The 72089-nt window shown below is 33.7% G+C and overlaps 2 protein-coding genes across 8 annotated transcripts; both read right to left on the bottom strand.

The window, feature by feature from the left end:
- Window positions 1-5218: 5218 nt before the first annotated feature.
- Window positions 5219-10930, bottom strand: LOC139892629 (sister chromatid cohesion protein PDS5 homolog D-like). 7 transcript variants are annotated; one of them, XR_011774181.1, is made up of 14 exons: window positions 10578-10930; window positions 9324-9551; window positions 9031-9212; window positions 8755-8881; window positions 8494-8661; window positions 8004-8405; window positions 7829-7899; window positions 7694-7745; window positions 7501-7584; window positions 7359-7408; window positions 7164-7226; window positions 6394-7056; window positions 6106-6151; window positions 5219-5906 (listed from the first exon to the last, which is right to left on the bottom strand). XR_011774181.1 is itself a non-coding variant. In XM_071875737.1 (13 exons), exons 1-13 carry the CDS (start codon window positions 10683-10685, stop codon window positions 5895-5897), a joined length of 1593 nt encoding a protein of 530 aa, XP_071731838.1. In that variant the 5' UTR covers window positions 10686-10930; the 3' UTR covers window positions 5219-5894. The 7 variants fall into 7 exon arrangements, 4 of the variants coding, with proteins under 4 accessions (XP_071731838.1, XP_071731836.1, XP_071731837.1 ...); XR_011774180.1 differs by having other exon boundaries at window positions 5219-6319; XR_011774179.1 differs by having other exon boundaries at window positions 6106-7056.
- A 4325-nt stretch (window positions 10931-15255) lies between these two features.
- Window positions 15256-16296, bottom strand: LOC139889424 (uncharacterized). The gene has a single exon (XM_071872378.1). It carries the CDS (start codon window positions 16294-16296, stop codon window positions 15256-15258), a length of 1041 nt encoding a protein of 346 aa, XP_071728479.1.
- Between the last annotated feature and the right edge of the window lie 55793 nt (window positions 16297-72089).

A 72089-nucleotide genomic window follows, 5' to 3' on the forward strand; every position in this document is an offset into this window, starting at 1 on the left:
GTTTCTAATTCTAGTTTGGCTAATACAACTGTCCTTGGAACGATACACGGAACTAAACCATTATTTATACTACTACACGATCGGGTACACTGCCCGTTAGTGTGTAACAGTCTTTTTAACCGGTATTTTTTCATACAATAATTTATATACCTGATTTCTCACATCAGTGACGAACAAGGAGAATAGTGTTTTAGTGATTGTTATTATCTATCATATATGTAATATATGTATATGCTTACAGAGATATAAGTATGTGAGTTAGAAAAAGATACAGAAACATAAACAATAAGTTTGGTTGATAAATTCAAAAGTTGATTTATAAAATCAACTTTACGGATATGTCTTAATTTGTCAAATGAGTTGTCTAACATATAAGTCTTGTAGGTATATATAATATACTTATAAATTATCAAGTTGAATCGTTGATTGATGATAGATAACAGATTGGTGGATTGATATCCACATGCTTATCTCAATTATCTATATATATGAACTTATATGAATATAATATTAATAATAATTAATTAATAATAATAAAATATAATTCTTAATCACATGGAAGAATAGGAAGGAATCAATAAGATACAGCTCAGCAGCCTCTTCATTTGGAGTTTAATTACCGACACTTTTACACGGGTGATGTTTTGCGCTCCGTTGATAAATCAGTGGCTAATAAAAGTCTTCAGAAAAATCCCAAAATTTTAAATTAACTATAATTATTTATTTTGGTCATTATGGTATAAAATTTGATCATTAACTATTAAATAAAAATTACATTAATTATTCACTCTCAACCCCTAAGTAAAATATAAAAAGTTTTGAAATTCAACAATTAGTTTCTAAATACATTTTTAATAAGCCTAAAATTTATAGAACTCATTTTCATATCACCGTTTATTTTAAAATTACATATGTTTGAATTTAACTTGTTTAATATCAATCGAAACATCAGACGAGTATTACAATCATTTAATATTTATTTTTAATATACATTATTTATATATATAGATATATTTTAAATAAAAATTATTATAATATCCTTTTTTTATTTTATTAATTTTTAATACCAACAACATATAATACTTCAAATTATATTTTGAATTATTATTTATATATACATACACACATATCTATTTACAATTAATTGTTCGTGAATCGTCGAGAGCAGTCGAAGGTCAATGCATTCATGTAAACTGTTTCAAATGTTTTGAGACTCAACATTACAGACTTTGCTTATCGTGTCGGAAACATATAAAGATTAAGTTTAAATTTGATCGAAAATTTCTGGGTCGTCACAGGTTGGCCGGTTAATGATGGCTCAGATGGATTATAGGGTTTATGTTCATAAAACGTTACATGTAGATCAAAGATAAGTCTAGTGATGTGCTGTAAGTCCGGTAGCGCGGGTAAATTCGCGCTATAAAAAGGGCGCTACTGTCTAAGATACTAAAAATACTATATGAGTGAAGATCGAATGGATGTGAGGTCCTTTTTGTTGTGGATTGAGTCCTTTATTTATAGAGTGAACTTTTTTGTCTTCTATTGCCACGTAATAGAGTTAAAGGTTCGTAGCCTGCCAATAGTAACTCCCTGTGTGAGCTGATCCGACAAAAGTAAAAAGTATCTTGTCGGACCTGATTCCTGTCTGCCATGTGCATTCTGCCAGCTACAACGTCACCTGACACGCATTCGTACCGTTAGCTCTATAATAGGAATTGAGCTAGTTCCATGACCTAGCGCTCGTTTGCTTTAGCGCACAATATGTGTGGTCAGTGGTCTATATGGCGATGTTGTTTGATACGCAACACGAGCTAATCGGGCATGTGTATCATTAATTGACAACTAAAATTGGGATTTCTTAATGGAGGTAATGAATTACATGGGTTTTGGGGATAGATGGAGGAAATGGATTATGGCATGTTTATGTTCTTCCACTATATCCATTCTAATTAATGGTTCGCCCACCCGGGAGTTTTCTTTAGGTAGAGGCGTATGGCAAGGCGACCCATTATCTCCTTTTCTTTTTATTCTTGTCGCGAAGGGCTTAAATATTCTTACCAAAGCCGCGGTTGATAAGGGATTATTCAAGGGTGTGGAAATCGGGGCGGATAAAGTTGCAGTGTCACATACTCAATATGCGGACGACACTATATTCTTTGGTGAATGGTCTAAATCTAATGCTCGAAACCTTACCCACATGCTTAAATGTTTTGAGTTATCGTCGGGTCTTAAGGTTAACTTTCAAAAAAGTTGTTTGTATGGTATTGGTGTAAGTCATGATGAAGTAGAATACTTGGCTCATCGAATGGGATTCAAGCGGGTAATTTCCTTTCATCTACCTTGGCTTCCCGATTGGTTCTAAGATGAAAAAAATGGTTGATTGGCTCCCGGGAATCGAAATATTCAAGTCTAGGCTTTCGGAATGGAAAATGAGATCGATATCCTATGGTGGAAGATTAGTTCTCATTAAATCGGCTCCAAATAGTCTACCATCGTATTTTTTTTTTTCTCGCTCTTCCGTGCTCCGCCTTGTGTGCATAAACATCCTGTGAGTGTGAGATGTATATTTTTTTTTTTTTGGGCCGGGGGGAGGGGGGATCATGCTCTTTTACCTTATAGGGTGAGGGTTTAAACATTGGATCACTAAATAGTAAAAATCTTGATTTATTAGGCAAATGGTGGTGGAGTTTAATACCAAAATCGATCATTTGTGGAATAAACTTATTCGGAGTATTTATGGAATTGACGGTGGTAGGGGTGTTCATCGGTTCGGTTTTCGGTTTCTTCGGTGTATTCGGTTCGGTGTATTCGGTTTTGAAATTTTTTTGGGCAAAACCGAAAACCGAATTCAGAACCGAAACCGAAAACCGAATTCGAATTTGGTTCGGTTTCGGTTAAATCATGAAAAAATCTAAAATCGTGGTAGTTTAATTGTGGCGTTACTAATGTCTTAGCTGTTTACAATATAAAACAATGACGTATTATTAAATAATCAAGAATTCGATGATTTATTAATATTTATAGCTTAATTGTGACGTTTACTGCTTTCGTTATTAAGAAGATGAACAAAATAATTTGAGCAACATAAATATAATGTAGGCCACATAATCGTCATGTAACTGAGAACCTATTTAGATGGTTGAATCCCTAAATATAATGACATTAATACATGAATATAAAAATTATATATATTAAAATTGTGAACTCGGTTTTGAATTCGGTTTAACCGAATTTAGAATTTCCAAAATCGAAAACCGAATTCAATTTCGGTTTCGGCTTTACTCGATCCGAATACCGTTTTTCAAATTTGGTTTCGGTTTTTTTCGGTTTGGTTCCGGTTTGAACGGTTTCAAACCAAATACTTATCACCCCTAGATGATGGTTTGCGATTGGAGAAGGGGCATGCTCATTCTTCGATTGTGGGCATTTGGAAAAATATTGTTATTGCAGGCTGTCAAATTGAGGATATGCACATTCACTTCAAGAATTCATTTCAAAAACAATAGGTAATAGGCAATCTACACTGTTTTGGGATGATCATTGGTGTGGATCCTCCAACCTTCGCAACAACTTCCCTAGCATGTTTGAGTTTGATCCAATTTATATTTGTATATGTATTATTCGATGTTTATATTAATATATGCTAATTGCTTTTCAAAAAAAGATATAATCATAAAATATCAAATAATAATATAATAATAATAAAATATAAATGTTGAAAAAAACATTAAAATGTCAAAACTCCAAATGAAGGAGGACGGATCATCGGAGTAGAAAAACCTGAAAACAAACAATAATCTTATAATTCTTAGGTTCATATTTAACCTTATAAAATGTCAGAAAAAAAAACATTAAAAAATTATTATGGTAGACTAATCGAACATGTTTTTATCATAATCATATAATATATACAATATAAAATACGGAGTAGAATACTAGAATAATAATAATAATAATAATAATAATAATTATTATTATTATTATTATTATTATTATTATTATTATTATTATTATTATTATTATTATTATTATTATTAATATTAATAAAATATAAATATAAAAAATATATAAATATAAAATACTATTATTAAAAGATAAAAAAATGCTTTGCAAAGATGAACGTGTCATCAGAAAGGAAAATTAATGATTAGAGGCTACTTTTGTCGATCACACTGCATTTTTCTTTGCAGCCCAACCAGAAATGGCAAGCTATAGTTAAATGGAGTAGTGACAATCAGTTAATTCTATGGGTGTGTTTGGTGACGCAGTTCCTAGGAGCTTAAGCTTATTTTTTTTCTAGAAGTTTCATCTTCTAGCCTTGTTTAGTATACAAATAATACAGAACTTATGAAATAAATAAGCTCTTAAAAAATAAGTTAATTGAAATAGCTTATGAAAATAAGTTAGGAAGCTTATCAAAGTAAAATTACATTATTAGTCCCTAAATCATTATTTATCATTTATTTTTTGTCATTTTATGTCATTTTATGTCATTTTACATATATAAGCTCCGGCTACTTTAAAAAACACTTATAAAATATAAGCTCCAGCTTCCATCTTCAGTTGCAAGCTCCAGCTCCAGCTACAAGCTGGTTTCACCCAAACACACTCTCTATATATTTTTCTTTTGTTTGCGTGTTAAAGACATTTCCAGAAGTTATGTTTAAAGTTTTCTTTTATATAACCGACGATGATGATATTATTATTATAACTACTAATTTTAGTAAATTCACCACAATTTTGCACAAGTATTAGGCATTTGTTACACAAATATAAATATGGTGAACCTTTTTATTAGAATCAAGTCTGAAATTTCAATCCCCTTATAATTTGCCCTTAAAATTAAATTAAGTGTTCGCTCTTGTAGGTATACGATGCTATGTGCCGTTCGGAAAAGAAAAAAAAAAAAGTATACGATGCTATGTGAAAGGGTAGAATTATGATCCTATTATGTGAATAGATACAACTAGTTTTCGAATCCTCGTTTCGCGACGGGGGTTCGATTTTCAATGTATTTAGGGGGAAAAGAAGAAGAAGAAAAAAGTAAGAAGACGAAAACGCCCCTAATTACTATTCATCATTTTTGTCTAATAGATAGTATAGTAATTGACCGGCACCCACAAAAGAACTATTGTTTTTTTCAATAACGAATACTACTAAACAAGGACAAATTCATCCAAAGATGAATAAGCCGAACAAGGATACAAAACATGGAAAGGCTTGAACTTAGAAAACGAAGAAAACTTATCCGCTATATACATGCAAGCCTAACCAAAATCTTACACAAAAACAAGAATAACAAGAAACAAAATACAATTTAACCGCACTAAGTACAAGATCTAAACGAGATACAACCTAATCAACACAAAACAAACAGGAGCACACAAAAATTAAGGCAGTTTTACCATTTGGCCGTCTACCATGTCGCGCCTAACCTCTTTGCCCGAGATATTATCAAACGTATAAGACAAATCGTTAGATGAACCATCACCGATTAAAATAGCTGTCGACGGAGGTAAAACACCCTAATTTACGAGGCCTTTAAAGAACCTGGACTTCTTGTTCGCATCATCCTCCTCGTCAAGAATCGCAACCTACGCGACAACCTCCTTTTTTTTCTTCTATTTTTCCTTTATGTTATTGAACCCATTCCCGCGAGAAAAGAGTGATGTAGAAGAACCTGCATCTGGCACCTTTCAATTTGTTCCCGCAACAAAATCTACCACGTGAACTAAAGCTCTTGAATTGGATCCCCGAAATCAAGATCAAACTCCTCGTCATGTAAACGGAACTTGCCGATAGCATCATCATCCTTCTTCTTGAGTCTTGACCACGGTAGACGTCTTGTTGCCACCACCAACACTCTTGGAAACGCCACAAACGAACTATTACTCTCAACTACAAGCCTATCGAGGTTAAAGACATTTGACCCATTAGTCTAATTGGTGTACAATATAAGATAATTGTTAAACTGCTTGCTAATCGAAAGGCCTTGGACATTGATTCGATTATACGTCCAAAACAGCCTGCTTTCATTAAGGGGCTTCAAATTCTCGACCGCACTTTAATGATAAGCAAAATTATAAATTGGAATGAGCCACATACCTTTATTTTCATTCCCATAAACCAAACACACGTGCCTAGATAATGTCTACAAAGGGTAACAAAGCCCATATTCAGATTATAACCAAACAAAATCAAATCAAAATGTAAATGTAAATGCTACAAAAACAGATTATAACTGCCTATAAGAATCAATTCTACATTGCACATCTAACTACCACAGATCATTATCGTGAAGGTCAATCGCTCTCTTCATCTACAAGAACACGAAACAAATTTAGTGATATACTATGCTCTCAAACCATCTTGGTTTTTATCACAAAATCTTACTCTTAGATCAAAGAAGCTAGCTAACTTGTCGGTTCCTATTCAAACATTAGTGTCGTATCACTAGATTGTGTAGGTCTCATTTCTTCAAATTCATGACTCGGGTTTGGCTCAGCATCATCATCCTCCACCTAGTTGTTTGTCTCTTCAGTTAATTTAAGATCACGAGAAATGTCTGACGTCTGAACCGATTCATCCTTCACACAATCAACATTACAAGTAACGTTTGCGCTTTCTACCTCTGCACTCGTGTTTGGCTCAATGTCAGTCGGTTTTTCGGATGAGTTAGGTTCACGATACATGTCAGCAGCTTTCGGAACTGGGTCGTCGTTCAGATTATTAACATCGCAAGAAACGCTGATATTATTCAAATCTACAATTGGGTTTGGTTCGCCATCTTGTACCACCTTGTCAATCGGCTTTTCAGCTAATTTGAGTTCATGAGAAATATCGGGCGTCTGAACTGGGTCGTTCTTCAGATGATCAACATCTTTCTCTATCTTCTCAATAGAATTTTCAGTTGGTTCAATGCCAGGTGTCTGAACAGGAACAGTGTCATCCTTCAGATTATCAACACTAAAAGAAACGCTCGTGTTTGGTGTATATGCATCTTCCATTTCATATTCTTTTGTGGGTTCAGTTTTGGATGAGTCAGCAGGTACCTCGCTGTTAGTAAGTTACTTAACCAATTAGAACAAGTCATTTGACCAAAGTCTAAACACAAAACAATCAGGTAGCTTATTATTGAAGCAAGTGATAATTATTTAATTAACCTTTTTATAGCTTCTTTCATTAGCGAGGATCCTAGCTTTCTTTTCCCCTTCTGCTTTAACGGCCTGAAAATGTTGATCAAACCGATATTACCTTCCAACATATTCATGTTTGATTTATAATTTTGATAAAATTTAATTACACATAAAAAAAGAATTAACAGACGAAAAAGCTGAAAATCGCAAATGGCCACTTACTTGGCAGATGTAGTCGAGGAACTCTGTACATAAGTATATTGTTCGTGTTTCTAAAAAAAATACAAAGCAAATTAATTAAATAAATAAATAATAAGTATAAAACACATAACAGCAAAATAGAAAATTAGGAAGAGACAGTAACTTGACCAGGTGACGTCTCATCAAGGATCCTCCACTTTTCATGATGTAAATCCAGTATCTCTTCATCACCATCAGCATATAAAACCTGAATAACATTTAAGTAAACATAAATTGAACTCTAAAAAAATTGCAACAAACTTACTGCCTTTAAGTGTAAAAAAGATATATGCCAAACTATTTAAGCATCCTTTAACCTTGTATCTGTCAGTTAACCGGTTATAAGACGAAACAACACCTTTATAATACCTGTCCAAAAATAAACTTATCAATACCGAGTATATAATATTACGCTAGCTTGATATATTAATCACGTATATAAAGATACTCACATTTTATCCAATGGCCACCAAACTTCTATACTACATCCCACCAAATCTTCCTTCCATTTCTTCGGAGTTTCCTGGATATTGTACAATACTTTATTGGATCAACTTTCACACTCAACCGTACAACAAGCATTAAAACTTTATTGTTTATAGAAATTAATGAGCATTTAAGTAGTACCTTGCTACCAGAAGCATTAGCAATACGTTTCTTTGAAGAAGAATTTCTTCTATTATTTTGTTTATCAATTATTATCATTTGTTGCATCAGTTCTATTCCATCGTAATCGGATGAGATCTCATCGTCTGTTATTGTCGAGTGCTTTTCCTGTTGCCCTGTAGAACTTTTCGTACCTTTAGATTTGTCACGCAATCTACTTCTCCTTGCATCTTCATGTGAATGAACTAAATTATTATTAGGACTATTATCTTGATACGAATTGTTTATCTTGTTCTTTGGTCGACCCCTTTTGGGAGTTTCTAGTTCTTTTCCCTTTAACCGATCTCTGTCGTTATACTTTTGCTTCTTTGTGGACCCCCCATTCTCCAAACTACTAAGGGCCCACTTTGTTGATTTGGTTTCCTGCAATGATTATTTGAATCCTGCAATTGATAAAAATCTCTAGGATAAAAATATAATTATAAGATATATAAGGTGTAAGAAAACAGACCACGTGCTCATTTCCATTAGCATTGTGACATAAGAGTGTGGCCACGTCAGCATAACTGTCAGGATCGGAATTTATGAGTTTCATTATTGTTTCCGAATAGGGTTTAATTATGTCAATACAATTCATCAGGACCTTCTCTGTCAAATTCCATGTAACAGGCGAAACATTCTGAAAACAAAAGTTTATATAAATCTTCTAGAAATATCAGAATTATTTATTATAAGATTAATAAAGAAAAAGATTTACAAAATAATTAAGAACCTGATTTTCTTTTCTGACATGCGAAATGAGAAGAGATAGAAGCTCGAATGATATCTCGTCACTTTCTTTAATCATTAGAGTCATGATAGTTTCCATATCCGAGTATACTCTGTGAGGATGATTTGATCTGCATTGTCATCAAGATGAGAACTTTATTTTCAAATGTCCATGGCTCATATAATTATGATGAAACGAGTTACAGTGATTCTTCAACAAATTCATGCATCATATGTCCAAAATTAATGAACAAAACTAAACCGTATAAACAGCCCTCACCTAGTTTTACTTAAAAACTGTTCGAACATAGCAAGGACCAAAGCATCACACTGTAGGTCCAGCATCAATAAGAAGGATCTAAGTTTAGCAACAGACTCGAGAATGTGAATGGCTTTATGATAAGTATGGCCGCTCATATTTGACAATTCGCCAAAAGCCATCACATTTAGCTGGAAGATTTCCTGTTTTAGAAAGAAGCAACTAAAAACAGTTAACAAGATCTACAACAACGTCAAAAATGGAAGAAAACCACTACTATTTTGAAACCGAAAATATTTGGAGTCAAGAAATACCTTCATAATTTCATCTTTATAAGGTTGTTCTGGTGCTGTTATTCTTGCTATTTCAGAAAGACATGATGCCACTGATACTCTAACGTTGATATCTGGATGTTTTATTAATTCGTGACCGATAAGGGCCCCCATTGAAGGCACAAGTGCCCCTTGCATTGATATGGATGGCGATTGACCCACACAAGTCAAGAGTTGCTCGATTTTCTTGAAACCAACAAAATTGCAAACCTTTAGCAATAATTATTGAACATATTATGGGTTGGCATACATCTTAGTAAAAAAACTCTCCCTCCCCGGGTAACCTGAACTGGAAAACCTCCTTCGATTACCCGTTTACACTCCTAACACACACAGAGACTAAAAGCTGTCCAATTATTGCATTCGTGTTGAAAAGTTAAAAAAAATCTACAACAAATAGAGAACAAGACTAACATAGTCATAGATGCCTATTTAGTTACTCGTAGACAAACCTAATGATAAAGTATTTATTACCTATCCCGCTCCACACACACTTGGACATACATAAACTAAACTATATACAAGGCTCAAATGAGAACCAAAAAGAGGGCAATAACTGTGAAAAGCACGACACTATGTGTTAATTCACAAGTGATGATATTCAAATATTGGTAAAGGTTCTAACGAGAACCAATATCAGGTTTGAAAAAACTTAAATTACATGTAATAAAATTATATAATTAACACATACTTTTTAAATGAGAGACAAGTAGATTAATGTGTTTTAACAAATAATTTTAATAATCTTAACTTGTAATTTGAACTACATCAACATTTTCATAGCATCACATGTAAAATACGTAACACTTTAAACTTGTGATTCTCACAGCTTTAGCTAAATTTTTGGTTTTCGTTTACCCTTACACTGTATATTTAAGTAAGTATATGTATATGTATATGTATATGTATATGTATATGCATTGAACCAGATAGGGTAGCTAATGCTTTCTAATTAGGGTTTCTTTGCTGGCAATCAAATTAGCAGCTACCAATATAAAAAGCATAAAGTAACAGCAACTAATCCAATATAGATACATACAGGGGATATATATATATATATATATATATATATATATATATATATATATATATATATATATATATAACATATAATAATGATACAAATAATGACATATAATACAATATCCTCAAAATTATCAATACAAACAACATGAATCATTAAATTGCAAATACTATGAAATTAATTACTGAAGAAAAGGTTGAAATTTTGCTTACATCGAGAAGGACTAAAAGTTGTTTGGTGGAAGAAGGAAGAACTGAAAGCCGTTGACCAGCTTCTTTAAGCTGTTGTTCCACCGTATTTACTTGATATTCACAGTCCATTATTGTTCTAACAATTGCTCTGCAGATACAAACCCTAGGAGGATGAGAAGGTAACAGAATGTTAATTTGAATTTATAGAAGGATGTGTGTGTATATAATTAGGGTTTTCACCGTAGCAACGGATTATATTTTGGTCAAATTTGTATGAAACCTAAATTTCCCGAACCCAACCGTACGGAAGCATAAAACTATCGAGTGTGAGGCGAGAACGAAAGCAGTGGGGGTTGGGGGTTTGATTAATACTCCACGAACAGAACAAAAAGCACAGTTTAAACTGAAACTATGGACTTTTTATCTACTTTATAATTTTTTTTTTTTTTTTTTTATAATGAAACTTTTATTTATTAAATTCAAACGAAAAGAAATAACGGGCAGGACTTACCCTTCACCCCCAAATTCACAACATACAATACAGAGCATGACCTAGAATCAAACATGCAAATCCTAGAACACAAAAGGACACAATTACATCAATTGCTTCATCACCAATCTGTTACCATCCAGATCCAAACCCCAATTCTTCGCTGCCCTAGCCATAGCAACCGAATTCTTGATTTTGAATGACGTCAGCTTCAATTTGATACCTTCAACGATACACTTTACAAGCTCAGACTCATTCCTCCTTCTTCCTTTGAAAATTCTGCTATTTCTTTCCTGCCATACATTATACACCGTAGCTGCAATGGTAATGTTGTTTATCACATCCCATATTTGATTTCTGAAAGGAAAAGCAGCAATCTTTTGAACAATGGCATGAATATTTGTTGGCAGACCTCTGAATAGAAGCAATTTCTTAACTTCTAACCATACAGCTTTTGAATACTCACAGCCAAAGAACAGATGATTAATTGAATCTGCTTCCTTGCCACATAGCTCGCATTGAAATGTTTTGAGTGGGTACCATTTCATAAGTTTATCTTGTGTAGTTAGCCTTTCCTGTATAGCAAGCCACATTATGAAGGCATGCTTAGGATTGGCCTGAGGAAACCAAACTACATGGTGCCATGGTACATTGGCTTTATTTACTTTAAGATCATCCCATGTCTGACCAGTTGAATAAGAAACTTTGTTGCCTTTATTTGTAACCCATTGAACATTCCCCTCATTATCTTCAAACACATTAGGTTTGATTCTATCTGTAACAACCCAACCCAATATCCAACCGAATACGCGAAATATTTTTTTTTTATATACAGCTGAGTGCGCGGCGCGCAGGTGGTCTGGCAGCTTCTGTCCGAATTTACAATTTTTCAATTAAAGATCTCCCACTTCCCGACATATTTAGACGAAACGCTTTTCACAACATGTTATAATAGTTAAAACTCACACGATTCAATAATAAAATAAGTTTTACGAAATCGGGCCCACATATGCTGTAATACAAGTTTCGTACAAAGTATGAGTTTTGACCACACTAGTTTAAATTCCAAACGACACTATGAGCATGGTGTTTGGGGGTTAAACTACCCAAATCTCGGTCAAACTCCAAAAGCTATATGCCAAAAGCGTCTCCTATCAAAACAAAGCCGGATCACTAATCCGAACGAACGCCCTTACCCTTGTCCACGCCAGAGCCTATAAAAAGGTAAACAACGAGAGGGTAAGCTAAAGCTTAGTGAATGCAATAATTATACATATACATATATAATATACCTACTTGCATACACTTACACACACCGTATAATAGCTAGTAATAACTATTAGCATACCAACTCCGAGTATAAGCTAATAACCTCCAAATACCGCAACTAGCATAATCAATAGCATAATCACCGAAATAATATATTACGCTATACAACAACACATACACAAACTATATGGTTAACCATAAACGCGTCATGGAGCTACCGGTTCCGTGGTTCACACCATACGCAATGCTATGACGCTACCGGCTCCGTGGTTCACGTCACTACGCATTTGAGTCATACCCTTTTATAGTGCTACCGGCTCCGTGGTTCACACTTTGGTGTTACCGGCTCCGTGATTCACACCTCATTTTATAGTGCTACCGGCTCCGTGGTTCACACTTTGATGCTACCGGCTCCGTGGTTCACATCACAACTCGAGTCATACTCTTTTATAGTGCTACCGGCTTCGTGGTTCACACTACAACACACATACCATGATGCTACCGGCTCCGTGGTTCACATCATAGCACACTCGCACACACTATGGTACTACCGGCTCCGTGGTTCATACCATAGCATACAAATAAATACACTATATACATACATGCATAATTACTCCACTCACCTTAACGATTCGGTGACGGTTTTATATTTTCGCGAGCTTCAAAGCAAAGTACCTAATACAATAAGTACTCGATCAACACACAAACTAGTTGGACTAAACACCAATAACTTACTCATGTGCATTTAATGACTTAATGCATTAAATACTCCATTTACACCAAAAACCGTCCATTTAAGGTCAAGACCATCATAAGTCACCAAAACCTAGTGATTGAGGTCCAACAACACTAACTAATAAACAATTAGGATATTTCATACCCATCTTTCCCAACTAGGCCAATCATTATCCATTCGACCATTTTAAAGTCAACACACCCATTTCGGGTCATCCACTAACCCCATTAACACTCATTTGCTTAATAACTAGATGTGCTAGTAATTAACTAACCAATCAAGGTTCATAAACACCAATTTACACTTTGAAACCCTAGGTTAGTTACTATTGAGTCTTCAAGACTCAATCTTACCCAAGAACACCCAAAATCACCAAATATGGGTTTTATGTTCATCACTAATCCAAACCCTAACCCTTAAACCAATTAAAATGAGGAAATCAAAGTTAGGACATACCACTACAATCAAAACGTAGCTAAAGGCTAGATGAACAACTTTAATACTTGAGCTTTAACCCGAATCAAGCTTCTTCCTCCTTGATTTGAGCTTTCTCTCACTTAAGGGTTTTCTCACTCTAGGAAATTGAATTGGAGAGATGATGTGGTAGATGATAAAGTTAAGTGTGTTCCAACCACCACCAATCTGGCCTTTACAGCCCCCAACTCGTCCTCATGTGAAAAGATAACAATACCCTTCATTAAATTTTAATTTAAAAACAGAAATCTGTGCACATGGCTAGTGTGCGGCGCGCACACTTAACCATGCACGGCGCGCACAAGGTTCTGGGAAGGATTCTGACTTCTGTTTAACTGCACTGTATTTCCACACTTTATGTACCATATTTACACTGCAGTACACTAATAATTCGGGTCTTACACTATCCCTCATAGCTAGCAATTGTTTCCAACCCCAGCTATCATGCTGTTTAACTTCAATTTCCCATATAGTCTTCTCTTTTAACTTTACAAGATTGACCCAATTAAACCAAAGAGATTCTTTCTTTTCAATTATTTTCCACAGCTGTTTGATTAATAGAATCTCATTCCATTCCTTCAAAGGTTTTAAACCTAGCCCACCTTGAATTTTAGGAGTGCAAATCACCTTCCAAGAAACCTTTGCTCTGCCTTGTACACTATCACCATGATTCCCAAGGAAACCCTTGATAATTTGCTCAATTTCATTTATCACTGTACTAGGAAACTTGTACACAGATGCCCAATAAATGTGCATAGATGAAAGGACAGAAGCAATTAGCTGTAGCCTGCCAGCATATGACAAATGCTTTGTTTTCCAATTATCAATCCTCTTCTTTATTTTATCAATAATCTCTTTACAATCCTTTACTCCTAGCCTTTTAGCAAGAAGTGGAACACCAAGATACTTAACTGGCAATCTACCCACAGTAAAAGGCAATAAATTTGTAATTTCATGTTGCAGCCCTCTATGAACACTTCCAAAGAAGATTGTACTCTTGTTAATGTTGGGAAGAAGACCAGAGACAGCACTAAACTCATTCAATGCTCTCTTAATAGTGCTAATTGACTTTATATCAGCATGACAGAATACTAACAGATCATCAGCAAAACACACATATGTAAGCTTCATTTCCTTACAGCCCACATGATATTTAAAGCCAGGATTCTCTTTAATTCTTTGTGCTAGGATCAGATTTAGAATTTCCATGACAAGTGTAAAGAGATAAGGTGATATAGGGTCACCCTGTCTTAATCCCCTGCCACCATTGAAATATCCTTTAATCTCATTGTTAATACAGAGAGAAAACTTAGTTGTAGAAACACATTTCATTATCCAGCCAACCATCTTCTCATGAAATCCAAACTTAACAAGAATATCCTGCAAAAAAGTCCAACTCACTGTATCATATGCTTCTTGCAGGTCAATCTTAATGGCACATCTTTTTGATCCATTAATTCTGTTATATCCTTTCAGTAACTCCTGTGTGACTAGAATGTTATCTTGTATGGCTCTACCTGGAATGAATGCACTTTGATTAACATGTACTAGCTTTTCCAGCCTATCTTTCATTCTATTTACCAAAATCATACTTATGCCTTTATATAAAACATTGCAGCATGCTATGGGCCTGAAGTCAGAGACTTTATTGGGAGTCTCTATTTTAGGAATAATAGCTAACAAGGTGGCATTAATTCCTCCTATAAGTTCCCCAGTCATGAAAAACTCTTTTATAGCCTTGCAGACATCATCACCAACAATATCCCATGCTTTTTTTTAAAGAAATTTGAGGTGTAGCCATATGGACCTGCAGCCTTTTCACTATCAATATCAAAGATAGCATCTTTGATTTCTGAATTTGAAATCTCCACAACCATAGCATTAGCTTCATTGGAGTCAAGGGTAACAGAAAAAATGTTACCCATATCTTCAATAGGAGTGACTGAGTCTACTTTTCCTAAGAAATTCTTAAAATGGGAAACAAACTGATCTGCCACTTCATCACCATAAAACCTTGTATTATCTTCATTACAAATACTTTCAACTCTAGCCTTTTGCTTTCTGCTCTTTAATACTTTATGAAAGTACTCTGTATTTTTATCACCTTCACTTAACCACTTAATTTTTGTCTTTTGCTGCAGGATTAAAAACTCATCATGCTTTGCTTCTTCATACTCTTGAAGAATCTTAGAAGCTAATTCTCTAGTTGTGACACTATGAGGATCAGCATCTATCTTAGCTTGAACATCCTTTAATTGCATTTTGAGGCTTTTGACTTTATTAAATGTATTACCATCTGCCCAGTTAAGCATCCTGAGATCTTTTTTCAACCCTTTAAGCTTCATAATCAAACAATACATAGCACACCCAACATACTGCCTATTCCATCCTTCTTTAACAATATGCATAAAGGCTTCTTTTTCAGATAAATAGTTCATAAACCTAAATGATTTAGGCTTACTAACTATAAAGTTTGGAATATTCAAAATGGCTGGACTATGATCTGATATGACATAGGGAAGAAAAATACCATGAGCTTGTGGAATAGCAGTCATGACCTCAGCATTAATCATAATTCTGTCTAATTTTTTCAGGGTGCCACATTTTGGATTCTTCAGGGATTTGGTCCAGGTAAAGTGAAAGCCAGAGCTATTGATGTCTTCAATCTCAATATCATTAAGGCATGAATTGAACTCTTTCATTTCTTCAGTCAAAATAGAGCAACCAGCAGAGTGCTCATTCAGATACCTAGTGATATTGAAGTCCCCCATTACAAACCATGGCATTTATTAGTAATAGTTTTTTGCAGATGAAGATCATTCCATAAAGGGACCCTTTCTTTTCCTTTATTGCATGCATATACAAAGGTACAATAGATCTTTTCTTTTGAACTTATTATTTCCACTAAGCAAAAGATAGCTTGTCTTGTGCAGTTGAGCACCATGACACTAACTTTATTATCATCCCATCCCACTATAATTCTATAGCTATTGGGACTGTACCTAATGTTAGAACACCACTTCCAGTTACTAAAAACATCTGTACATACTCTATTGATATTATTTTTCTTCAAATGAGTTTCAAGTAACACACATACACTTAAACCTTCATCCTTTATTAAATTCCTTACTTCAGACTGCTTATTCAAAGTACACATACCTCTAATGTTCCATGTTGCTAACTTGAGCTCTTTATTCATCATTGATTATGAAATAAGATGTCATCATCCATCCCTCTCAATTAATCTTCCAATAACTTATTCATTCCATTAACAACCACATCATCACAATATTCATCAGGTTCAATAATCTGCATATGTTCCCATTTCTTCTTGAAATAAAAGAACATCTCATTAGTCCAGCCTTTTGATTCAGCAAGACTTGGTTGCTTCTTATGCTTAATAAACCAATCAACCATTGAAAAGTCTCCATTCTGTTCAGTATTATCTTGATTAAGTGCTTCAAATCTATTTGCACTTATGTTGGCTTTAGTTTGAATAGGTTTAGGTTTGTAGACTGCTGTAGCCTTAGAAGCATAATAACTTTGACCCTTATAGGAGTTTTTTTTTTCTAACTTCCATATACCCCTCCTTATTAGCAGGTGCAGCCTTTTGATTGATCACTTTGAGTTCATCTTCTGTTCTAGGTCTAATCTTGCACTTTTTGTGTTGTGCCCAAATACACAGCAATGATCACACACTTCAGGATTCCATTCATATTCTACCACAACCTTTTTAATACCTTTAAGTTTTTGCTCTTTATCCTTATACTGAATATCAACTTGCTCAACCAAGCCTTTATTTACATCTGCTTCCACCATAATTCTTGCAAATCCAGCTCTTCCACTACCTTTGTGACACATGTTGGCAGTCAATGTTTCCATTGATAAAGGCTTGCCAATCCTACTAGCAATAGAAATCAAACCCTTAACATTCCAAACCTCTAGTGGAACTTCTTTGAAATTAACCCAAAGTGGCACCTTGACTGGGTCAACCTTTTCAATAGTAAGATCAGGATCCCATTTTTGAACTAGTAGTGTTTTCCCATTGACAATCCAAGGGCTACTTTCAATGACTGTGTTCATACCCTGTTCATTATTAAACTTGAAGTAACAGATGTTCTTACAATCCATAACAATGCCTTTCAAACCAAACTTACTCCACATGTTCCTGAGATTGTAGCTTAGTGTATTATAGGACATATTGCATCCTATAGTATAACCACATGCAGTTAATTGCCACTGTTTGCAACTTTCCTCAACAAATTCATTTTCAAAGACAACAAACTCATTACGAGCATCATCAATTGATAATGCTAAAAACGAACATATATTTCATAGCATTATTCCTCAAGAAAGACAAGCTTTTAGTTGCAATTGTTCTATTTACAAGTGATATTCGTTTAAATAATAAAAGGTGAAGACAAAAGACAGATGCGACGATTTGAAGACGCAAACGACCAAAAAGCTCAAATGTACAAAATACAATCAAAGTGGTTCCAATTATTGATGAGAAACGTCTCAAAATTACAAAAGTACAAGAAGCGAAACGCAAAATACAAGATATTAAATTGTACGCAAAGACGTTCGAAAATCCGGAATCGGGACCAAAGTCAACTCTCAATGCTCGACGCAAAGGACTAAAAATTACAAGTCAACTATGCACATAAATATAATATAATATTTAAATAATTCTTATAATTATTTATATATTATATTTATTTATTAAAACGTCGACAAACAAAGAAACAAAAATATGTGAGCTGCTACCTACCCCCATGCGATCACATGGCCTGGAGGCACAAAAGCCATGCGATCGGATGGCACACCTTTTCAGCCCACATGCCTATTGATGTCGTAGCGTGGGGGTACGTGATAGTACTATATTTTACTACGAAATACGTTACAAATTACACAAGTTTTAATTATTTATTTACAAATGGGATATACCTAAACCTTGCTACAACACTATAGGCAGTGTACCTAATCGTAGAGTAGTGTAGTTTTTAGTAAGTTCGGTTCGTTCCACAGGGAGCGGGCTTATTGCACACTATATTTTTAAACAATTATATTTGTACAAAATATATTATATTAATAATATATAAAAGGGGGTTTTTATCGTTTAATGACCGGTTTGTCGATTTTATATTTTAAGCGAAGCGTAAAGTAAATGACGATATTTAACTAACAATATAAAATAAATAACAATAATTAAAATGACAATAAATAAAAGTACGAGGAAATATGAAATAAAATATATTATGCTTATTTAAACTTCCGTAATCATGATGTTTGACGTGTTGATTTTTAGTTTATTGTCCTGGGTTAATTGTCCTTTGTCCTGGATGTATTTGAAACCTATCTGGTTTTTGTCCATAATAGTTCATCGGTCATAATTATAAACTGCTCTGCAAATTTAACCTTATACCCGAAGTCAAATATTCCAACTAACTGGGGATTCGAACTGTAACAAGGTCTTAATACTTTGCTTAATGAATACACCAGGTTATCGACTGTGTGTAAACCAAGGTTTTAATACTTTGTTAACAATTACACCAATTACCCTTGAATGTAATCCACCCCTGTTTTAATGAGTCCGTTGACTATTAATCCATCCCCGTGTCCGGTCAAATGAACAATAATTCGTACTTATAAATATCCCGCCCATCGTGTCTGATTAAGCGTATGTGGTTATATATAGATACGTCAAATCATAACCTTTATATTAAATTAACGAGGTATCGTTAATTTAATATAAAGCCCATTAATAGCCCATAGTCTAATTTCCACAAGTGTCGTTCTTTTGTCCAAACCCCAATTATGGTACAAAACCCAATTACCCTGTCTTTAATATTTAGCTCAACATCATGATTACTTCGGCTTAAATAAGCATAATAATAACTTAAGTATGAGACATTAATTTAAAAAGGAGAACATAGCTTACATTGATTATTTATCGCGTAGTAGTACACGAACAGAGCTCCGACTTTAAAACCCGTAAAAATAACTTTTACATAATCCAAACTATTCTAATATAACACTAATCTATACTATATATATATATATATATATATATATATATATATATATATATATATATATTATATATATATTTATTATTTATTTATTACAGAGTATTATTATTATTATTTTATATTTTTATCGAACGAATGCATGGCCTTTTATAGGCGTTTTGTTTTCTGACAGCTCCGCGAGTCGTGGAGTTTTTGGCCTTCAAACTCTGCGAGTCGTGGAGTTTGAAAATTCAGCTCACATGATTTTGGATCTTTGCTTGTCGACGTTATTAAATAATAATATAATATATATATATAATTTTTAAGAATTATTTATATATTATATTTTATTTATGTGCATAGTTGACTTGTAATTTTTGCACCGTTGCGTCGCGCGTTGAGAGTAGACTCATGTGCCTGTTCCGGATTTTCGAACGTCCTTGCGTACAATTTAATATCTTGTACTTTGCGTTTTGTAACTTGTACTCTTGTTTTTTAGACGTTTTTCATCAATAAATTGAACCTTTTGAATTGTATCTTGTACATTTGAGCTTTTTGGACGTTTGTGTCTTCAAATCTTCGTTTTCGCCTTTTGTCTTCGCACTTATTTATTTAAACAATTACAATGAAAATATAATACAATTACATATGAAAACCAATTATTTAGGAGGGATATTGCTATGAAATATATGTTCCTTTTTAGCCTTATCACCTATAAATTTCGCGTTTTGATCGATGTTAAACACATCTTTTTCTTTCCTTTCTCTGAACGTAATAATATATATATATATATATATATATATATATATATATATATATATATATATATATATATATATATATATATATATTATAATTTTAATTTTAATTTTAAATTCTAATAATAAGGGTATGTTAGCGAATGTTGTAAGGGTGTAAGTCGAAATTCTGTCCGTGTAACGCTACGCTATTTTTAATCACTGTAAGTTATGGTTAATGTTATTTTTAATTTAATGTCTCGTAGCTAAATTATTATTATGCTTATTTAAGACGAAGTAATCATGATGTTGGGCTAAATTATTAAGATTTGGTAATTGGGCTTTGTACCATAATTGGGGTTTGGATAAAAGAACGACACTTGTGGAAATTAGACTATGGGCTATTAATGGGCTTTATATTTGTTTAACTAAATGATCGTTTGTTAATTTAATATAAAGATTTACAACTGGACGTACCTATAAATAACCATATACACTCGATCGGACACGATGGGCGGGATATTTATATGTACGAATAATCGTTCATTTAACCGGACACGGGAATGGATTAATAGTTAATAGACTTATTAAAACAGGGGTGAAATTATATACAAGGACACTTGGCATAATTGATAACAAAGTATTAAAACCTTGGGTTACACGCAGTCGATATCCTGGTGTAATTATTAAACAAAGTATTAAGACCTTGTTACAGTTTAAGTCCCCAATTAGTTGGAATATTTGACTTCGGATATAAGGATAATTTGACGAGGACACTCGCACTTTATATTTATGACTGATGGACTATTATGGACAAAAACCAGACGGACATATTAAATAATCCAAGACAAAGGACAATTAACCCATGGGAATAAACTAAAATCAACACATCAAACATCATGATTACGGAAGTTTAAATAAGCATAATTCTTTTATTTCATATTTAATTGCACTTTTAATTTATCGCACTTTTATTTATTGTCATTGTATTTAATTGCACTTTTAATTATCGTACTCTTTAATTATTGCAATTTTATTTTATCGCACTTTTATCGCAATTTCATTATCGTTATTTACTTTACGCTTAAAATTAAGTTATATTTATATATTTTACATTAGATTTTAACTGCGACTAAAGTTTTAAAATCGACAAACCGGTCATTAAACGGTAAAAACCCCCTTTTTATAATAATAATATTACTTATATATATATTTGTATTTTTATAAGTTAAACTAATATAGCGTTAAGCTTGTTTAAAAGATCCCTGTGGAACGAACCGGACTTACTAAAAACTACACTACTGTACGATTAGGTACACTGCCTATACGTGTTGTAGCAAGGTTTAGGTATATCTATTCTATAAATAAATAAATATCTTGTGTAAAATTGTATCATATTTAATAGTATTACGTTGTAAAAATAATACTATTTCCTAGTACACCTCTGGCGCCGCTGCCGAGGACATTCTTGCTTAAACGCCGGAAGCGCAACGCTATAAAAAAAGATTTTTTTTAATTTTTAGTTTACTTTTATAAAAATACGTTTTTGTAAAAATACGTTTTAAATATACGAAAATATAAAAATAAAAAACAAAAATATAAATATTTTTAAGAGTTTGTTAAATATTTATAAAATTATAAAGTTTATTTATTTTTATTTTAGTTTTTTTTAAAATACAAGTTTTTATTTATTTATATATTTATTTATTAAAACATAAAACAGGAAAAATATATATATATATATATATATATATATATATATATATATATATATATATATATATATATATATATAAACTCGAGGCCCGTACTGTAGCAGCCCAGACTGTGGCCCGTAACCCTAGCTCATGCGATCGCATGAGCCCGAAGGCAAATTCTCATGCGATTGCACGAGGGTGTCTGACACGCCCTAATTGACTCCAACAGCAATCATTACGGTGTATTAATTATTATTATTATTATAACCCTAATTAAGGTTTAGTTATTAATTTAGTTAATTTAGTTTTTATTTAATTTGTATTTTAAGTTTAATTAGTTTAATTAAATTATAAAATTAATAGTTTTATAAAATAAATAATATAAAAATAATATTTTTATAAAAATTGTACTTTTTACAACTTTAAGTATATTTTTATATTTTGTACCTTTTTATTCGTTTTAGCGTAATATTTGTATTTTTCGCTCGTTTTTAGTTTCAAGTCATAGTTTTTGCCATAGTTATTTTTACTTCTAAATTTTTAGGCTTTGCCGTAAAATCCCTTAAGTGCTTTTTCTTTAGACTAAGATTTAGGTGCTTTAGAATTTTGCGACGCCGTTTTTATATTTTAGTACCTTTTTAAGTTATTGCCGTTTTGGGATATAGTATTTCTCTAAGCTTTAATATTTTTAGACGCAACTTTTAATTCTTAGTTTTTAATTCCTTTTTAAGTTTCGACGCGCTACTTTCTTATTCCTTTTATTTTTTCGACGTTTTTCGACGCGCTCTTTTTCTTTCTTATTTCTCGACGCTCTAGTTTTTAGGACATAGAATTTTTCTATTTCTTCTCTCTAAATTTCTTTAAACTTTAACGAAAAATTATTTTAAGTGATTAAATTGATAGACATCAAAATTTTCTGGTTCGTAGTAATAGTTGGATTTGTACGTGGACCGGGTTATTGGAGCCAAACAGTACTCAATTATATTGAGACCAAACGAATCCTGCCCCTCTGCTGCATCTTTTGGCTATTCGAAACGTGGGCAAAATCAGAAAATTCTATTAATTTGATAACTTATATAATTTTTCTTTCTTTTTAAAAACTAATAGGATATTCAGTGAATGCACCGAGCAAAACGTTCACCACCTTTTGTACATTCACCACCTGTAACTCGATCAAGACATCTAGCAAATATTGTCGCCGTTGATTTTTCTTTAGAATCGTCATCTAGTCAACCAAGTACTCCAATTCAAATTTCTGATAATCCATTTTTTGAACCCGACCTCACAATTGAGAATCCGGAGAATATTCAGGGACGATTTCGAGATCCTGAACCACTAATCTTTCCTCCGGAACCACCAATCATTCAAACAGAGATTGTTGAGGAACCTACCATTAAATCAGAATCCTCTAGTGATTCAGATTCAACAAATTCAATTATGGAGAATCTGGAACCTCTAAGTATGAAAGACCGAATGAGAGCTAAACGCACTGGCCAAGGTCACGCAATTACTCAACCTGACATAAATGCGCCAGATTATGAAATCAAGGGACAAATTCTACACATGGTAACTAATCAATGCCAATTTAGTGGTGCGCCGAAGGAAGATCCAAATGAACATCTTCGTACCTTTAATAGGATCTGCACACTATTTAAAATAAGAGAAGTGGAGGATGAACAGATATATCTCATGTTATTTCCCTGGACTTTAAAGGGAGAAGCCAAAGATTGGTTAGAATCGTTACCTGAAGGAGCGATTGATACATGGGACGTTTTAGTTGAAAAATTTCTTAAACAATTCTTTCCGGCATCTAAAGCCGTAAGACTTCAAGGAGAAATTGTTACGTTCGCGCAAAAGCCAAATGAAACTCTATATAAGGCGTGGACAAGATTTGGAAAGTTATTAAGAGGATGTTCGCAACATGGTTTAGATACTTGTCAAATAGTACAAATATTCTACCAAGGATGCGACATCACTACAAGGAAAGAAATCGATATAGCAGCTGGTGGTTCCATTATGAAGAAAACCGCAACTGATGCTTATAAAATTATTGATAACACTGCTTCCCACTCACATGAGTGGCACCAAGAAAAAGATATCGTTAGATCATCTAAAGCAGCTAGAGCCGATTCTAGCCATGACTTAGATTCCATTTCCGCAAAGATAGATGATGTCGAGAGAAGAATGGAAAAGATGACTAAAGATATCCACTCAATACGAATTAGTTGTGAGCAGTGTGGAGGACCACATTTAATAAAAGATTGTCTCAGTATTGAACTAACAATGGAACAAAGAGAGAATGTTTTATACATAAACCAAAGGCCTGGAAATAATTATCAGAATAATTATTAACCACCAAGACCAATCTACAATCAAAATCAGAATTATAACCAAAATGTTCCATACAACAACCAACAAGGTCCAAGTAATCAACAAGTATCTAACAATACTTACAATCAGCAAAGACCTATTTTTCAAAATAAACCACCACAAACCGATGATAAAAAGTCAAATTTAGAAGACATGATGTTGAAGCTAGTTGAATCTCAAACTCAATTTTTCACATCTCAGAAACAAACCAATGAACAAAATGCTCAAGCATTTAGAAATCAACAAGTTTCTATTCAAAATCTGGAACAAGAAGTGAGCAACCTAGCAAGGTTGATAGGTGAGAGAAAACCGGAAAGTCTACCTAGTGATACTAATGTTAACCCCCGAAATGAAACAGCTAAAGCCATTGCCACAAGAAGTGGTATCACACTTAAACCACCTGAAATACCTGTAATTTCTGATGATGCTATTCCTACTCCACAAGAACCACAATCTGATCAAGATAAGGAAAAAGAACCGGTAGTTGAAAAGGTTAATGAAGATAACACAGTTAAGGCTAAACCTTATGTTAAACCATACCAACCACCACTTCTTTACCCGAGTAAAATGAGAAAAGAGAGACTTGAAGTCGAGCAATCCAAATTCTTGGATATGTTTAAACAAATAAATGTAAATCTTCCTTTCATTGATGTAATTTCAGGAATGCCTAGATATGCTAAATTCTTGAAAGATTTAATCACAAATAGAAAGAAAATGGAAGAACTCTCGGCTGTTACTATGAATGCAAACTGTTCAGCAGTGCTGTTGAATAAGATACCAGAAAAATTATCAGATCCAGGAAGTTTCACAATTCCATGTTTTCTGGGTAGTCTTAGTTCAATAGAAGCATTGGCAGACTTAGGTGCTAGTATAAATTTAATGCCGTATTCACTATACACTAAACTAGGCCTTGGAGAATTGAAACCAACATGAATAAGCATACAACTAGCCGATCGATCAGTAAAATATCCTAGAGGGATAATGGAGAACATGCTAGTTAAAGTTGGTACTTTAGTATTTCCAATAGATTTTGTTATTTTGGACATGGAAGAAAATTCTCGAGTTCCTCTCATATTAGGAAGACCATTCTTAAACACGGCTAAAGCAATAATAGACGTGTTCGGTAAGAAACTGACCCTAAGTATAGAGGACGAGAGTGATACCTTTTCAGTGGATAGAGCCATGCAACAACCGCAATCTGCAGATGATACATGTTATTATATTCAAACTATAGAATCACATGCAGAATTGTTAGAAGAATATCCAGAATTACAAGGAACAGGAGAATGTTCTTTAGGAGAAGGAACTGAACCAATTGATGAAACTGAAATGATAGCTACACTTATGGCTAATGGATATGAACCAACAACAGAAGAAATTCAAATGCTAAAAGAAGAAGACAGATATCGATACAAATCATCGATAGAAGAACCACCGACATTAGAGTTAAAGCCACTTCCAAACCATTTGGAATACGCTTATTTACATGGTGAATCTGAATTACCTGTAATAATATCGTCTTCTCTTACTGAAAATGAAAAATCTAAACTCATTTCTGTGCTAAAAGCTCATAAACCAGCTATTGCATGGAAAATTCATGATATTAAAGGAATAAGTCCTTCGTATTGCACACATAAAATCCTTATGGAAGAAGGTCATAAAACGTATGTACAACGCCAACGAAGACTAAATCCTAATATGCAAGATGTTGTTAAGAAAGAAATTATTAAACTGCTTGATGCAGGTTTAATTTATCCAATTTCTGATAGTCCATGGGTAAGCCCAGTTCAATGCGTGCCTAAGAAGGGTGGCATGACTGTCATCACAAATGAGAAAAATGAGCTTATTCCTACTAGGACTGTAACAGGATGGCGTGTTTGTATTGATTATAGAAAATTAAATGACGCCACCAGAAAAGATCACTTTCCCTTACCTTTTATTGATCAAATATTGGAAAGATTAGCCGGAAATAGTTACTATTGTTTCCTTGATGGTTTTTCCGGATACTTTCAAATTCCAATAGCACCCGAGGATCAAGAGAAAATCACATTCACGTGCCCTTATGGTACTTTTGCTTACAAATGCATGCCATTTGGACTTTGCAATGCCCCTGCAACCTTTCAAAGGTGCATGATGGCGATTTTTCATGACATGATAGAAGAATGCATGGAAGTTTTCATGGATGACTTTTCAGTCTTCGGTGATACTTTTGAAACATGTCTAGTTAATCTTGAATGAATGCTTATTAGATACGAACAATCAAATCTAGTACTTAATTGGGAAAAATGCCATTTCATGGTTAAAGAAGGCATCGTTCTTGGACATAAAATTTCAAAGGAAGAAATTAAAGTAGATAGAGCTAAAGTAGATGTAATTGCTAAACTTCCACATCCCACCAATGTTAGAGGAGTCAGGAGTTTTCTAGGGCATGCCGGTTTTTACCGACGTTTCATAAAAGATTTTTCTAAAATTGCCACTCCTATGAATAAACTCCTATAAAAGGATGCTCCATTTATCTTTTCAGATGAATGCATCAAATCTTTTAATATTCTTAAAGAAAAACTCACTAATGCGCCGATCATGATAACTCTAAATTGGAATCTACCATTCGAACTAATGTGCGATGCAAGTGATTTTGCAATGGGAGCCGTTTTAGGACAAAGGATTGAAAAACGATTTCAACCTATATATTATGCTAGTAAGACGTTACAAGGAGCACAAACGAGCTATACAACTACTGAAAAAGAACTCCTTGCTATTGTCTTTGCTTTTGACAAATTTCGATCATATCTCGTTCTAGCTAAAACGGTGGTCTATACCGACCATTCTGCTCTTAGATACCTATTTTCGAAACAAGATGCTAAACCACGATTAATTCGTTGGATCTTACTCTTACAAGAGTTCGATATTGAAATCCGAGACAAAAAGGGAGCAGAAAATCTCGCCGCTGATCATCTTTCTCGTCTTGAAAATCCCGAATTAGAAGGTCTAAATGAATCGGCCATACAAGACAACTTTCCTGATGAATATCTATTGAAGATAGATTATAATGAAATTCCATGATTTGCAGACTATGCAAACTACTTAGTATGTGGATTCCTTGAAAAAGGATTATCGTACCAAAAACGAAAGAAATTCTTTAGTGACATAAAACACTATTTCTGGGAAGATCCACATTTGTTTAAAAGTTGTCCCGATGGAATAATACGCCGATGTGTATTCGGAGATGAAGCTAGTAAAATCTTAAACCATTGTCACACAGGACCAACAGGAGGGCATTATGGGCCTCAACTAACAGCAAGAAAAGTTTACGATGCTGGATTCTATTGGCCTACAATTTTCAAAGACGCACACATTTTTTGCAAATCCTGTGATGCTTGTCAAAGGGCCAGAAAAATAAGTCAACGTGATGAAATGCCACAAAATGTCATTCAAGTATGTGAAGTATTTGACATTTGGGGTATTGACTTTATGGGTCCATTTCCAAAATCTCATAATAATCTCTACATTCTCGTTGCCATTGATTATGTATCTAAATGGGCGGAAGCACAAGCTCTCCCAACTAACGATGCACGAGTTGTAGTCAATTTTTTAAAACGTCTTTTTGCAAGGTTTGGAACACCGAAAGCTTTAATAAGTGATCGGGGTACTCATTTTTGTAATAATCAACTTGAGAAAGTTCTTAAAAGATATGGAGTAACTCATAAAATCTCCACCGCTTATCATCCACAAACAAGTGGACAAGTTGAAAATACCAACCGAGCTTTAAAACGTATTCTAAAAAAAACCGTAGGATCAAATCCGAAGGAATGGTCCATTAAATTGGAGGATGCACTCTGAGCTTTTAGAACAGCCTACAAAACTCCAATTGGTACCACACCTTTTAGACTCGTTTACAGAAAAACATGTCATCTTCCGGTAGAAATTGAACACAAAGCATTTTGGGCTTTGAAGACATGTAATCTTGATTTACATGAAGCTGGACGTCTACGATTAAGTCAACTAAACGAATTAGAAGAATTAAGACATGAAGCATACGAAAATTCGTTAATCTATAAGGAAAGAACGGAGAAATGGCATGATAAAAGAATCAGAAGTTCAAAAGAATTTAAGGAAGGAGACAGAGTTCTTCTTTTCAATTCACGATTCAAGCTATTTCCTGAAAAATTGAAATCAAGATGGTCTGGACCATTCATAGTCAAAAGAGTTTTCCCGTACGGAACGGTAGAATTAATAAATTCAAATGGAATTGAATTTAAGGTTAATGGTCACAGAGTTAAACATTACATAGATAGTCCAATGGAAGTTGACAACGAAGTTAATCACAATTTTGACACCACAGCTAACTAAGTGTAGGGAGAATCAAGTCTTTAAAGGATAATATATATTTCTGTTAGAGTTATATGTTCTGTTTTCATGTAGTTTCCGAGAATGGAATCCGAATGGTCTTTCCCTAGCAGACCCTAAAGAACTAGTCTTCTCCCCCCATTCTGAATTTTTATTTTTTTTAGGTTTTACGAGATGAAGACTTCCTGTGAACTAAACCATGGTCTAATGTGTAATGACCCGCACTTTTTCGATCATTCTATATTTATAAGATTAATATTTACATAAATTAAACCTTACCAACATGACAAGCAATCCGAATTGTTGAGACTTATGTCTTCGAAAAGAGTTTTACACAACGTTTGACCGTCCAATTTGACCGATGATATCACGAACTATATAACATACGATAATTATACGTTTATGTATATATATGTATTTATATATATTTAACATGATCTAAGGATGTTTAACATCTCATTGGGTACTAATAACAATGAGTTATAAGTATATTTTGAAACTACTAACTTAAGTTTTCAAAACGATAACTATACGTAACGTTCTTCGACATAAATACTTATAACCTATAATACTTATACATGCATCGTATAGATATGTATTTTAATCATTTTTAAAGGGCTTTTATACATAAAACAATATAAGTATATTTACAAAAGATAGTTATATTTGAATTCTCGTTCCGTTTCCTCAATAATCCTATACGTATATCTAGGGTACTATACACAGCTTCTAGAAGTATTTACTATTGGTATATACCAATAGAAATCTTCAATTATTGGAATAATATGTCATTCATGACATAATAAATTTTAACTTATCTTAGATATTTTCACTAAAAACCAAATTTTCAAGCCTATAAATAAGCACCATTTCTAACTCATTTTTACACATTCATTTTCCAAATTTTACTTCCAATTTTCACACACACTTGCAAGAACTCTCTCAACTTTTATTTTACTACTTCTTTCCAGCAACTTTACATTTTAAACTTGAGGTAAAAACTCTACTTCAACTCTTTTTCAATTCATATATTTAAAGCTATATATATAAGAGTTTATAAACTAGAACATAGTTTGAATGATTTCAAACTTGTTCGCAAAATAAATAGATCCTTCTAACTTAACTTTTAAAATACTTCAAGACCTGTAATATAACTTAATTACATGCTAATTTAACAAGGTATAACTTGGTTTTTCAAAGAACACCTTAAAAACTGTTTTACGACGTCGGAGTGCAACCGGGGACTGTTTTGGGTTGGATAATTAAAAACCATCTTAAACTTTGAATTGGAAGTTTATCTTCTGGAAAAATGATTTTTAATATGAATATGATAACACATAAAAATTTCATGATTTAATTCAAAGTATAAGTATTTTTAGAAAAATAATCATTTAAGGTTGTTTACATAAAGGAAAATGTTTAACTTCATAAGTTTCACTAAAGTTTCACCTATGCCGTGTGATTTTGAATACAAACCAAGGTATTTTCAGTTCATAGTCTTAAAGAGGAACTCGATCCAAGGAGATGGCAAGTTGAATCAACGAAAACGGATTTGTAACGAAGAAACTATGACCGAAACAAAATTGGTTATCCAAGACTTGTTTAACTTCGGGATTAATTGGGAAAAATTAAATAAAATCACATCTTTCTAAGATAACATGATATTTTATATATATGTACTTATAATTCAATTTTATATGGTTCAGGATCACCCGTAAACAATACGAGAAGATTAATCATAAGATCCCATGTTTGTACGCAACACGTCATTTGACAACACCGGTACTTTATGTACGCAACACGTCATTTGACAACACCGGTACCGTGGGTCAAGATTAATCTCGACCAATACATATACGATGGGGTTTTATTTATTTCGTTGGGGGTTTTATTTATTTCATTACGGGTATATTAAACATCTACAAATGAACCATTAAAATTGAATTACTAACAACGAACTGCTAACTACGGACTAAGGAATTATTCAAAGTATTAAAAGTATAACAAGTATATATATGTGACGTTTGTTTAAAAAGAAAAGGTATTGATATATTATATATGGATAGGTTCGTGATATCAACCGGAGACCAAGTCAAATTATATATATATCTTCAAGACGAAAGTGAGTATATAGTCCCACTTTTAAACTCTAAATATTTCGGGATGAGAATACATGTATTTTATGTTTTACGTTATGGACACAAGTAACTGAAAAATATATTCTACGTTGAGTTGTACCACTGGCATACTTCCCTGTAGCTTGGTAACTGTTATTTACAGCGGTATTGTAAACGCGAATCCTGTTGATAGATCTATCGGGCCTGACAACCCCAACCGGACTGGACAACCAGTATTCAACGGTTGCACAGTACTTCGTTTCGTGACTACACTTGGTACGGTGTAGTAAGATTTCATAATAAAGGGAATATGAGACGTGATTAAATGTTAAGTATGGTTACCAAGTGCTCAACCACTTAGAATATTTTTATTAAACTGTTTATATACGAAATCTTGTGGTCTATATATATATATATTGCTGCCGGCATTAAACCTATATCTCACCAACTTTATGTTGACCTTTTAAAACATGTCTATTCTCAGGTGATTACTAAAGCTTCCGCTGCATTATGTTGAATTTGAGCAGGATCTTGCGTACGCATATTTGTGTCAAAAATAAAACTGCATACCCAAGGATTTGTGTTGTAAAATATGCTCGAAATCGTGTTGTTATCATTATATGTAAAGTTTGTAAGTCGAAGATTATCGCTAAACGATAATCATCTTTTTATTGTCTAAAGCTTGTAACAAAAATAATGGTTATGGTTTGTAATGTATAATATATGCAGTTTCTCTTTTAAAAATGTCGCATATAGAGGTCAATACCTCGCAATGAAATCATACGTTATCTAACACGTTCTTATGGTTAAGGACGGGTTATGACATAATGCTACACGCTTTGATCACTAAACGTAATAATGACACCCTTCCAAGTGAAATAGTATCATTAATCAAAGGTAAATTGGACGGAGTAAGAAAAGAATCCAGAAACGAAAATAATAAGTTACAATTTGGTAAAGGAAAATCAAAATCCGCAGAGAAAAGAAGAGCACGACACCTTGAAAGATATCACAAATGCGGAAAATGGTCACACGAAGGAAAATGTTCGACAAATCAGACATATTCCAATACCGAATTTGTTACTTTATGCAGAGACGGACCGTTCATATGTTTAGAAGAAAAAACATTGAATGCTCGAGGTTACGCCTATGTAGCTATGGAAAACCAATTAGTCCGACTATCTTATGAGTGGGCTAAAGCAGGTCACTAAGAATTCTATTTCACAGGTAAGTTTGTACAGTTTTCAGTTTTTATTTTTATTTTTATTTTTAACCTTTTGATAATAAACGCTAAATCGTTCGCTATAAAGTATTAAATTGGTACTCAATAAAATTAGGTTTTGCGACCGAAATTATTGATATCATACAAAAATTTACTACATCACTGCGAAATTTACCGTTTATTCTTAAGGTATAAATATCTTTAATCAATCAACCCAAAATATTTCAAAAATTCGTCATGAGTTAAATTAGGTCGTTGAACCAAAATTACTTTACCGAAAAGAGGGGCGTATATTTTTGAAAATATTTGATTGATTAAAGTGGGATAAAAGACCAAAAAGATTTTTAATTCTATTTTTACTTTGTTTTTAAAATTAATATTAAATTAATATTGTAAACTTCTTTTTAAAAAAAATTAATAAATTTAAAATTGTAAATATTTGAAAAATTAATATTTTTAATATAAGTTTGTATGTATAAAAACAAAATTATAATATAAATTTGGTGTGAATTTTTTAAAAATTTTAATAATATGAATTTTTAATTTTATGCATTTTAAATTTAAGTTTGGTGTGAATTTAAAAACAAAAATTTACTTTATTTCGCTAAGTTAAAAATATGATTTTTAAAATTCGTCGTGAGTTGAAAACTAGGTCGTTGAACCGAAATTGCTTTACCCAAGGGAGGGACGAGTACTTTTATTATCATTATTTTTAATCTTATTGAATTAAAGTATGCCAAAAACATTAAAAAAAAACCCAAAAATCTTTACTTTTAAAACCGCGCTTTGAATTGATAAATTTTAAAATTTCGTCGAGGGACGGACTAGGACATCGATCCGAAAAGCCCTCATCTTAAAAAGAAACAAATTTTTAAAATTTTATTAATTATATATTTTATAAGTTATAAGGTTTTTATTAAAAAAAAAAAAAAAAAAAAAAAAAAAAAAGGAAAAATTCACTGTTCCCGGACTCCATGCGATCGCATGGAGTTTGGCCTTTGCAGCCATGCGATCGCATGGCCCTGGAATTTTGGCCAGAAACAAAAGCTCTCAGCGAGCTGTTCTTCATCAAAACACACACACAAACCTACGAAAATACCCTAAAATCCTCTCTAAAATTCACCATTTTTCACCAAATTCAACCAAATTTCTCGCTACAATCCGCTCTAAACATGAATTTGATAAGGAGTTTATCAAAAAGGGTAACAATTTCACCCCTAAATCTCTTTAAATTTGATTTTGAGTGTTCTTGAGCTAGATTTTTCATAATTTGATTTTGTTAATTTCTAGTATAATTAGAGTTAAATTGTTAGTATTTTATGCATGTATAACCTAGATTGATGCTATTTAACATGATCTGAAGCCAAAAACTTCAAAATTTTTAGAAATCTAGGGTTTGTGTTCTTAAGCAATTTGGGGCTTTTTGATATAAACAGGTTATGGCCGATTTTTGTCATGAATTATTGCTAAATTGAGTAGTGTAACATGTTTAGGTAGCTAAATAATCCAAACTTTAATCCTAAACATGATTTTTGAAGATTAAAGTGGACTTTTTAGGTGCAAAATTCATGAACTTGATTAATTTGATATAATTGCCATTTGAGACTTGTTTAATTGTTAGTAAAGGTTGTTTTAACATGTTATTTGAGTTAAATGCTTATGAACTTTGTATACATTTTCATATGTGCTTATTTGAAAAAGTGTAAAATTGTAAAAAAATTGTGAAAATGTGTATAAGTTTAATTTTGATTGAACATGTTATTGTGATTGTTTTAAGTTGTTATTTTGCTAACACTAATGCATATTTGGATGCACAAATTTTGTGTTTAATGTGTTTTGCAGAGAGCCGATACTGGAGGTTCATCATCATCATCATCTAGACGACCTGCTCCAGAACCAGAACCAGAAATGCAATATGAACCTGAACAAGTACCACAACAGGAACAACAACATCAGCCTGATCAACACGTACCTTATTATGATCCGCTACAGTTTGTTAATGAATTCATAGTATTTCCAATGCATCCGCCTGTAGAATACCCAACGATTCCTGAACACACGTTGCATCCTAATCTGAGATTCGATAGACGATTGAGAGATTACCCGGCATATCAAAGTAATAAATTCAAATTAGTAACGAAAGATGTAGAGGTGCCTAGGGTAATTGATTGGGATCCTTTGGAAAGGGTCCAACTAGCTGACCGTGTTAGGGAGCATCTGATTCAAAGGTATGGCAGTTCTTCTTTTACCGATTGGGAACGTCTATTCACCATTCGTAGACCTGTATATAAGGAATGATGTGTTGAGCTGATGAGTACTATAGCATTAAATGTAGATGTAGATAGATTAGATGATAGAAGTTTTCTTAGGTTTATACTTGGCGGTAGGATGTACAGGATGTCCATGCTGGACATGGCCAGGGAATTACAGATATATACGCCCGCTGAATTACTACTACCCGATTGTATGAATTTGATTTATCGTGGTGAAAGGGTAGATAGGAATTTTGATACGAACGCCGTTTGGAGGCGTATGTCCGATTATAATGTTTTTGGGCTGGGAGGAACACATACCTACTTACATATTAACAGAGCCGAGCTTCGTATAATTCATAGATTTCTGGCTAACTCGATTACACAGAGAGGTCACAACAAGGAAAAATTGACCTTACATGATTTATTTTACCTAAAGTGTATTCGAGACCCAAGAGGCTTTGTTAATATCCCTTACTGTGTTGGTTTTTATTTGTCTAAGATGGTGGAAGGAATACAGGAAGGGGGGATAATTGGAGGAGGTATTTTTGTTACTCTCATTGGAGAGTATTTAGGTGTAGATAAGGACCAAGGGGGTCCACTTTTGGAATGTAGGGAACAGGTTGAGCTTTTAGGATTGAGAGTTTATGCGGGTGCTATGGTATTAAAGAGTAGACGCAACCAGGCAATACCCTATGAAGGTAGTCATCCTCAGGTAGAGAGAGGCTCAGATGAGGAGATGGAGGAAGCGAGTGACATTAGGGATGTCATTCGGGAGGCTATGACTGATGTCTACCAGCGTGTAGATGAGGTAGATATGACAAACGCGGAGAGATTTAGACGGATGGAGCAGTGGCAAGCCCGGAATGATTACGAACATTCCAAGAAACGACAGCATGATAGATGGGACTATCATCAGCGTCAGATTATGAGCCGGTTGTCACCTCAGGATCACTACGTTTCGACCCGACCCGCTTACTATCCTCAACACCAGCCCGAGATGAGACCACCTTATACTCTCTACGACCCTAACCAGGCATACCAGTACACCTATCACCAACCATGGAACCCAGATGATGACATGAACTGGAACCCCTATCCTGATTGATTTAGTTCTGGTTGGTAATTTATGTGATTTTTAATTTTTATTATTTCTGTTTATTTATGTTTAAACACATTATATTATGATACCTTTATTGTAATGTTTAATATTTTTATTTGTTGTACTAATGTTTCATATTTGATTTGAAAGTGGGATTTTAAGTCCCATTTCAAATTACCATGCATGTTTATATTTGTATTGTATGTATATTGTCGATTGTACAAAACAGGGTAAAACAGCGCATTTTCAAAGACTGGCATTAAGTTCAGCAAAAGCTAGTACTTTTGACGACAAAACGAAAAAGAAATGTAATGTAACAACAAGACGGAATGAATAAATGATGTGCACCATTTATCATTCAACAAACAAACGCCAATATGTTTGGAAATTTTGGTAAAATTTAATCATTTTTCTACGCTAATTACCCTCAATAATTTAAATTGTTACTGATTTCTTGCAAATGAGGGCATTGCAAGATCTTAAGTGTGGGAAGGGTTAAATTCTTTCGGATTTTTAAAATTTTAAACTTATACACTTGGTTACCATTAAAAATACTAGTAAAGCAGTAGTTGTATTAGAATCTAGTGCTCTCTGATAATAAAGAACAGCCCTAGTCTTATATACTGACTACCCAATTCTAGTAAAATTTTTCAAAATTTTTAATTAAATGAATTCAAAATCATGTTTATACATATTTATGAACGATAAAACTAGGTGTTAAACACCGAAATTATTGTTACCTCGGAAAGGACATAAATTGAGAAACAAACCAAAATGTTAGAATTCATTAAAATGGAATAGAGGACAATAAAAAGGAAAATAAAAGCCAAGTGTGGAAAAATTTACCAAGTTATTTTGAACATATATCACATATTTCTGTAACAAATAACTGAAGATGCTTTTGCTTTAGACTAAACTAATCAGTTTCACCCGATTTACTATAATATATTTGAAAGAATAGATGGATCTACACGATGAATCAATTCCATTATTAAAAGGAAGTAAAGTCTTCCGAAAAAGAAACGCGCTTCTTGATTTAGGTCGTGAAGTTGTCGTCCAGACCAGCTGTAGGTTGACGAAAAATCTAGAAAAGTCATCTCTAAAATTAGCAGGAAATCCACGGACCTCAGCATCAAACAGGGTCACCAAGTGGTTAGACTTATCCTAACCATGAGAGGATCTGTCTCGTAAAATAGGGAGGACGCCGTGAAAATTAGCTTGATAAGACTAATGAATCAGATCCCCAGAAAGGATAATCTCCTTAAAGATTAAAAATCAGCTTTTAAGACTGATATTACTCAATCCTTGAGATTGACCTTAAAGATTGAGAATTACAAACTCATGGAATTCAATGATATCTAAACTCGAGCTTGAACGAGAAAATATTTTGATCAAAATTACAAACCGATTTGTTTTCTGAAAAACCCATTTTTAATGCGTTCATTACCATTGAACGTAAAATCCTAAGAATTCACCTGAAATTCATTAGGTCACCTGAACCAAATCGGGTGTCAACCGTAAGAACGGTGGTTGCATATTATGATCGAAGACAAGATCTTGTGCCAAACTGAAAAATTATAGGGTGAGCTTTACTATTGCTCCTACCAAGGATAGTAATTGCATCCGACACGTTATAGACCATAATTAAAAGCATGTCAGGGGACATTGCCTTAACAGTTGCTTGTTCAACGCTTTCCTTTACAACCGGATGGTAGTTTATCGAAAGGTAATATACGGAACAAGTATACTGGACGTGTTGCTTTCACAATACAAGGTTAGCAAGTGGGTGACACAAAACCACAAGTTTTGAGCTAAAATTTTCAAATCTGAAACCCACCAAACCCACAAAAACAATTTGCAAACACCGGTGAAGGGTTATTCCGAAAAACTTATCTAGGGTAAAAGCTAGATTTAAATTTCAAAAGATCAAATATTTTCATAAAGATCCCATTTCCTTAAAGGATCTAAATTTTCATAGTCATGTGGGACTGTAAACCACATCGTTACTACCATTGTTTATACCGCCATATAAAAATCACCGATGTACAAAGTGTGAAGAATAAAGAAGTGATTCTAGTATTTTTATTTCAAGACTACCATTCTAGTATTTTTATTTCAAGACTATAATGCTAAAAACGAACATATATTTCATAGCATTATTCCTCAAGAAAGACAAGCTTTTAGTTGCAATTGTTCTATTTACAAGTGATATTCGTTTAAATAATAAAAGGTGAAGACAAAATACAGATGCGACGATTTGAAGACGCAAACGACCAAAAAGCTCAAATGTACAAAAGACAATCAAAGTGGTTCCAATTATTGATGAGAAACGTCTCAAAATTACAAGAGTACAATAAGCGAAACGCAAAATACAAGATATTAAATTGTACGCAAGGACGTTCGAAAATCACGAACCGGGACCAAAGTCAACTCTCAACGCTCGACGCAACGGACTAAAAATTATAAGTCAACTATGCACATAAATATAATATAATATAATATTTAAATAATTCTTATAATTATTTATATATTATATTTATTTATTAAAACGTCGACAAACAAAGAAACAAAAATATGTGAGCTGCTACCTACCCCCATGCGATCGCATGGCCTGGAGGCACAAAAGCCATGCGATCGCATGGCACACCTTTTCAGCCCACATGCCTATAAATTTCGCGGTTTTGATCGATGTTAAACACATCTTTTTCTTTCCTTTCTCTGAACGTAATAATATATATATATATATATATATATATATATATATATATATATATATATATATATATATTATAATTATAATTTTAATTTTAATTTTAATTTTAATTTTAATTTTAAATTCTAATAATAAGGGTATGTTAGCGAATGTTGTAAGGGTGTAAGTCGAAATTCTGTCCGTGTAACGCTACGCTATTTTTAATCACTGTAAGTTATGGTTAATGTTATTTTTAATTTAATGTCTCGTAGCTAAATTATTATTATGCTTATTTAAGACGAAGTGATCATGATGTTGGGCTAAAGTATTAAGATTGGGTAATTGGGCTTTGTACCATAATTGGGGTTTGGACAAAAGAACGACACTTGTGGAAATTAGACTATGGGCTATTAATGGGCTTTATATTTGTTTAACTAAATGATAGTTTGTTAATTTAATATAAAGATTTACAATTGGACGTACCTATAAATAACCATATACACTCGATCGGATACGATGGGCGGGATATTTATATGTACGAATAATCGTTCATTTAACCGGACACGGGAATGGATTAATAGTTAATAGACTTATTAAAATAGGGGTGAAATTATGTACAAGGTGTAATGACCCGGAATTTTCCAACCAAATTATACTTATGAGATTAATATTTACATAAATTAAACCATACCAACATGATAAGAAATCCAAATTGTTGAGACTTGTGTTTTTGAAAAGAGTTTTACACAACGTTTGACCGTCCAATATGACCGATGATATCACGAACTATATAACATACGATAATTATATGTTTGTGTATATATATGTATTTATATATATTTAACATGATCTAAGGATGGTTTAACATCTCATTGTGTACTAATGACAATGAGTTATAAGTATATTTTGAAACTACTAACTTAAGTTTTCAAAACGATAACTATACGTAACATTCTTTGATATATATACTTATAATCTATAATGCTTATACATGTATCGTATATATAATGTATTTAATCACTTTTTAAGGACTTAAATATATAAAACAATATAAGTATATTCACAAAAGATAGCTATATTTGAATTCTCGTTCCTTTTCCTCAAGATTTCTATACGTATATCTAGGGTATATGTACCCGTATCATACCCAGCTTCTATACGTATTTACTATTGGTATATACACATCAAATCAACATCCTAATCAACATTATTACTGCCCTAGATATGAGGTAACTAGAATTTGTCAAGTAGTATGAATTATTAGTAAGAAAACAAAATTAGGAATCCTTTTCTTTCTTTATAAACTAAAAACGTTTTTATAAATGAACACCATTTCTTCACTCCATTTTCTCATACCTACACCCTCATTTCTCTCTCAAAATACTCCTAACTTCATACTTGATCATCTTCAAGCATTTTCCCCATCATTTAGCTTCAATTACAAGCCTTAAACACCATAAGAAAACTCTTTCAAGAACATATCAAAATAACCACCCATTTGAAGAAGTTTACTTCCAACCTTTTGATCTAACTCCACCACTCTTTGATTCCAAGATAATTTCTTATCTTTTGCAGTAACTTTGTCCAAGTAACTTGAGGTAGTAACCTTGTTCATAATCTTATTCAATTCATATTCATATAGCTATCTTATTTTGTGGTATAAAATTTTAACAACAAGAACATAGTTTGAATGATTTCAAACTTGTTCGCAAACAAAATAGATCCTTCTAACTTGACTTTTAAAATACTTCAAGACCTGTAATATATCATAATGATATGCTAACCTAACAAGATATAACTTGGTTTTACAAAGAACATCTTAAAAACTAAATCTACGTCGTCGGAGTGCAACCGGGGGCTGTTTTGGGTTGGATAATTAAAAACCATCTTGAACTTTGAATTGGAAGTTCATGTTCTGGAAAAATGATATTTCTTATGAATATGTTAACACATAAAAATTTCATGGTTTAACTCAAAGTGTAAGTATTTTTAGAAAAATGATCATTAAATGTTGTTTTTATGATGGAAAATGATCACTTTCATAAGTTTCACCAAAGTTTGACCTATAATCTATGATTTCGAATACAAACTAAGGTATTTTCAGTTCATATTCTTAAATTTTGACTCGATCCAAGGAAGTGGCAAGTTGAACCAACAAAAACGGAGTTGTAATGAAGAAACTACGACTAAAACAAGATTGGGTATCCGAAGCTAGTTTAGCTACGAATTTTTTTTGGAGAAAAAGTAAATTAATCATAGCTTTTCTAATTAATATGATATTTTATATATAATTACTTATGATTTGATTTTATATATTTCAGGACCACCCGTAAACAACATGAGAAGATTAATCATAAGACCTCATGATTGTACGCAACACGTCATTTGACAACACGGTACTTTATGTACGCAACACGTCATTTGACAACATGGTACCATGGGTCGAGATTAATTCTGATCAATACGAATACGATGGGGTCTTTATTTATTTTATTTAAGCAACTAATTGTGGACCACTAACATCTGACTGCTAACTACGGACTAAGAAAATATTAAAAAGTATTAAAAGTATATATATATATATGTAACGATTACTTAAAAAGAAAATATGTTGATATATTATATATATGGTTAGGTTCGTGATATCTATCGGAGACCAAGTCGAATTAAATACCTTCAAGGCAAAAGTGAGTTTCATTTGCTCCCTTTTTAATTGCTTTTGCAATATATATTTTTGGGCTGAGAATACATGCGCTGCTTTTATAAATGTTTACAAAATAGACACAAGTACTTAAAAATATATTCTACGTTGAGTTGTACCACTGGCATATTTCCCTGTAGCTTGGTAACTACTATTTACATGGGTATTGTAAACGCGAATCCTGTTGATAGATCTATCGGGCCTAACAACCCCAACCGGACTGGACGACCAGTATTCAACGGTTGCACAGTACTTCGTTTTGGTGACTACACTTGGTACGGTGTAGTGAGATTTCATAATAAAGGGAATATGCGACGTTGATTAAATGTTAAGTATGGTTACCAAGTGCTCAACCACTTAGAATGCTTTACATACACTTACGAGTGTATTATGTTTATGATTATGAAATCTTGTGGTCTATTAACATATTGAAATGATTGTCATGATAAACCTATGAACTCACCAACCTTTTGGTTGACACTTTAAAGCATGTTTATTCTCAGGTACGAATTAAGTCTTCCGCTGTGCATTTGCTCAATATATGGGCATTACTTGGAGCCGATCATCGCAATGGGACCAAATGTTGATGACTTCGTCCAGGTGGATTAGGACGGGTCCTTTCAGTTGGTATCAGAGCAGTGGTCGTAGCGAATTAGGTCTTGCATTAGTGTGTCTAACTAGTAGTTGTTAGGATGCATTAATGAGTCTGGACTTCGACCGTGTCTACATGTCAAAAGTTTTGCTTATCATTTCTAGTCGGAAATCATCTGCTTATCATACTTAGGAAATTACCTGCTTATCATTCATAAGTCTAGACACGTTTTACTGCATTTACTGCATTGATAGTGTATAGACGAATTCTTATCTTAGCATATATGTTACTGCGAACTTTGACTGATATCTTTTCAAAGATTCTCCGTAATTTACGGGATTTTGGTATTATATATACATATGTAAATTATGTATTGAAGAGTACCAAATCTAACTCCTATAATCTATTCCATACCAAAAATTCATTTTCCCCATTATACAAGATGGATTCTGCATCTAGTTCGAATTCTTCAGATTCCGACAGTTATGCCGATATGGATTTCCATTCGGGCTCCGAAGGCAGCGTCACCGAAATGGATCAACCAATTTACCATCATCTATTCTGGATGAATTGGGGATGGGTTCGTAATATACTAAATCACTGGAGACAAGAAGAAGGTGATCCATTCCATCCACCAAATTGCCCTCTTGGCGATGAACCTGAAGCACTTACCGGCAAACCTATTCGAAACACCATTTTCTCTCTTATTTCTAGAGTATCTCGTCACGATTATATACTATCCCGTATTACAAATCTTGTTCATTCGCTCGCTCCAACCGCCAATCATCCCGGTGTACTAGCAGAAGTTAACGAACTTCGCGCTCGCGTGACGGCTTTGGAGAACATGGTGCGAAGGTTGCAAACACCAGCAGCAGCACCAGCAGCATAATCAGCACCACCATTAATAACATCAACAATACCATCATCACCACTAACAAACAACATCCGCATCACACGTTTCGACATCATAATCTGTCCCACAAACATCAACATCATACGCACCATAGATACCAAGGAGTACCAACAATAATGAACGATGAAGTATTGATCCATAACTTCATTGATATTCTGCGAAGAATATGTGGTTTCAAAAAGTTTTAGAGATTTCTTATTCTAGCTCAAACCGAAAAGCAAATGAGATTAATATCATATTAACTCATTAAATTAATGATTTCATCTGAAGAAAATATATATGTTTTCATAAAGATTGTAATTAAAAGTTCTTTTGTACAAAATATTAATGGTGAAATTTTTTTTAACGGGTAGGTAATACCCGAGGAATAATTAGATTTCATCTTAATAAGTTACATTGTACAGTCGTCGAAGCTGATTCAACAGTCATTTACTATCCTACTTACAACCACCGATATACGTATCCGTTCACTGCAGAATAACCATTTTCCTTCAATTTCATATTTGGATTTTGACTTCCCAGAATCCAACAAGTGGCATATGAAGAAAACATATGACAAAATAAAATCTGTTAGAAACAAACAAATTAACTATGAAAAATTTTGTTAAGAATCCACGCTAACTGTTCCAGCTAACTGTTCCTAGCTAACTGATTACATTTTATTTATCGCAGTTTATTTATCGCAATTTAATTATCGCACTTTTATTTATCGTCATTTAATTTCTGTAATTATTTTACGCACTTTAAATATCGGCACATGTATACAATGTTTTGACATATCATATCGACGCATCTATATATATTATTTGGAATCACCATAGACACTCTATATGCAGTAATGATCGAGTTCTCTATACAGGGTTGAGGTTGATTCTACAATAATATATATAGTTTGAGTTGTGATCGAGTCTGAGACGTATACGGGTCACGGCACGTATTAATTAATTCGTATATTATATATTAAACTATATATGAATTATTGGACTGTTACTGTGGACTATCGACTGTGGACTAATGACATTGGGCAATTAAAATGAATTAAAATATTGATTATAACATATGAAACTAAACATTTCTTCAAGATTGCCACTTGATTTCATCTTAAACCTCATTGTATCTCGACGATTACAATCAGCGTTCAAATCTATCATGATTCTTAAAAACACCTTAATCGAGAGGATAAACCAACCGCACTACATCTACGGAAGAAAAGATTGATGCATATAGTTATGCACCTGAAAAACCCTCGGAAACTGAGTAAACGTTTGACACGTATCTGTTCTAGTTCCTTTGACATTGTTATTACCGAAGATCGTTTTGCAATCCCTTTCCAAAGTAGCTAATTTTGTCACAGCTCCAGCAAGTCAACTCTGACTTTTCATCCGAAACAACTTTATTATAACCGCGATATATATGCGTACTCTTTATTGTTACTGGGGAACCTTTTATATTCCACAATATTACCATCAGCGATTAATCATTCTAAAAACACAATTCTCCTGAAACTACCTCGGTTTGATAACCGATGACCCAGATCAGTTAACTTTGAAAATGCTGACGAAGCAGCATGTTGTAGATGATCTTAATGGCCAAAAGTTTGATGATAAAGAAAGGAGTGTTAGGAACGCTCGATAGAAAATTTAGTACCGAAAAGCGGATTATGCGAAACTATGAAGAAAGCTGTGGACAAATCACAAAGAATAAGTTTGCCTTCAAAGAATCCAAATGATTCTGTGCCTGCTGAAATCGTTAGCAAACATCTTATTTCTCATTCTAAACCTTCACAGACAAATCTTCTTCATCATCCATTGATATTAGAAATTCTAAGATATTCTCGTATGTTCTATTATAAATATCCTCCATATTTCTGGCGATATTTTCACAACTATTCTTATCTGAGATCATTTATCTCTCCGTAATATCTGCAACATAAAAGAAACTGTGTTAGTTTCTAAATTCTGAAACCTTCGAGTTTAAAATATGAATGTTTTGAAGTAGTGTTGGGAACTGAAGCATGGATTAGTATAATATAATGACACTTGATCAACGTCATTATATTACAGTAAGTCATGCTGAGTTTCTAATGAAGCATGATGATTCACAGTACCGTCATCATGTGCCATTTACACGACTCTTACATTCTATCTAATCTCTAAACATATCAAGAGAATATTTTTCTAGATGACTCGGTCTTCTCTAGGGTATTCTGGCAATTTAACAAATTAAAATCGTTCTATTACCATTTTCTTCTTAGAGCATTAGCTATGTTCATTCTGAATTTCATATCTACGAATTCCTGACCATTACTCGCTTGACTCGAAGTCGGGAAGAGAAAACGAAAGCATGAAGCTCCGAAAAATAATGAAGAATATAAATGTAGCGACCCGACAAAATCGTCATTGACGGCGCCGTCTACTTAGGTCCCGTTACGTGATCATAAGTCTTTAAAACAATGTTTGACCAAAAGATATGTCGCATTCATTTCAAATGTAAAGATTGTTCAATGTTTACAAGAATAGTTCCACCACAAGTTACGTTACAAAGTTATAAGTACAAATGAAACTTATGCGACACAATTTAAAAGTAGCCAAAAGACGCTCCATGTATGCATATATACTCGACATCCAATGCAAGTATCAAAATAAAGAGCGGAAGCATGTATCATGTATCGTTCAAGGACCTGAGAAAAACATAGGAATCTGTCAACGAAAACGTTGGTGAAATCATAGGTTTGAGTAAGTAAGTACAAGTGAACCACAAGATTTGCAACAATAATATAATAGTAATACATTCCAAAATTTTGTTTCACGAGCACCCAATTATCAATGCTTAACATTCCTTCCATAGAACCCCATCACCTTAGTGCTAGAACATACACTGTTTCTCGAAAATATATTTCATTCGTAAACGGTAGCGAACCGTTTGAATGAGGGTTTGTCAAACCCATATGGATCCATACAACATAAGTTCTCGCTTACACCCGGCAAGTGTAACTAATGATAATCGAATTGAGGATTTTGTTCTAAACTCGTATGTAGAATGTTTGTTTTCCTGTACTTGTGTTCACTTAGTAAAAGAAATGTTTATGTTTTCTCATCCCAAATGTAAGTTCAAAAAGAGTAAAAGTGGGACTATGATCTCACCTTGTGTGCACGAGTAATAAGTACTTCAACAAGTAATGTGTAAAAAGAACAATGCTAGTCTTGACCTAAACAAATAGGTTTATATCAATATCGGTAAACACGATAGGTCAAAGTGTTCAATTAGTCCTATGGCTTGTTAAGACTCGATCATAATAGCATGTGAATCAAATTGTCATGTTTCATGCAAGGTACAAGTATAAAAGCATGTTAGAATGATTGCACAAACATTTGGTTAAGTTTGATTAAAAGTCAACTTAGGTCGGGTCAAAGTCAACGAAAAAGTCAACACGTTCGGGTCGGGTCCCGAACTATTTTTCTGAGGTTTTTAATCATATATGAGCATGTTAGAACAAGTTACATGTGAATCGGAGGTCCATAGCATAGCAAACATTTTCCGTATAAAGACCAGCGAAGACAGAAGCCTGCCAGTGTATCTGGACGGCGTCCAAAATGGCTGGACGGCGTCCAGTATTGAAGGCCTAGACGGCGTCCAAAATACTGGACGGTGTCCAGGTCTGAAGGGCTGGACGGCGTCCAAGAATCTGGATGGTGTCCAGATCTGTATCCAGGCCCTGTTTTGCTGCAACAAAGAAATGCACGAACCAAAACTCAAACAATCCCAATTTATGACCCGCAAACTATCAAAACATGTATCATATATCATCGGGAAGGTATTTTTACAAAGGATACAACTAACCACATATCATCAATCGAGTTTATCATTTACAATAACCGAATTCTCGTCAAGTGATCATTTAGAGTTCGTTTTCCCAAGTTTCAAGTTCACAAATTCATTTCATGATTCGGTAGTCCAATCTACACATACGATATGCCGTTTCGAAGGTAATTAAACGTACATTGCAACTAAACACTTACTAATAACATTAAAAAGCATTCAATGCATCAAAAGTTCATTTTAAGGTTCATCAAACCCTAATTAAGAATCACAAAATCAATACTCATGTTAACGCAAGGTTTTCATATCATCCAACATACCAAAACGAAACTAACGATGCTAGTAACACTTTTAACACAATGGGTTTAACATCTAACAACATTTAATCAATCAAAATCAAAGATTAAACTAACCCATTTCAAGTGTTCATGCTAGTTACACCAAATAACAAGATCGAGCATACAAATTACATACACGACATCACAATGAGCCATAGACACTAACTAACACCATTTCAAGTCAAAAACACGAATTTAGAGAAATCTAGAGTTTTAGAAATGTTACCCAAACGAGATGAAGTTGGTACCAAAATGAAGAGGATGAAGAGAGGATCACGAATATGTAATTTATTTTGTTGTAAGCCTCCTAGATCGAATTTAGATGATGATTGAATGAATTTGGTAAATGTGTGTGTGTTCTTGCTAGAGAGAAAGAGAGAGAGATGGAGATGATTGAATGGTGGTGATTGGGGTGGACTAGTTGACCTAGTCAACTAGTTTGCCCCGTGTCAATTTTAGTCCCTCGAGTTTGTAGTCGGGTGCGGGAATTACCTAAACGGAATATTTTAAAATGCGTATTAACGGGAGATGTTATAAATATATAACGGACTTTAAAATAGTTAAACGGAAAGTAACCGGAAAAAGGCGGGATGTTACATTACCTACTCCTTAAAAGAAATTTCGTCCCGAAATTTAAGTAGGCGTAGTAGTCGTTGTTTCTTCCTCGAGATCTTGCGTTTCCGAATTCACGAATAGATGAGGATACTTCCTTTGCATTTGATCTTGTCTTTCCCAAGTAAACTCGGGTCCCCTTTTGGCATTCCAACGGACCTTGACAATTGGAATTCGGCTTTGTTTTAACGTTTTGACGAAGGTGTCCACAATTTCAACCGGTTCCTCCACAAAGTGAAGTTTGTCATTGATAATAAGCTCCTCGAGAGGGATGACGAGTTCGGGTTCGGCAAGACACTTTTTCAAGTTAGACACATGGAAGGTAGGATGAACGGAGCTCAATTGAGGTGGAAGATCTAAACGATAAGCAACGGTTCCAATACGCTCCAAGATTTCGAAAGGACCAATATACCTTGGATTCAGCTTCCCGCGTTTCCCAAAACGGATTACACCCTTCCAAGGCGCGACTTTTAACATTACTCGGTCACCGACTTGAAATTCAAGATCGTTGCGTCGTTTGTCGGTATAGCTCTTTTGACGACTTCGGGCCGTCCTAAGCCTATCTCGGATTTGAACGATTTTCTCGGTGGTTTCGTGAATGAGTTCGGGTCCGGTGATTTGCACGTCGCCTACCTCGGCCCAACAAAGAGGTGAACGACATTTTCGGCCATATAGCGCTTCAAAAGTGCGGCTTTAATACTCGCGTGATAACTATTGTTGTAAGAGAACTCGGTGAGGGGTAAGTGCTTGTCCCAAGCTTTTCCGAAATCAACCACGCAAGCTCGTAACATGTCCTCTAAGGTTTGAATTGTACGTTCGCTTTGTCCATCGGTTTGAGGATGATATACGGTGCTCATGTCTAAACGCATTCCCAACGCTTCTTGTAAAGTACGCCAAAATCTAGAAACGAAACGGCCATCTCGGTCGGAGATAATCGATAAAGGTACACCGTGTCGGGCTACGATCTCCTTAATGTAAAGTTGTGCAAGTTTCTCCATTTTGTCTGTTTCTTTCATGGCAAGGAAGTGTACGGATTTGGTGAGACGGTCAACAATAACCCAAATGGTATCATAACCGCCCGTCATTTTTGGTAGTTTGGTGATAAAATCCATCGTTATTCTTTCCCACTTCCATTGCGGGATTTCGGGTTGTTGAAGTAGTCCGGACGGTCTTTGGTGTTCGGCTTTGACTTTGGAACATGTCAAACACTTGGAAACATAAGTAGCTACGTCCCTTTTGATGTTAGGCCACCAATATTGTTCTTTAAGGTCGTGGTACATCTTATTGGCACTGGGGTGAATCGAGTATCGTGACTTATGTGCTTCATCTAAAATAAGGCTTCGTAGGTCCCCATAACTAGGCACCCAAATCCTCCAGGAAAAATATCGGAGTTTGGTTTCTTTAACTTCGAATCGAGAGGTGAGGACGTTCAAGTGTTTGAAAGAGATGTTTTCATCCTTGAGAGCTTCGTCTTGGGCTACACGAATTTGACTATTGAGGTTGGTGTGAATGGTGATGTTTAAAGCTCGGACACGAAGAGGCACCGTTCTTTCTTTTCGACTTAAGGCATCGGCTACTACATTTGCCTTTCCGGGATGGTAACGAAGCTCACAATCATAATCATTTAAAGTTTCAATCCACCGTCATTGTCTCATGTTTAGTTGTTTTTGATCGAAGATGTGTTGAAGGCTTTTGTGATCGGTGAAGATGGTACTTTTGGTTCCATAAAGATAGTGTCTCCACATTTTAAGTGCGAAGACAACGGCTCCGAGTTCGAGATCATGTGTCGTATAGTTTCGTTCATGAATTTTGAGTTGTCGAGAAGCGTAAGCAATGACTTTCGTTCGTTGCATCAACACACACCCAAAACCATGTTTCGAGGCGTCGCAATACACAACAAAATCATCGTTGCCTTCGGGAAGTGACAAGATAGGAGCGGTGGTTAGCTTCGTTTTCAAGATTTGAAACGCGGATTCTTGCTCGGTCGCCCAAATGAATTTCTTTCCCTTGTGAGTTAATGCGGTTAGAGGACGTGCAACCAAAGAGAAGTTTTCGATGAATCTACGATAGTACCCGGCGAGACCCAAGAATTGACGAATGTGAGTAGGAGTAGTAGGAGTCTCCCATTTATTAATGGCTTCGATTTTCGTGGGATCGACTTTAATACCTTGATCACTTACAACATGACCAAGAAATTGAACTTCCTTCAACCAAAATTCACACTTGGAGAATTTGGCATAAAGTCGTTCTTGTCTCAAGAGTTCAAGCACAAGTCGGAGATGTTCTTCGTGCTCTTCCTCATTTTTAGAATAGATCAATATGTCATCGATGAATACAATAACGAATTTATCGAGATACGGTTTGCACACGCGGTTCATAAGATCCATGAACACCGTCGGTGCGTTAGTGAGACCAAATGGCATGACAAGGAATTCATAACTACCATAACGAGTCCGGAAAGCGGTTTTGGAGACATCTTCCCCCATAACCCTTAATTGATGATAACCCGAGCGGAGATCGATTTTCGAATATACACAAGACCCTTGTAGTTGATCAAAGAGGTCATCGATGAGAGGAAGAGGATATCGGTTCTTAACCATCAATTTATTTAGTTCACGATAATCAATGCACATTCGTAGGGATCCGTCTTTCTTTTTAACAAACAAAATCGGAGCGCCCCATGGTGAATGGCTAAGTTGGATAAAACCACGGTCAAGTAGTTCTTGGATTTGACTTTGCAATTCTTGCATTTCGGATGGAGCAAGTCTATACGGTGCACGTACTACGGGTGCGGCTCCCGGAATAAGATCGATTTGGAATTCTACCGGTCGATGAGGCGAAAGACCCGGCAATTCGTCGGGAAATACATCGGAAAAGTCACTAATAATTGGCACATCATCGATATGCTTCTCATCAGACTCGACTTTCTTAACATGGGCAAGGATCGCAAAACAACCCTTACGGAGTAGTTTTCTAACCTTAAGGCACGAAACGAGGTTGAGTCTGGTGCAACTCTTATCGCCATAAACAATCAAAGGTTCACCATTCTCGTTAGGAATTCGGATTGCGTTAAGATCACAAAGGATGTGAGATTTCATTTTGACTAACCAATTCATACCGATTATTACATCAAAGCTTCCTAGTTCCATGGGTATCAAGTCAATTTCAAATTCCTTACCCAAAATGTTTAACGTACACCCCCGGTAATATGTGTCGGCACTTAATAGTTTCCCGTTAGCCACTTCAATGGTATAAGTGGTATCTAATGGAAGAGGTGGAGTGCTAAAAGAATGAGTCAAAGTCTTGGATACAAAGCATTTATCGGCACCCGAATCGAATAAGCAAGAGACATAAGAATTGTTGAGAAGAAACATACCCGTGACTAGTTCAGTGTCATCCCGGGCTTCCTCGGTGTTGATGTTGTAAGCTCGGCCGCGCGTGTTGGGGTTATCTTTCTTCTTTGGGCATGCATTTCTATAATGACCCGTTTGGCCACATTCGTAACAAGTGCCCGTCTTTGGTGCATTGGGCCACTTTCGAGCGACGGAAGTGGCACTTTTACAATCGTTGGCCTTATGACCAATTCCTTGGCACTGATGGCAAATTAGCTTACTACATTCGCCAAAGTGATGTTTGTTGCATTTGTTGCAAAGAGGTAGATTTCCGGCATAACCCTTCTTGCCGTCGGAGGTGAAAGATTTCTTGGCAAAGTTGTTGTTGCTTGATTGGGGAGCTTCCCATTTTCTTTTGTTGTTACCCGACTTGTCCTCAGCTTTAGGTGCCGGTACTACGATTTCGTCCATCGTCTCTATCAATTTGCGGGCCATGTTCAAAGCTTCTTGATGATTAGGGGGTTTGGATGACATTACTCCGTGTGTGATGCTCTTTGGAAGACCATCCATGTAAAGTTCAACCCTTAAAGACTCGGGGTTCACAAGGTTTGGGCACATCAAGGCTAGTTCAGAAAATCGTTGATTATAGGCCTTGAGATCGTTTCCGACCACTTTTAGAGTTCTTAGCTCTTGTTCGAGCTTTCGGGTTTCCTCGCACGGAAAGTATTCGGTGATCATCTTTCCTTTCAAATCGGACCAAGAGAGAGCGTGGGCTTCATCGGTACCCACCGATTGTACATAAGTATTCCACCATGTAAGAGCGACACCGGCGAAGGTGTGAGTGGAGTATTTGACCTTGTATTGGTCCCGACAACCGCTTATGCTAAAGACGGCTTCCGTTTGCTCAAACCATCGGGTGAGCACGACCGGTCCCCCGGTTCCATCAAAAGTGTGAGGTTTGCACCCCATGAAGGATTTGTAGGAGCAGCCTTCGTTTGAGTTACCGGCTCCATTGTTGTTATTGTTATTGTTGTTGGAAGAGTGACCGGCCATGGCCGCATCCACGGCAGTGGCTATCATTCGTTGTAGAGCTTGTTCGGGAGTTTCGGGAGGAGCGCGTCGACGAGCCATTGTTCCTTCAAAACAAAAGAATACCGTTGGTTAGTATTCTAAATAATACTAACCGTGATATGGAATAAAGATAGAGAGAAAATTTTTCCTTGACTCGCCTTAAATTCTTTATGCCACAATGTCGGAACGTTCATATGAGTCACCGTAATATAATCGCGGAAATTATATTACCCTGATTCATATGTGCATTCGACATCATTTCATATAGTCAAGGTGGCGTGTCAATCAAATTAAACAACGTGAGATTAAGATGAACTGAGAGTAGATATGAGTAGAAGCGTTCGAGTATAAATGCACAAGTAGTCAAGTAATTTCTACTTCAAGTCTATATGCCGGTTGTAGTCTAGACTCACCAATGTACCCTATGACTCGAGGTTGACACCAATGAACTCTAAATCCCTACAACCAACGTTCTGATACCATCTGTAGCGACCCGACAAAATCGTCATTGACGGCGCCGTCTACTTAGGTCCCGTTACGTGGTCATAAGTCTTTAAAACAACGTTTGTGATAGTGTTCCAAATGAACATATATTTAGTAGCAATATCGTTCCAATATGTAAAGTTTTTAAATGTAATTTCCTTATTTTTAGTTGTAATAGTTAAATAAATAAGTGCGAAGACGAAAGACGCAAATCGCTCGAAAATGAAGATTTAAAGACAAAAACGAAGATTTGAAAGACCAAAACGTCCAAAAAGCTCAAATGTACAAGATACAATCAAAAAGGTTCAAATTATTGATGAAGAACGTCTAAAAATGACAAGAGTACAAGTTACAAAACGCAAAGTACAAGATATTAAATTATACGAAAGGACGTTCGAAAATCCGAAACCAGGACATGAACCAACTCTCAACGCTCGACGCAACGGTGTAAAAATTACGAGTCAACTATGCACAAGAATAAAATATAATATTTAAATAAATCATAATAAGAATAATATTAAATAATAAAAAGTTGTTAATTGAGCATAGTTCAGGGGTCGTAAATGAAAATTCAATTTACAATTTGGCCTATAAAAGAACGATCTATGTTCGATGAATTAGAGAGAGATTTTTTTTCGATCTTTTTTTTCTTTCTATCTTTTTCTTATTTTTCTATATCAAATATCAATATCTATATTTATAATTCTCTATCATAATGTTAATGTAATCAGATATAACAATAATCTTAATTTTAATTTTAAATTATGATAATAATAAGATTTATGATAGAGATCGTTTGAGTGTGTAAGTCGAAATTCTGTCCGTGTAACGCTACGCTATTTTTAATCATTGTAAGTTATGTTCAACCTTTTTACATTAATGTCTCGTAGCTAAGTCGTTATTATGCTTATTTAAAATGAAGTAATCATGATGTTGGGCTAATTACTAAAATTGGGTAATTGGGCTTTGTACCATAATTGGGGTTTGAACAAAAGAACGACACTTGTGGAAATTGAACTATGGGCTATTAATAGATGGGGGGTATTGTCTAATTGAGTGACAACTCATTGGAGTCTGTCGAACCTATCTTCAAATTAATTAACCTAATAATTAATAATGATTATGGTTGTCCTATTTAGTGATGTTCATATGGAATCTGTTATAATCATTTAATTAATCAATTGGGTTGGGTAATTGATTATTCATTCTGATCAAGTGGATGAATTAATATTCATAAACTAATTAAAACAGGGGTGGATTACATACAGTGATAACTGGTGTAATTGTTGACAGAAGTGATAACTGCGTCACAGTTTAAATCCTTAATCAGTTGGAATATTTGACTTCGGGTATAAGGGTAATTTGACGAGGATACTCGCACTTTATATTTATGACCGATGGACTATTATGGACAAAAACCAGATAGACGTATCAAATAAACCAGGACAAAGGACAATTAACCCATGGTAATAAATTAAAATCAACACGTCAAACATCATGATTACGGAAGTTTAAATAAGCATAATTCTTTTATTATATTTCTCATCGTATCTTTATTTACTGTCATTTTATTACTCGCAATTTTATTTTCTGTCATTTTATTTATCGCAATTTATTTTACGCACTTTAATTTTTGTCATTTATTTTTACGCTTAAAATCGACAAACCGGTCATTAAACGGTAAAACCCCTATTTTATAATAATACTACTACTTATTTATATATATATTTTTACAAATAAACTTAATAATATAGCGTTAACTTCACCAGCTCCCTGTGGAACGAACCGGACTTACTAAAAACTACACTACTCTACGATTAGGTACACTGCCTATAGTGTTGTAGCAAGGTTTAGGTATATCCCATCCGTAAATTAATAAAACTTGTGTCATATTTTGTAGTATTTTGTATTAAAAATAATACTATTTCGTACCCTCACGCTACATCATCAAGTTTTTGGCGCCGCTGCCGGGGAGCGCTAAAACGCTATATTTTTAATTATAATAATATTGAAATAAAATATAATAATATAATAATATTGAAATAGAATATAATAATATAATAATATTGAAATAGAATATAATAATATAAAAATATTTAAGAATCTTACGTAAATTTTTTAAAAAAAAAAGTCGTATTTATTAAATACTTCAGGGGTATATTATGTAACTTATAATTAATAATTGCTATCATGTCGCTTTCATGTGAATAGTAAATTAATTAATTTATTTTCATTTACTATTCATGAATAGTAAATGAATTAAAAAAAAAAAAAAAGTTTTAAAAAAAAAAAAAAAAAATCGTTTTTTAAAAAAAAAAAAAAAAAATCGTTTTTAAAAAAAAAAAAAAAAAAATCGTTTTAAAAAAAAAAAAAAAAAAAATTTGTAAAAAAAAAAAAAAAATCGTTTTTTTTAAAAAAAAAAAAAAAAAAAAAAAAAAAAACGAAAAAAAAAAAAAAAAAAAAAAAAAAAAAACGTAAAAAAAAAAAAACAAAAACGTAAAAAAAAAAAAAAAAAAAAAAAAAAAAAACGTAAAAAAAAAAAAAAAAAAAAAAAAAAAAATTATTAAAAAAAAAAATATATATATATTTTTAAAATTTTGTCTATAAAAAAAAAATGTTTTTTTTTAGTTTTATTACCTTTAGATTTTTAGACTATAGTCGCAACTTTTAGTATTAAGTTTAGTTTTGCCATAGTTATTTTTACTTCTAGAATTTTTAGGCTTTGCCGTAAAATCCCTTAAGTGCTTATTCCTTAGACTAAGTTTTAGGTGCTTTAGAATTTTACGACGCCGTATTTCGCACTACTTTCTTATTTTTATTTTTCGACGCCTATTTTTCGACCTTTTATTTTTCGACATTTTTCGACGCGCAATCTATTTCTTTCTTATTTCTCGCCATTCTAGTTTTTAGGACTTAGAATTTTTTTCTACTTCTTCTCTAAATTTCTTAAAATTACGAAAATTTATTTTAAGTGGTTAAATTGATAGACATCAAAATTTTCTGGTTCGTAGTAATAGTTGGATTTGTACGTGGACCGGGTTATTGGAGCCAAACAGTCCTCAATTATATTGAGACCAAACGAATCCTGCCCCTCTGCTGCATCTTTTGGCTATTCGAAACGTGGGCAAAATCAGAAAAGTCTATTGGTTGGATAACTTATTATAATTTTTCTTTCCTTTTTAAAACTAATAGGATATTCAGTGAATGCACCGAGCAAGACGTTCGCCGCCGGTCATACGTTCACCACCTGTAACTCGATCAAGACATCGTTTAACGAATATCGCCGCCGTTGATTTTTCTTTAGAATCGCCATCAAGTCGACCAAATCCTCAAACTCAAATTTCCGATAATCCAGTTTTTGAAACAAACCTCACAATTGAGAATCCGGAGAATATTCAGGAACGGTTTGTAGATCCCGAACCATTAAACTTTCCTCCGGAACTACCAATCATTCAAACAGAGATTGTTGAGGAAGAAACCATTAAATCAGAAACCTCTAGTGATTCGGATACAACACTTCCTATCATGAAAAATCTAGAACCTCTAAGTATGGAAGATCGAATGAGAGCTACACGCACGGGCCAAGGTCATGCCATTATTAAACCAGAAGTTAATGCTCCAGATTATGAAATCAAAGGACAAATTCTACACATGGTGACTAATCAATGTCAATTCAGTGGTGCGCCGAATGAAGATCCAAACGAACATCTTCGTACCTTTAATAGAATTTGTACACTATTCAAAATCCGAGAAGTGGAAGATGAACAGATATATCTCATGTTGTTTCCCTGGACTTTAAAGGGAGAAGCCAAAGATTGGTTAGAATCGTTACCTGAAGGGGCGATTGACACATGGGATGTTTTAGTTGAAAAATTTCTTAAACGATTCTTTCCGGCATCCAAAGCCGTGAGACTTCAAGGAGAAATTGTTACGTTCGCGCAAAATCCAAATGAAACATTATATGAGGCGTGGACAAGATTCGGAAGGATGTTGAGAGGATGTCCTCAACACGGATTAGATACTTTTCAAATAGTACAAATCTTCTATAAAGGCGTAGACATCGCCACACGAAAAGACATCGACATAACCGCTGGTGGATCCATTATGAAGAAAACCGCAACTGAAGCTTACAAAATTATTGATAACACAGCCTCCCACTCGCATGAGTGGCACCAAGAAAAAGATATCTTTCGATCATCTAAAGCGGCTAGAGCCGATTCTAGCCCTGACTTTGATTCCGTTTCCGCAAAAATAGATGCTTTCGAAAGACGAATGGAAAAGATGAATAAAGATATTCACGCAATACGAATCAGTTGTGAGCAATGCGGTGGACCACACTTATTGAAAGATTGTCACATTGAACCAACGATGGAACAACGAGAGAATGTTTCCTATATGAACCAAAGGCCGGGAAATAATTATCAAAATAATTATCAACCGCCAAGGCTAAACTTAAATCGAAATCAAAACATTCTTTACAATCCAAAAGGACCCGAAAATAACTGGTATAACCAACAAGGTCCGAATAACCAACCAACTCAAAACAACACTTTCAATCAACAAAGACCTAGCTTGTATAAACCACCACAACAACCCGAAGAGAAAAAGCCAAATCTAGAAGAAATGATGGCAAAGCTGATTGAATCTCAAACACAATTCATTACATCTCAAACCCAAACGAACGAGAGGTTTGATCAGTCATTAAGAACTCAACAAGCTTCCATTTTGAATCTAGAAAAGCACGTAGGTACTCTTGCTAGCATGATGAGTGAGAGGGAACAAGGAAAGCTACCGAGTAATACTGAAGTAAATCCTCGGAATGAGAATGTTAATATGGTGTCAACGAATTCTGAAAAACCAGCATCAGAAGATGGGAAGGTTTTAGATGAGAGTAACAATGAAGAAGTTACACCACCACCACCCGAGTATGTAAAGCCAGTGGTGGCACCATACAAACCACCCATCCCGTTTCCAAGAAAAGGAGTTAAGTATGAGCAAGTGATAGGTAATAAAGATTGTGATACCTCTGGAAAGAAGAAGAAGAAAAAGAATAAGAAAGTGCAAGAAACAAAAGCCGTAAATATAAACCCGGTGAAGACAGTTCCACCAAAACCTCCACCTAGGGTAGGTGATCCGGGTGAATTTATTGTTCCTTGTCTACTTAGTGATTGTGTCATGTATGATGCACTAGCAGATTTAGGTGCGAGTGTGAGTGTTATGCCTCTTTCCTTATATAAGAGATTAGGTGTAGGTGAGTTAAGTCCAACGGATATGAGTGTTCGACTCTTTGATCAAACCATTAAGCACCCAGTTGGAATTGCTGACAAACTACCCGTTCAAGTAGGCAATTTAACCTTTCTAGTCGAATTTATTGTCATTGACATAGAAGAGGACCCAAACATTCCTCTAATTTTAGGTCGGCCATTCTTAGCGTCCACCAAGGCGTTATTTGATGTAGGAAATGGAAGAATGACACTTAAAAGTGGTGACAAATCGATCACCTTTATGATTCGAAAGTCTAAATCTCCACCAGCCAAAACCGTTGAACCAGTAAAAACAATTGGTAAGAACCATGTGCTTTTACCAACTCCAACGGTAATACTTAGCAATAATGTAACGCCTAAGTGTGGGGAAAATGAAGTAACACCTAATGATGACATGATAACAAAGAACCCCGTTGTTGATACGAAATTAAATAATCCCGTTATTAATAGTTCAATGAAGAAACTTATTAAACGGATTCGCGATGCTAGAACCAAGGGGAACTTTAAGTTATGTAACCGGTTAGTATCCAATCTATCACCTAAAGAAAAGGAGAAACTAGTTGAAATTGTGGATATTACACAGGAATCCGACCAATGGCTTAAAGAAAAAGTCACGGATATGCAAGTTGATTATGGACCAAGAGAAATTAACGATGAAGTTAATCACAATTTCGACACCACAGCTACCTAAGTGTGGGGAGATTCAAATGTTCTAAGAAAATGTTATCTAGAGTTATTTGTTCTGTTCTCGTGTAGTTCCGAGAATGGAATTCGATTGGTCTTTTCCGCTAGCAGACACTAAAGAACTAGTTTTCTCCCCCCATTCTGATTTTTTTTATTTTGTAGGTTTTATATGAAATTAATATGCTTTTTAAATTTAAGTTTTGTGTGAATTTAAAAACAAAATTTACTTTATTTCATTAAGTAAAAAATTGATTTCTAAAATTCGTCGTGAGTTGAAGATTAGGTAGTTGAACCGAAATTGCTTTACCCGAGGGCGGGACGAAAAATTTTGTTATCATTATTTTTAATTTTATTGATTTAAAGTATGCCAAAAAAAAATACTATGTTTTATAAATTTTTGAACGTGGGGTAATATACCCAACTTCAAAAATATGTATATATATGTTTGTATTTTATATTATGTACAAAACAGGGTAGAACAACGCACTTTCAAAGACTAACATTAAGTTCAGCAATAGCTACTGATTTTGACGACAAGAAGCAAAATATCAAATGTGATGTAAAATAATATGCTTACAAACTGGGTATTTTTAATCACTTTTCTACACTAATCACCCTCATGAATTTATAATTATAGTCTAATTTCATGCAAATGAGGGCATTGCATGATCTCAAGTGTGGGGAAGGGTTATAAATTCTCTCGGGTTTGCACTTAGTTTATTTGCCAAATTTTGTGAAAATTTGAAAAATTTTCAACTAAATGAATTTAAAATCATGTTTATACATATTTATGAACGGTGAAAACTAGGTGATAATACCGAAATTATCGTTACCTCGAAAAGGACATAAATTGAGAAACACCCTAAAACGCTTGAATTCATTTAAAATGAAATAAAAGAAAATAAAAAGGCAAAGAAAGAAACTAAGTGTGGGAAGAATGTACCAAGTTATTCAATTTAAAACATATATCACATATTTTTGTACAAGATTATTGCAGGTACTTTTGCTTTGGACGATACTAATCAGTTTTACCCGGTTTACTGTAATACATTTGAAAGAAAGATGGATCTACACGATGAATCAATTCCATCATTAAAAGGAAGTAAAGTCTTCCGAAAAAGACACGCGCTTCTTGATTTAGGTCATGAAGTTGTCATCCAGACCAGCTGTAGGTTGACGAAAAAACTAGAAAAGTCATCACTAAAATCAGCAGGAAATCCACGGACCTCAGCATCAAACAGGGTCGCCATGTGGTCAGATTTATCCTAACCATGAGAAGGATTTATCTCGTACAATGGGGAGGCACCGTGCAAATTAGCTGGATAAGACTAATGAATCAGATCCCCAGAAAGGATAATCTCCTTAAAAGATCAAAAATCAGCTTTTAAGCCTGATATTACTCAATCCTTGAGATTGACTTTAAAGATTGAGAATTACAAACTCATGGAATTCAATGATATCTAAACTCGAGCTTGAACGAGAAAATATTTTGATCAAAAATACAAACCGATTTGTTTTCTGAAAACCCATTTTCAATGCGTTCATTACCATTGAACGTAAAATCCTAAGAAATTCACCTGGAATTCATTAGGTCACCTGAACCAAATCGGGTATCAACCGTAAGAACGGTGGTTGCATAGCATGGTCGGAGACAGGACCTTGTGCCAGACCGAAAAATTATAGGATGATCTTTACTATCGCTCCTACCAAGGATAGTTCTAGCATCCGACACGTTAATAAGACCATAATCATCTGCATGTCACGGGACATTGCCTTAACAGTTTCTTGTTCATCGCTTTCCTTTACAACCGGACGGTAGTTTGCCGAAAGGTAATATACGGGACAAGTAAACTGGACGTGTTGCTTTCCTAATACAAGGTTAGCAAGTGGGTAACACAAAACCACAAGTGTTGAGCTAAAATTTTCAAATCTGAAACCCACACAACCCACAAAAATATTTTGCAAACACCGGTGAAGGGTTATTCCGGAAAACTTATCTAGGGTAAAAGCTAGATTAAATTTTCAAAAAGATCAAATGTTTTCATAAAGATCCAATTTCCTTAAGGATCTACATTTTAATAGTCATGTGGGACTGTAAACCACCTTTCAAATGTGCACTTTGCTTTGGAAACCGAAAGTAAATCGGCTATTTGATTGCAAGTGTCGTTGACCTAAACCCGAGGCAACTGTGGATGACACACTCACCTTTAACCATCATTACTGTCATTGTTTATACCGCTATATCAAAATCACTGATGTACAAAATGTGATGAATAAAAAAGTGATTCATGTATGTTTTTATTTCAAGTTCTGTATTGCTTGAGGACAAGCAACGCTCAAGTGTGGGGATATTTGATAGTGTTCCAAATGAACATATATTTAGTAGCAATATCGTTCCAATATGTAAAGTTTTTAAATGTAATTTCCTTATTTTTAGTTGTAATAGTTAAATAAATAAGTGCGAAGACGAAAGACGCAAATCGCTCGAAAATGAAGATTTAAAGACAAAAACGAAGATTTGAAAGACCAAAACGTCCAAAAAGCTCAAATGTACAAGATACAATCAAAAAGGTTCAAATTATTGATGAAGAACGTCTAAAAATGACAAGAGTACAAGTTACAAAACGCAAAGTACAAGATATTAAATTATACGAAAGGACGTTCGAAAATCCGAAACCAGGACATGAACCAACTCTCAACGCTCGACGCAACGGTGTAAAAATTACGAGTCAACTATGCACAAGAATAAAATATAATATTTAAATAAATCATAATAAGAATAATATTAAATAATAAAAAGTTGTTAATTGAGCATAGTTCAGGGGTCGTAAATGAAAATTCAATTTACAATTTGGCCTATAAAAGAACGATCTATGTTCGATGAATTAGAGAGAGATTTTTTTTCGATCTTTTTTTTCTTTCTATCTTTTTCTTATTTTTCTATATCAAATATCAATATCTATATTTATAATTCTCTATCATAATGTTAATGTAATCAGATATAACAATAATCTTAATTTTAATTTTAAATTATGATAATAATAAGATTTATGATAGAGATCGTTTGAGTGTGTAAGTCGAAATTCTGTCCGTGTAACGCTACGCTATTTTTAATCATTGTAAGTTATGTTCAACCTTTTTACATTAATGTCTCGTAGCTAAGTCGTTATTATGCTTATTTAAAATGAAGTAATCATGATGTTGGGCTAATTACTAAAATTGGGTAATTGGGCTTTGTACCATAATTGGGGTTTGAACAAAAGAACGACACTTGTGGAAATTGAACTATGGGCTATTAATAGATGGGGGGTATTGTCTAATTGAGTGACAACTCATTGGAGTCTGTCGAACCTATCTTCAAATTAATTAACCTAATAATTAATAATGATTATGGTTGTCCTATTTAGTGATGTTCATATGGAATCTGTTATAATCATTTAATTAATCAATTGGGTTGGGTAATTGATTATTCATTCTGATCAAGTGGATGAATTAATATTCATAAACTAATTAAAACAGGGGTGGATTACATACAGTGATAACTGGTGTAATTGTTGACAGAAGTGATAACTGCGTCACAGTTTAAATCCTTAATCAGTTGGAATATTTGACTTCGGGTATAAGGGTAATTTGACGAGGATACTCGCACTTTATATTTATGACCGATGGACTATTATGGACAAAAACCAGATAGACGTATCAAATAAACCAGGACAAAGGACAATTAACCCATGGTAATAAATTAAAATCAACACGTCAAACATCATGATTACGGAAGTTTAAATAAGCATAATTCTTTTATTATATTTCTCATCGTATCTTTATTTACTGTCATTTTATTACTCGCAATTTTATTTTCTGTCATTTTATTTATCGCAATTTATTTTACGCACTTTAATTTTTGTCATTTATTTTTACGCTTAAAATCGACAAACCGGTCATTAAACGGTAAAACCCCTATTTTATAATAATACTACTACTTATTTATATATATATTTTTACAAATAAACTTAATAATATAGCGTTAACTTCACCAGCTCCCTGTGGAACGAACCGGACTTACTAAAAACTACACTACTCTACGATTAGGTACACTGCCTATAGTGTTGTAGCAAGGTTTAGGTATATCCCATCCGTAAATTAATAAAACTTGTGTCATATTTTGTAGTATTTTGTATTAAAAATAATACTATTTCGTACCCTCACGCTACATCATCAGTTTGACCAAAAGATATGTCGCATTCATTTCAAATGTAAAGATTGTTCAAAGTTTACAAGAATAGTTCCACCACAAGTTACGTTACAAAGTTATAAGTACAAATGAAACTTATGCGACACAATTTAAAAGTAGCCAAAAGACGCTCCATGTATGCATATATACTAGACATCCAATGCAAGTATCAAAATAAAGAGCGGAAGCATGTATCATGTATCGTTCAAGGACCTGAGAAAAACATAGGAATCTGTCAACGAAAACGTTGGTGAAATCATAGGTTTGAGTAAGTAAGTACAAGTGAACCACAAGATTTGCAACAATAATATAATAGTAATACATTCCAAAAGTTTGTTTCACGAGCACCCAATTATCAATGCTTAACATTCCTTCCATAGAACCCCATCACCTTAGTGCTAGAACATACACTATTTCTCGAAAATATATTTCATTCGTAAACGGTAGCGAACCGTTTGAATGAGGGTTTGTCAAACCCATATGGATCCATACAACATAAGTTCTCGCTTACACCCGGCAAGTGTAACTAATGATAATCGAATTGAGGATTTTGTTCTAAACTCGTATGTAGAATGTTTGTTTTCCTGTACTTGTGTTCACTTAGTAAAAGAAATGTTTATATTTTCTCATCCCAAATGTAAGTTCAAAAAGAGTAAAAGTGGGACTATGATCTCACCTTGTGTGAACGAGTAATAAGTACTTCAACAAGTAATGTGTGCAAAGAACAATGCTAGTCTTGACCTAAACAAATAGGTTTATATCAATATCGGTAAACACGATAGGTCAAAGTGTTCAATTAGTCCTATGGCTCGTTAAGACTCGATCATAATAGCATGTGAATCAAATTGTCATGTTTCATGCAAGGTACAAGTATAAAAGCATGTTAGAATGATTGCACAAACATTTGGTTAAGTTTGATTAAAAGTCAACTTAGGTCGGGTCAAAGTCAACGAAAAAGTCAACACGTTCGGGTCGGGTCCCGAACTATTTTTCTGAGGTTTTTAATCATATATGAGCATGTTAGAACAAGTTACATGTGAATCGGAGGTCCATAGCATAACAAACATTTTCCGTAAAAAGACCAGCGAAGACAGAAGCCTTCCAGTGTATCTGGATGGCGTCCAAAATGGCTGGACGGCGTCCAGTATTGAAGGCCTGGACGGCGTCCAAAATACTGGACGACGTCCAGGTCTGAAGGGCTGTACGATGTCCAAGAATCTGGACAGCGTCCAGATCTGTATCCAGGCCCTGTTTTGCTGCAACAAAGAAATGCACGAACCAAAACTCAAACAATCCCAATTTATGACCCGCAAACTATCAAAACATGTATCCTATATCATCGGGAAGGTATTTTGACAAAGGATACAACTAACCACATATCATCAATCGAGTTTATCATTTACAATAACCGAATTCTCGTCAAGTGATCATTTAGAGTTCGTTTTCCCATGTTTCAAGTTCACAAATTCATTTCATGATTCGGTAGTCCAATCTGCACATACGATATGCCGTTTCGAAGGTAATTAAACGTACATTGCAACTAAACACTTACTAATAACATTAACAAGCATTCAATGCATCAAAAGTTCATTTTAAGGTTCATCAAATCCTAATTAAGAATCACAAAATCAATACTCATGTTAACGCAAGGTTTTTATATCATCCAACATACCAAAACGAAACTAACAATGCTAGTAACACTTTTAACACAATGGGTTTAACATATAACAACATTTAATCAATCAAAATCAAAGATTAAACTAACCCATTTCAAGTGTTCATGCTAGTTACACCAAATAACAAGATCGAGCATACAAATTACATACACGACATCACAATGAGCCATAGACACTAACTAACACCATTTCAAGTCAAAAACATGAATTTAGAGAAATCTAGAGTTTTAGAAATGTTACCCAAACGAGATGAAGTTGGTACCAAAATGAAGAGGATGAAGAGAGGATCACAAATATGTAATTTATTTTGTTGTAAGCCTCCTAGATCGAATTTAGATGATGACTGAATGAATTTGGTAAATGTGTGTGTGTTCTTGCTAGAGAGAAAGAGAGAGAGATGGAGATGATTGAATGGTGGTGATTGGGGTGGACTAGTTGACCTAGTCAACTAGTTTGTCCCGTGTCAATTTTAGTCCCTCGAGTTTGTAGTCGGGTGCGGGAATTACCTAAACGGCATATTTTAAAACGCGTATTAACGGAAGATGTTATAAATATATAACGGACTTTAAAATAGTTAAACGGAAAGTAACCGGAAAAAGGCGGGATGTTACAATAAACTTCGATAATAACCCCGAAATTACAAATCGTGTATATCGATGCAGATAGCAATATAGAGACACGAAAGAATTAGAAACACTATAAACACAAGAGTATAGTAGAAGTAAATAGATTCTTCTGGTGGTAGATGAAAAAGAAGAATGACAGATATAAAAGTTAGGAGTATATCAAGAATCAGGACTGGATGGAGCATATTGATGAATGCTTTAAAGTAAAAATTAAGGGAGAAAGAATAGAAGGTGGGAGTCATGGAAAATAAGGAAACGAAGGGGTGAATTTATAGTGAAATATCCGACAGAGCAATCGAAACAGATTATTGCATATAATCAAAGAAGATCCTGATTTCCTTAATCACCAAAGAACCAAATCTTATTATGTAAGATTCTCTTTAAATCCCTTAAATCCCGGAAATCAATCATAACTACGTCATCGGTTAAGACGAATATATTTTACTCATCTCACTCTTTTACGATAGTCTCATTTATATTCTTCGCATAATCGAATCGTTTTATCTACATTACTCAATTATGATAAAACTCCATTATCACCTTATATTTGTCATGAAAACCTTCTTATTGTTATCCATAACAACCTCTATCAAATTTCGGGGACGAAATTTCTTTAACGGGTAGGTACTGTAATGACCCGGAATTTTCCAACCAAATAATACTTATGAGATTAATATTTACATAAATTAAACCATACCAACATGATAAGAAATCCAAATTGTTGAGACTTGTGTTTTTGAAAAGAGTTTTACACAACGTTTGACCGTCCAATATGACCGATGATATCACGAACTATATAACATACGATAATTATACGTTTGTGTATATATATGTATTTATATATATTTAACATGATCTAAGGATGGTTTAACATCTCATTGTGTACTAATGACAATGAGTTATAAGTATATTTTGAAACTACTAACTTAAGTTTTCAAAACGATAACTATACGTAACATTCTTTGATATATATACTTATAATCTATAATGCTTATACATGTATCGTATATATAATGTATTTAATCACTTTTTAAGGACTTAAATATATAAAACAATATAAGTATATTCACAAAATATAGCTATATTTGAATTCTCGTTCCTTTTCCTCAAGATTTCTATACGTATATCTAGGGTATATGTACCCGTATCATACCCAGCTTCTATACGTATTTACTATTGGTATATACACATCAAATCAACATCCTAATCAACATTATTACTGCCCTAGATATGAGGTAACTAGAATTTTTCAAGTAGTATGAATTATTAGTAAGAAAACAAAATTAGGAATCCTTTTCTTTCTTTATAAACTAAAAACGTTTTTATAAATGAACACCATTTCTTCACTCCATTTTCTCATACCTACACCCTCATTTCTCTCTCAAAATACTCCTAACTTCATACTTGATCATCTTCAAGCATTTTCCCCATCATTTAGCTTCAATTACAAGCCTTAAACACCATAAGAAAACTCTTTCAAGAACATATCAAAATAACCACCCATTTGAAGAAGTTTACTTCCAACCTTTTGATCTAACTCCACCACTCTTTGATTCCAAGATTATTTCTTATCTTTTGCAGTAACTTTTTCCAAGTAACTTGAGGTAGTAACCTTGTTCATAATCTTATTCAATTCATATTCATATAGCTATCTTATTTTGTGGTATAAAATTTTAACAACAAGAACATAGTTTGAATGATTTCAAACTTGTTCGCAAACTAAATAGATCCTTCTAACTTGACTTTTAAAACACTTCAAGACCTGTAATATATCATAATGATATGCTAACCTAACAAGATATAACTTGGTTTTACAAAGAACATCTTAAAAACTAAATCTACGTCGTCGGAGTGCAACCGGGGGCTGTTTTGGGTTGGATAATTAAAAACCATCTTGAACTTTGAATTGGAAGTTCATGTTCTGGAAAAATGATATTTCTTATGAATATGTTAACACATAAAAATTTCATAGTTTAACTCAAAGTGTAAGTATTTTTAGAAAAATGATCATTAAATGTTGTTTTTATGATGGAAAATGATCACTTTCATAAGTTTCACCAAAGTTTGACCTATAATCTATGATTTCGAATACAAACTAAGGTATTTTCAGTTCATATTCTTAAAATTTGACTCGATCCAAGGAAGTGGCAAGTTGAACCAACAAAAATGGAGTTGTAATGAAGAAACTACGACTAAAACAAGATTGGGTATCCGAAGCTAGTTTAGCTACGAAAATATTTGGAGAAAAAGTAAATTAATCATATCTTTTCTAATTAATATGATATTTTATATATAATTACTTATGATTTGATTTTATATATTTCAGGACCACCCGAAAACAACACGAGAAGATTAATCATAAGACCTCATGATTGTACGCAACACGTCATTTGACAACACGGTACTTTATGTACGCAACACGTCATTTGACAACATGTTACCATGGGTCGAGATTAATTCTGATCAATACGAATACGATGGGGTCTTTATTTATTTTATTTAAGCAACTAATTGTGGACCACTAACATCGGACTGCTAACTACGGACTAAGAAAATATTAAAAAGTATTAAAAGTATATATATATATGTAACGATTACTTAAAAAGAAAATATGTTGATATATTATATATATGGCTAGGTTCGTGATATATATCGGAGACCAAGTCGAATTAAATACCTTCAAGGCAAAAGTGAGTTTCATTTGCTCCCTTTTTAATTGCTTTTGCAATATATATTTTTGGGCTGAGAATACATGCGCTGCTTTTATAAATGTTTACAAAATAGACACAAGTACTTAAAAATATATTCTACGTTGAGTTGTACCACTGGCATATTTTCCTGTAGCTTGGTAACTACTATTTACATGGGTATTGTAAACGCGAATCCTGTTGATAGATCTATCGGGCCTGACAACCCCAACCGGACTGGACGACCAGTATTCAACGGTTGCACAGTACTTCGTTTTGGTGACTACACTTGGTACGGTGTAGTGAGATTTCATAATAAAGGGAATATGCGACGTTGATTAAATGTTAAGTATGGTTACCAAGTGCTTAACCACTTAGAATGCTTTACATACACTTGCGAGTGTATTATGTTTATGATTATGAAATCTTGTGGTCTATTAACATATTGAAATGATTGTCATGATAAACCTATGAACTCACCAACCTTTTGGTTGACACTTTAAAGCATGTTTATTCTCAGGTACGAATTAAGTCTTCCGCTGTGCATTTGCTCAATATATGGGCATTACTTGGAACCGATCATCGCAATGGGATCAAATGTTGATGACTTCGTCCAGGTGGATTAGGACGGGTCCTTTCACAAGGACACTTGGCATAATTGATAACAAAGTATTAAAACCTTGGGTTACACGCAGTCGATATCCTGGTGTAATTATTAAACAAAGTATTAAGACCTTGTTACAGTTTAAATCCCCAATTAGTTGGAATATTTGACTTCGGATATAAGGATAATTTGACGAGGACACTCGCACTTTATATTTATGACTGATGGACTGTTATGGACAAAAACCAGACGGACATATTAAATAATCCAAGACAAAGGACAATTAACCCATGGGAATAAACTAAAATCAACACGTCAAACATCATGATTACGGAAGTTTAAATAAGCATAATTCTTTTATTTCATATTTAATTGCACTTTTAATTTATCGTACTTTTATTTATTGTCATTGTATTTAATTGCACTTTTAATTATCGTACTCTTTAATTATTGCAATTTTATTTTATCGCACTTTTATCGCAATTTCATTATCGTTATTTACTTTACGCTTAAAATTAAGTTATATTTATATATTTTACATTAGATTTTAACTGCGACTAAAGTTTTAAAATCCACAAACCGGTCATTAAACGGTAAAAACCCCCTTTTTATAATAATAATATTACTTATATATATATTTGTATTTTTATAAGTTAAACTAATATAGCGTTAAGCTTGTTTAAAAGATCCCTGTGGAATGAACCGGACTTACTAAAAACTACACTACTGTACGATTAGGTACACTGCTTATAAGTGTTGTAGCAAGGTTTAGGTATTTCCATTCTATAAATAAATAAATATCTTGTGTAAAATTGTATCATATTTAATAGTATTACGTTGTAAAAATAATACTATTTTCTAGTACACCTCGCACACATCATCAATAAAGGTAGGCACATAGTCTAGCTTATTATCAACTATTCCTTTATTAATAATACTAGCATATGTTGTGAAATTAACATTTGCAGATATGATAGGAGTATTTGTATTAGATTCATTAGCAAGAACAGATTTATCTTTATTACCAGTTGCAATTGTAGATTGATCTGCAGACTCAAGTACAGGTGTAGAAGCTTTATCACATTCAATAGTAGTTTCTCTCTCTAGAACAGGAGCCTCATTTGATTCAATTGAGTCTCTAGGTTTCTTCAATTCATTCTTCTGATTTGAATCCTTGCTCTTACTATTGAGATTGTGAATCGAATTGTCGAATTTACCAGGTATCTTACCCTTACGAGTTGATTTCCTAGGTTTTGAAGAATTCATGGATTCAATTCAGTATATTGCAAATCAAACCTAACAGAGATGCTCGCCTCTCATAGATGACAGGTGTGACAACCCGAAAATTTCCGACCAAATTTAAACTTTAATCTTTATATGTTTCCGACACGATAAGCAAAGTTTGTTAAGTTAAATCTCAAGAATTTTAAACGGTGTTCATACATTCATTTAACCTCGACCAAATTCCTGACGATTCACGAACAATTAATTGTAAATAGATATGTGCATATATATATATATATATATATATATATATATATATATATATATATATATATATATATATATATATATATATATATAATAATTTGAAACATAATTTGAAGTATTATATGTTGTTATTATTAAAATTAATTATGTGAAAATAAAATAAAAATAGGATTATATAAATTTCATTGTTAACATCTTGGAACCTATATGATGTTGACAAATAAGTATTGAATATTTGAGTTTTCTTTACGTTCTTTTATGCCCGTAAGTTATAAATTTCAAAAGTGTCGGTAATCTAATCTCACTAACATGATGACTTTATTATATGTTTAATATTAGAAGGCTAGTTAGTATTGCTTTTGTTTTGTTTTCTCCACACATAAACATACGGATTAATATATATATTTATGCACATGATCATGCACATGTTAAGCACACCATCACCACTCAATCAACCCTACACTTCTTGGATTTTTACTACTTTCTGTTTCCTGTCTAAATCACAGACAAATCATACACTGCTCCTAATTGAATTTTGATTGAATGATTAATTAAATTATTGTGTTTTCTGTTTTAAGTCTCATTCACAACCATCTATCTTCTATTTTGGTTCTTCATATCTAAGTAATTATATATATATATATATATATATATATATATATATATATATATATATATATATATATATATATATATATATATATATATATATATATATATATATATATATATATATATATATATATATAATTACTTAGATATGAAGAACCAAAAACACCACCTTCACTTTCCTTCTTCTTCTCCATCACTATCATTCGAAGACCATTGTCTCTCTACTACAACTTTTATTTAGATTACCTCTTGAAAACTGAAACCATGATCGATGTTATTACTACTTACTTTCGTTTTGTAAACCAATAAACCCCAAGCCATATTATATGGTTTCTGTTATGCTACTAAACAAAGACAAAGTCAACACCACCCTACCACAACATGAACACTTCAGAATTGTTGTTATACTCGATTTCTACTAAGGGTTGAGACAATCAAGAAACCACCACCGGAGACCACACTTCTTACAACCTCCACCTCCACTACAACCATCACCCTTTTTCTATTGTTGCTACTACCGGTACAGCTTCTGTTTCCATTTTCTATTATATGCGAACAACCTGCAATCCAGTTTTTCTGTTACTCGATGATCAACTCAAAACACCATCAGGCTATAACCAACAAACTAGCTACTACTTTCTTTTTATGTTTTGAAGCTCGATAACCCACAAAACTTATAAACCCATATACCTTTAAACCCAATTAAAACTTTTACTTTGGGTTCCTTCCTATTACCACCGTGACACCCTCAACCCTCACCACACTATAACCATGAAGCATCACCAATCCACTGCTACTGTTGTCGCTGTAAACACCACCTAAAATCACCCCAAACCGTCACCTTTCTTGTTGAATATTGCATCTGTTTTGTTACTGCTACTGTTTCGATTGAAACCACCACAACCATCACTCATTAAACTACCACACCTGCTATTGTGCTTACTCGACTGCAACCCACTTCTAATTTTCTATTTTAATCGAACCCAAGACAAAAACACACCACGACACCACCATCGTTCTCTCTCTATCTCCTGTTCTAATTCAAATAACCACGACACTTAAATTGTAAACGGTTTTCATGTTTACTGTTTCGAACCCATATTTCTGATTACCGTTGCTGCAACCTTCACGTTCCTATTGCAAATTCTATTCTATGCTAATTAAACGATGAAGATGAATGTGGATAGAAGATGAAGATGATAAAACACAGTAAGATAACAATGAGGTTGATTATGATATTGATAATGATGGTGTCACGATAGAGGTTGAATGTTCTTTCCTTTCCAGCTGGTATTTATCTGATATGATTTTCATAATAGAATGTGACATGGGGTTAAGGAGGGGGACGTGTATTGGAATCTAAAGCCAACATTTTTTTTACGGCTCCTTATTCTACTTTTGAACCATTGATTAGGCTGTGAACCTTAAATCCACTTTCTAAAATAGGTTGGGCCGTTTAGGTGTTACAAACCTCTGTTGGGCCGATTAAACATTTTTTTTTATTTTAACATTGGGCTGTGATTATTTGATTGAGCCAAGAACTATTGTTCTGTTGGGCCAAGACCCGGCCTGTGTGTTGTACGTTTGAAGTCTTACACACTGCTGTTGCTCTCTTCTATTCCAATATGGTAAACGATGATGATGATGATTTTATGATAAAAATAATGGTTATGATTAGATAATATGATTATGATCATGGAAATATCATATGATGTTGATGTTATTATGATGATAATAGATGATAGTTTAAGCATGATGATGATGTGGTAATCATATGATATAGATGAGATAATGATACGATATAGATAATGATGATGAGATCATGGAATGATAATGATAATGGATTGATTATGAAGAATGATGAATGGGTAGGATGATGATAAAAGATAATAAAATGATGAAGAAATAGGATAAATTAATTAAACGTGGAATTAGTCCAAGATGGTAGCGTGCAGTGCAATGGTTGAGAGTGTTTCGCGTTAGCGAGAGATCTCAGGTTCGAGTCCGGTCTGTGGCATATTCTTTTTGGAAAAGCTTTTAAATGTAGAACACTTATTATTATTATTATTATTATTATTATTATTATTATTATTATTATTATTATTATTATTATTTTTAACATTATTTTTAACATTATTATTATCATTATTAGTATTGTTATTATTAAAAATTATTATTTTTACAACTATATTAATACTTTTATTTATTATCCTTTTTACTAATAGTATCATTATTATTATTTTAACAACTATAGTATTATTAAAAGAATTATTTTTAGTAA

Source organism: Rutidosis leptorrhynchoides, chromosome 2 (genome assembly GCF_046630445.1).
Source record: "Rutidosis leptorrhynchoides isolate AG116_Rl617_1_P2 chromosome 2, CSIRO_AGI_Rlap_v1, whole genome shotgun sequence".
Lineage (NCBI taxonomy): Eukaryota > Viridiplantae > Streptophyta > Magnoliopsida > Asterales > Asteraceae > Rutidosis > Rutidosis leptorrhynchoides.

Excerpts from the sequence above, each read along its gene's own strand:
- LOC139892629 (XM_071875734.1), bottom strand. The coding sequence starts at position 10,685 with ATGGACTGTGAATATCAAGTAAATACGGTGGAACAACAGCTTAAAGAA. Across the intron at positions 7,746-7,828 it reads TGGTGGCCATTGGATAAAAT|GTATTATAAAGGTGTTGTTT; the intron begins GTGAGTATCTTT and ends ATTTTTGGACAG. Across the intron at positions 7,585-7,693 it reads GGTTAACTGACAGATACAAG|GTTTTATATGCTGATGGTGA; the intron begins GTTAAAGGATGC and ends AATGTTATTCAG.
- LOC139889424 (XM_071872378.1), bottom strand. The coding sequence starts at position 16,296 with ATGGGGGACTTCAATATCACTAGGTATCTGAATGAGCACTCTGCTGGT.